Source organism: Culex pipiens, chromosome 1, assembly GCF_016801865.2.
Source record: "Culex pipiens pallens isolate TS chromosome 1, TS_CPP_V2, whole genome shotgun sequence".
NCBI lineage: Eukaryota > Metazoa > Arthropoda > Insecta > Diptera > Culicidae > Culex > Culex pipiens.
The window spans coordinates 94,084,419-94,153,811 of NC_068937.1; the positions used below are offsets into that span (position 1 = coordinate 94,084,419).

General features: G+C 44.5%; 7 protein-coding genes and 2 long non-coding RNA genes across 11 annotated transcripts; 4 read left to right on the forward strand and 5 right to left on the reverse strand.

Annotated features, from left to right (window-relative positions):
- Positions 1-4,169: 4,169 nt before the first annotated feature.
- On the reverse strand, positions 4,170-6,343 carry LOC128092970 (uncharacterized). Its single transcript, XR_008212132.1, has 2 exons — positions 6,211-6,343; positions 4,170-4,416 (listed from the first exon to the last, which is right to left on the reverse strand). It is a non-coding gene; the product is annotated as an uncharacterized LOC128092970 (long non-coding RNA).
- A 10,163-nt stretch (positions 6,344-16,506) lies between these two features.
- On the forward strand, positions 16,507-18,758 carry LOC120426742 (farnesol dehydrogenase). Its single transcript, XM_039591520.2, has 5 exons — positions 16,507-16,604; positions 16,799-17,222; positions 17,283-17,545; positions 17,609-17,746; positions 18,249-18,758. The coding sequence occupies exons 1-5, from the start codon at positions 16,596-16,598 to the stop codon at positions 18,291-18,293; spliced, it is 879 nt and encodes a 292-aa protein (XP_039447454.1). The 5' UTR covers positions 16,507-16,595; the 3' UTR covers positions 18,294-18,758.
- A 1,897-nt stretch (positions 18,759-20,655) lies between these two features.
- Positions 20,656-33,412, forward strand: LOC120426738 (GTP-binding protein SAR1). The gene is made up of 6 exons (XM_039591515.2): positions 20,656-20,832; positions 31,551-31,684; positions 31,757-31,876; positions 31,934-31,999; positions 32,068-32,303; positions 32,487-33,412. Exons 2-6 carry the CDS (start codon positions 31,642-31,644, stop codon positions 32,601-32,603), a joined length of 582 nt encoding a protein of 193 aa, XP_039447449.1. The 5' UTR covers positions 20,656-20,832; positions 31,551-31,641; the 3' UTR covers positions 32,604-33,412.
- Positions 33,413-40,039: 6,627 nt separating this feature from the next.
- On the reverse strand, positions 40,040-41,764 carry LOC120426736 (U4/U6 small nuclear ribonucleoprotein Prp4). Its single transcript, XM_039591513.2, has one exon. The coding sequence runs from the start codon at positions 41,626-41,628 to the stop codon at positions 40,108-40,110; it is 1,521 nt and encodes a 506-aa protein (XP_039447447.1). The 5' UTR covers positions 41,629-41,764; the 3' UTR covers positions 40,040-40,107.
- A 76-nt stretch (positions 41,765-41,840) lies between these two features.
- On the forward strand, positions 41,841-43,033 carry LOC120426737 (uncharacterized). The gene has a single exon (XM_039591514.2). It carries the CDS (start codon positions 41,953-41,955, stop codon positions 42,967-42,969), a length of 1,017 nt encoding a protein of 338 aa, XP_039447448.1. The 5' UTR covers positions 41,841-41,952; the 3' UTR covers positions 42,970-43,033.
- A 905-nt stretch (positions 43,034-43,938) lies between these two features.
- LOC120426732 (structural maintenance of chromosomes protein 1A) lies at positions 43,939-47,949 on the reverse strand. The gene is made up of 3 exons (XM_039591505.2): positions 47,713-47,949; positions 45,246-47,645; positions 43,939-45,185 (listed from the first exon to the last, which is right to left on the reverse strand). The coding sequence occupies exons 1-3, from the start codon at positions 47,828-47,830 to the stop codon at positions 44,020-44,022; spliced, it is 3,684 nt and encodes a 1,227-aa protein (XP_039447439.1). The 5' UTR covers positions 47,831-47,949; the 3' UTR covers positions 43,939-44,019.
- Positions 47,950-56,032: 8,083 nt separating this feature from the next.
- On the reverse strand, positions 56,033-57,427 carry LOC120426745 (uncharacterized). Its single transcript, XR_005606746.2, has 3 exons — positions 56,815-57,427; positions 56,661-56,758; positions 56,033-56,407 (listed from the first exon to the last, which is right to left on the reverse strand). It is a non-coding gene; the product is annotated as an uncharacterized LOC120426745 (long non-coding RNA).
- Positions 57,428-64,883: 7,456 nt separating this feature from the next.
- LOC120426735 (3-hydroxyisobutyryl-CoA hydrolase, mitochondrial) lies at positions 64,884-66,537 on the reverse strand. 2 transcript variants are annotated; one of them, XM_039591509.2, is made up of 3 exons: positions 66,388-66,537; positions 66,201-66,295; positions 64,884-66,141 (listed from the first exon to the last, which is right to left on the reverse strand). In XM_039591509.2, the coding sequence occupies exons 2-3, from the start codon at positions 66,201-66,203 to the stop codon at positions 65,020-65,022; spliced, it is 1,125 nt and encodes a 374-aa protein (XP_039447443.1). In that variant the 5' UTR covers positions 66,204-66,295; positions 66,388-66,537; the 3' UTR covers positions 64,884-65,019. The 2 variants fall into 2 exon arrangements, with proteins under 2 accessions (XP_039447443.1, XP_039447442.1); XM_039591508.2 differs by having other exon boundaries at positions 66,384-66,500.
- A 238-nt stretch (positions 66,538-66,775) lies between these two features.
- On the forward strand, positions 66,776-68,641 carry LOC120426734 (golgin-45). Of its 2 annotated transcripts, none has more exons than XM_039591506.2 (2): positions 66,776-66,981; positions 67,185-68,641. In XM_039591506.2, exons 1-2 carry the CDS (start codon positions 66,945-66,947, stop codon positions 68,435-68,437), a joined length of 1,290 nt encoding a protein of 429 aa, XP_039447440.1. In that variant the 5' UTR covers positions 66,776-66,944; the 3' UTR covers positions 68,438-68,641. The 2 variants fall into 2 exon arrangements, with proteins under 2 accessions (XP_039447440.1, XP_039447441.1); XM_039591507.2 differs by having other exon boundaries at positions 67,188-68,641.
- Positions 68,642-69,393: the final 752 nt, after the last annotated feature.

The following is a 69,393-nucleotide window of genomic DNA, read 5'->3' on the forward strand; positions in this document are numbered from 1 at the left end:
GAACTTAAGTCGTTCACATATAAAGAATGATAAGTTTAGTTTTTTGAAGTGATTAAATTAAAATTATTTCAACACTTATTATTTGTCTTGTTTTTAATTTTGGGTTTGTGTTTCGAATCATTTCAAAATATTTCAAATATTTTTTTTAATTGTACAAAAAACGTTAGTTGCATACTTCTTTTCCACGCCTATTTTTTTTTATTTAATTGGGTTCATTAAAATAATTATAATTTTAAATTTCTGAAAGACTATTACAATTTTTCTTAAAAATTTTGTAGCACAAAAAGTGCACAAAAAAAAAGAATTCGTTTTTAATGCAATCGATATTTAAAAATAAATTTTTGCTCACAGAAAAATCCAACAGAGATAAACTTAAAAACAGAGAAAAAATAAATCAAAGCGTTTCTAGTTGTCTGGAAGGGCACAAGACATTAGTTTTGATTTTTTTTTAAATATTTACATTAAATAGCAAAATCGCTATAGAAGTAAAATAATTCAATTTATATGTATAACTTAAAATCTTCATTTTATACACTTAAATACTTACACTAACACACCACACCACAACTGATTCGGAGCGTTTGGTACGGTATGTCCACGCATCCTTCCTCCCCTGATGATTCTGTGAAATGTGATCCGTTCACAGAATCTGTCTCTGCGGTTAATGCAACGCAGTAGGCCTGGCCGCTTTAATTTTTGCTATACATTTTCGGGGTAACTCGGATGTACTGTAATCATTAATATTGACAAGAAAGGACTTGAGGCGTAATCTTACCACAAGTTCTTCCAGGATGCTTTCTTCGGACTGGCTGCGCTTGTGTTCGATTAGATTAGATTAGATAGATTAAATACTAAGGCAAGCATTTTTTCACCATCAATTTTTTTAATTAATGGTTTATTAATGGTACACAAAAATATCAAATCTGGAGGAATTTCTTGTAATAAAGCTCAACTGTTAACAAAATAAATCCAAAATATGCTGGAAAAAAATTAAAATACTGGATAAAATAAAATACATAGAAAATAAATTGTCGGTATTGGAGGATGAATTAAACTCACAAAAAATGGAACTGTAGGACTATTGGCTAGAGGCATACATAAGATTTATTAAAACATAAATTGCAATTTGAGTGCTTTTCAATTCGGTTTTGATTGAAATAAAAAATAAAAAAATGAAACTTTTATTCAAAAACAACATATTGGCAATATTAATATGAAGTTAAATATCTTACATATTTTTATTTATTTGAATATATGCAACAATCGTCTCTCCATGCATTTACATTGATGGGACCGTGTATGGAAAGATTGAGCGAAAATATCATACAAAAGATAAATCGATTTTGCATGAAGATTACAGTATGGATTCATCAATGTTTATATCAAAACGACAGCATTTTTTTTGTTTTGTTCAAGGGTCAAGTTTATCGAGGAGCAAATCGACAATAAAGTGTTGACTTTTACATGTTAACAAAAAAATCATTTTATTTATGATAACACATACAGCCCAGTCTCGACTGATCCAAGTTTTACTTTTATGAAGTTCTACAGATTTACTTGTGATAAACAAACGAACAAACAAACACAATATTTAAAAAAAATCATTATCATATATATCATATTTTTTTAAAGATTTTTCAGAATTCATCTTTTTACTAACTTATTGTTCCACAATTTTCAGCATGAGTTAATTTACAAAATTTAGAGCTAGGTTTCAAGTTTTTTTTTTATGTTTCTGAACACAGAAAAAAAAATCATGGTAATATTACATCTGGGAAGGGGTACATCTTTTATGTCAGAAAAAAGGTGTAATTTTACCTCTGGAAATGTGTAATTTTACCACTTTTCTGGTGTAATGACACTTTTTAGGTCTAAATTGAGGTAAAATTACATCATAAAAGAGGTAATATTCAACCTTCCAAAATTACAGCTTCCAAATTTAAATTATTTTTTTCTGTGAACATAATGTTTGAAATGACTAAAGGGTACATATTTATTAGGGTGTTTCATCAAAACAAAAAAGTTCTCAGAATCAGGCAAACCGAGGTTCCCCTAGTAGAGGATACCCATAGGGACTCTCATGCCATATATCAGCCCATTTGGTTGAGAATTGGCCTGTCCCCAGCGGTTTAAAGTTTACATTTAAATTACTATGGGATTTTTGTGCTTTTCGTTCAATCGTTCCTACAGGTCTGGGGACAACATGGATTCACTCGGAATAAAGACAGGTGTGTAGGGGATGGTCCAATGAACAAATTCCAGAAGGAATTAGGGTTGTCCGTTCTGTCCCCAAGGTGCGCATTGGATCGACGTCCGGTGTCTCCAGAATCAACGATTCACCCTTCAAATGTACGCATTGTCCTTAGTATGCTATGACGGCTAGGTGAAAATTACGACGCCCCATGTCAGACGGTGAACACGTGGAGAAGCATCGATTGCATTATTATTACAAAATCATCATGTTATGTTATTTAGAATAGTTCAAATTGTTACAGGAACATCAATAATTGTAATTTTATTACTTTAAAGAATGTGTCTGAGCCAAAACTTGAGTGTTTGCTCTGCCACGTGTTCACCGTCTGACATGGGGCGTCGTAATTTTCACCTAGCCGTCATAGCATACTAAGGACAATGCGTACATTTGAAGGGTGAATCGTTGATTCTGGAGACACCGGACGTCGATCCAATGCGCACCTTGGGGACAAAACGGACAACCCTAATTCCTTCTGGAATTTGTTCATTGGACCATCCCCTACACACCTGTCTTTATTCCGAGTGAATCCATGTTGTCCCCAGACCTGTAGGAACGATTGAACGAAAAGCACAAAAATCCCATAGTAATTTAAATGTAAACTTTAAACCGCTGGGGACAGGCCAATTCTCAACCAAATGGGCTGATATTTGGCATGAGAGTCCCTATGGGTATCCTCTACTAGGGGAACCTCGGTTTGCCTGATTCTGAGAACTTTTTTGTTTTGATGAAACACCCTAATATTTATAAACATTCTTACACACGTTACATGTTTCCAGATCACTTCGTATGATTTTGGGGCATAAATGAGCCAGAAAGACATAAATTATTTTTAATGTGATTTGATTTTCCATAATAAAACATTGCAAAGGTTTAGGAGATTTTGGTGTGGACTGTATTTTATAGTTTATATATTTACATTACAGATTTGTTAACCATTTAAGTATCACTTGGGTTTTAAATACTCAATAATTCCCATATCTTGGCTCAAACTAAACCAATTTTAGTTCTTTTGGGTTCGTTCGCTCAGTAATTTGTTTGTGCAAAAAAAGTTAGTTTCCAAAATATCTAAGTATTGACGAAATTTAATTTTTCGCGGAAAAAAAGTTTTTTGCGGTGCTGTGCATTGGAATTTCATTTTGAAGTTTTTTGATATTTTTTTTTTGCCCTCTGATTTTTTGGACAAATTTTGAAGGGGGTGACATAAACTTTGAAAATTATTTGCAACGGCTTTACAAGAAAATTAAAAATGTAAAACATTGATTGATTTCGTTAAACCTCTAACGCCCAGAGCTGTTTGCTTATCGTAAAAAAGTAAATGGTTAAATTTTGGTACAATAATGCAGGAAATACTTTACTAAAGTTTTAAAATTCTTTGTGTAAATATGGGTATTCGAAGCCGTCGCTCCGTGCCATTCGTACACTTAGGAGCCCAGGGCGGCGAAGTCCTGTAATTCTGTAATTCTGTAATTTCGGAATACATTCGTCCGGCTTCAGCTGAAGATTCATGCTGTCCCATGTTGCATGTTCGAGTGTAGACCTACGGAAAACCTTGCCGCGAGGAGAGGTGAGTGAGAAGTACACGAACCACCTACGACATAATTCCTCGGGCGGCCCAGGTCAACTCGAAGTTACCCCAGGCACCCCCAGTGCAGGACACATTGGGGGTAGAAAGTGGATAGAATTTTCAGTGAATACAATAATTATGACAATATAGGTTCATATAATCCTTGTTCCTTAATCTTACCTTTTGACACTATCAAACCTAGCAATATTACTATTGCATCTTACCATTCCCTTTTGACAGTGTCAACTTCAAACCTTCATCCATTGTGCAATTAACACCTAATTTCCGCTATATTCTTCATGCGGAATCGTCGTCTACTTTCTTCGCCTTATTATCACTTAACCACGACGCGATATTGTTCTCACATTTTTTGAGCTTCTACGACCGATTGTTATTCACGCACTTATAAAAATACTTGTTCTGTTTCGCGGCTTTGTGAAAAATACACGTGTGTTGGCTGATACAATGACTTTTTCGGTCATCGTATGCTCGCAAGGTACATGAAAAAGAAAAAGAGAGAAAAAATGGGATAAGTACAATGTAAAATAAAATCGAACATTGAATAACAGACTAACACAGAAAGAAAGAATAAAGAAACCTTCAGAAGACCTCCGTGTACGCACGAGTGCAAGCAGCAGTCAAGTGCTCAGTGCTCCATCGTTTTTTCGAAATTTTTCGCCGTAATTTACCGGGATTAGCCGCGAGTTTGCTCCTGCAGCATGCCAAGGGCCGGCCGTGGCCGTGGCAGTTCGAGTGCGGCCTCGAAAAACCCGCGAAGTTCGTCTACCGGCCGTGTGCAAAAAGGTAAACAAACCAACGCCGCGTCGTCCGCCATCGCGCCGGGGAGTGTGTGCGCCAAAGGATTCGACCCCAAGTTATTACACCCTAATTACCGCGTCCAGGATCGCAGCCCTATTAGGCTCCGTTCAGCTACTTCCGGCAATCCGTCGACCGATGGCGCTTCAACATCCGCCAACATTCCCACCAGTAACAAGTTCGCGAGACTGAGTGACGAGGAAAGCAACAACAACAACACCGACGGTAGCACTACCGACGACGACGACGACGATGGTCGTACACGGAAAAAAGTGATTTCGCCAAAAAAAGTAATTACTCCAAAGGAACGACGACCACCACCAATTTTCGTTTTGGACACGTTGGCGGACGATGTTGACGAGCAGCTGGAAGGCCTCGTGTACTGCCTAAAAATAAGTAAATCGTCAGTGCAAGTGTTCACATTTGACCAAAAGAACTTCGACCTGGTTGTGGAGAAATTGAAGCGTAAAAACTTCAAATTCTACACATTCGACCCCGTGCAGAAGACCGCTGTTAAGATCGTCTTGCAGGGGTACCAAGACCGCCCGACCTCCGTCCTCAAGGAGCACCTCTCGGGTGTCGGAATAACGCCGCGAGACATAAAAGTCCTCTCGCGGAAGACAACAGTCACAGGTACACACACACTGTACCTGTTGTACTTCGATCGCGGCACCGTCAAACTTCAAGACCTGCGGCGGACTAAGGCGTTGGACGGTTTTTGGGTAAACTGGCGGTTCTACTCAAAGAACCCGTCGGACGCAGCACAATGCCACCGTTGCCAGAAATTCGGCCACGGCTCGCGGAACTGCAACCTCCCGCCCCGCTGTGTGAAGTGCGGTGAAACACACCTCTCTGAGGCGTGTGCACTGCCGTGCAAGGCGGACCTGGGGGACAAGGCAGAGCAAACCAAGGCGCGCATCAAGTGCGCGAACTGCGGCGGTAACCATACCGGTAATTACCGCGGATGCGTCGCGCGGAAGTCCTACCTCGAGGAGCAGGAAAAGAGGAAGAAGAAAGCAGCAGCGTCCCATCCTCCTCAGCGAAGTACGAGCGCAGCCGTTCCTGCAGCTGGCCAGCGTACGGTTCCAGCGGACAACCCAGCGTTCCCTCCTGGATGGGGGCGGTCGTTTGCGAGCGTGGTCGCTGCCGGTAGCGGCGATGCGACCCAGCAAGGAGTCACCGCGGAAGATCTCTTCACCCTGCCGGAGTTCTTTGCTCTCGCGGGGGAGATGATGACGCGGTTTCGGACCTGCCGTAACAAGGCGGAGCAATTTCTGGCCCTCGGGGAGCTGATGATCAAGCACATCTATAAAGGATAAAAAATTGTGATCTAGTTTTAAGCTTTCTCTATTTCTATCCCCTTTCCCTTGCAATTTTAGTAAGTTTTTTTTTTTTCTTATCTTTTTCTTACTTTCGGTAACCCCTTAACTACAAGCAACAATTGTTCCAAAATGGATTATGATGTAACACACAGCTGAAAGGAACTCCAAAACTCTGTTATGTATTTCAAAAGAACTTATTGTATATTGATAATTCAAAAAAAAAAACAAAAAAAAACAAAAAAAAAAAAAGAAACCTTCAGAACTACCAACTTGTAACGAGAAGCTTACTAGAAAACAACTGAAGTTGTGAAATATGGGACAAGACAAACAAACTTGAATAGCTAACATATATAATAAAACAGTTTGAACGTACCTTTAATCATATTAACAGTTATGCCCAAATTTCTTACCAAATTATTTTCAGCAGTTACATTTCTACAATAATGTATTGCGATTCCAAGTTAGAATAATTGAATAGTTAAAGTTTATGGGTTAAGAGACAAGTTATAGCAATAGCAAAATAAATAGATGTATAGATTTTACTAAATTTTATCTTAAAAGAATAGGAAAAATCTAGCTAGTTTTTGAAAATAGCCAATGCACCAAGAGCAAACATACAGCATGTCACGTTCACACAATATGGAGTAAATGTGATAAACTATATGTCCACATTCGGGGCACCACCTTTTTCAGAATATAGGAAATGATAGAAGGAAGACCCCATTCTGTATGGTGGAAGATTTCTGCAACACCTTGGACTCGGACCAGACATTTTGTCTGAAATAAGAGAGAAAGACAAATATTAAAATTGTGGTATTATCACTAAATCCTATCATCCTTTCACCCCCCAAGACATGGTCTATCCTTCGTGCCTTCGTGTCTTGGGTGATGGCGAATTCTACCTTCTTCAATGATCTTCGGACCACCTCCAACTAGAATTCACAACAGGACCTCCCTCGGCTCCAGTTTACAACATGACAGCGACGAGAACACAGCCGAATGGGAGTTGACAGTATCAAATGCATGCTTTACCCTTTGCTTTGCTGGATACTTACTAATAGCAAAGGGCGAGAGTCCTGCGACTCTCAGCAATCATGAATACTGCCCATTTGCCACAGCCCAGGGCGGCGAAGTCCTTGTAGATAAAAAGGAAGACACTAGTGGTTGGTACTAGCAATGGTGGCCGACAGCTATAAAGTCAACTTCGTTTTTTTACTTTACTTTAACCCATAAATATCGAATTGGTGCAAAAAAGTTGAATTTGAAGTGGTGCACCCAGAGCACAGATGCGCAACTTTTTTTAAGTCACAAAAACTGATTTTCTTCAAATCTATTGGATCAGTTGTTTGAAAATGCATCGAAATTTGTTGAAAACTACTAATTCTTTTCTGTAAGACCATATTTCTTAAGCATGAAATACAAATTCTAAAATCTCTGCACTTTCAGATTTCTTTGATTAAATCATTCAAAACTCACAAACAGGAACTTATAAAACCATCGGTCTAATAACAATGTTTTGTCTTATTTTGGAATAGTCATAACGTTTATAAACTTTTGTTTTGATTAAAATATTTTTTTTTGTAATTGGAAAAAGTGCTCCTGAATATCTGGTGCACCAAACGGAAAAGGTTGAAAAACACTCAAAATCGGTCCAAACTCACAATGTTATTCACAGGGGTTCTTGTTCAAGGTTCAAATGATAGCAAAACATTTTTTGTTTCAGAAAATGTTGTGTTTTGTAATTGTTACGGGCATTCGGAAACAGGTCTTATTTATTCCCCTAAGATTTTTGTTAACATTTCGCACTGTAACTTTGCTTGTGCTTAACCAAATTTGATTAAATTTGGAGAGATGTTAGCATACATTCTACATGAACAACTGCAACTTGAAGCACCATGAAAAGTTGTGTCAGTATATTTGAGAGTTCAAAGTTTTGGTGCTCTGAAGTAACCATGGGCGGGAGAGGTTTAACTTAGATCTAATTATTGAAATAAGTTTCAAAATTATAAACGACTTTTTTTTAAGTTTTTGTGATATTTTAGAACACAAAACATTTTTTCTATTGAATTGTTTAGTTTAGCATTTCCATTCCCATTTATTTTCTTTTACTTATTTTCTTTTCGTGAATAGCGAACAATAAATTGTCGTATGAATGAATTATAATTCAGAGACTTATAAATATTTGAAATAAATAAGAATTTTCGTATCAATTTAGAAAATTATCGCACATGTATTTTAACTGCGAGATGCAACAAAAACTCCTTTCCACTTATAATATATAACATAATTTTGAAGTTTATGTTAATAACTGACATGACCATACGAATAGTAAACATGTCATGTAAAGTGGTGCAAGAAGAATAAGCAATTAAAATAGTTATCAAAAAACTAAACTTATCTGAAAATATGCTACATGGACTTAAGAGATTCAAAAAAAAATTATAATTACATGAAATCTGCTCAAACTGTTGAAACAATAATTTCCTTAGATACAATACTGCACGAAATAAGACTATCGCTAATTATATTTTAACTTTTTGTTAAGTTATCCAAAAGTATCACAAAACTAAAACCGTGCCCTAATCATTTATTTAAAATTATTTCAAATGACAGTTAATTTTTTGTAAAATTTTTGTTTTCGAAACACATTGGAAAAAACCCCTAAAACGTATTTTTATATTAGCCTAACCTTGAAATAGAAAAACACATTGAGAAATAAAATACAAAAGGTATCTTGATAAAAATGTTTAACTTTAAAAATATTGTTTGTATTGTTTTTAAATTCTACTTATCCTGTCGTTTTATCGTTAAGGGAAACACAATGCAATTCGATCCAGACTTTTGATCATGTAGGTTAATAAGATTTAATTGAAACTATAGTACATTTCATTACGTTTTTTTCAAATTAACTGAATTTATTGCAAATAATTTTAGCTAAATAGTTTGTTTTCACACAGATTTAAGTGCATAAACATACATTAAACGTTGTTTAAGTTAAACATCATAATTTAGTTAAACAGAATTGTAGGATACGAATCCATAAACCTTGTTTTACGTGTATTTAAGTTTGCAGATTTTTGCAGATATTTGAAAAAAAATTTGCAGATAACTCAAAATTTCATCTGGCATCCCTGGTTGAAGCGGGAATGAGAGAGAAAGGGAGAACGTCAAACGCGAGTGTGTAAACACAAAAACGTGTTCGGCTATGTTCGGCGCTGATACTATCAATACGGAGAGGAGAGCAGTTGTATTTAGGGGCATGAATATTCAGGCGTGATAATTGTAGTTGCTGAGAGCTGATAGTTTGATATTTTAACAACCCTGCCTGACACAAAAAAAAACAATGATTTAATTGAAATTATTGCTACCCTGTTAGACTGAAGTCCTGCGGTCGTGCGATTCGAAGCGTTATTTACTCGATGTCGATTGAGTCCTGCCTTTTCGGGCGATTGTCGTGCGTTTTTCAGCGTTTGCAAAAAACTAGGCAGGCGATGACACAGTTATGACCATGACAGTTAATTTTTGGTTGGTTGCCATTGTGATGAGTTTTTTTTTTCCGGTGTGATAATGTTTCAATTTTGTTATAAAATGAGTGCATGTCAGCTTTGCGGAATAATGGAAGAGGTATACAAATTCAGCGTACAATTTTTGATTACATTTTCCTCAATCAACATTCTCTTTTAGACAAAGTCAAAACATGCAACTTTTGCCACCGAAGACAAATTCTGAGACGTCTGAGATCATGAAGGCTCGCATTTGCACTTATAACGCCTATTATAATGTTGTTTAATTTATGATGAGAAATAAAAAAACATGCAATTTAAATCTGTTTTATAAACATCTAATTATCGCAAAAAATCGAAAATCAAACGTCAGACAATGGCAGGACAATCTGAATAACAAAGTCGCCCGAAATCGGCCCGACAACGGCCCGTCAACGTCGATTTTCTCAAACGTCGATTTCGACGATCGTCGGACAAAGTGTTGCATATACGCACGAAAAGGGCCCGAATTCCGTCGGACAAACCGTCGGAATTCGGGCCGTTTTGTCGAGCCGTCCGGCGGTTTTCGGGCCGTCGTCGGCCCTGTCCGTCTGTAAGGGTATTGTTATAGGGTTAGTAAATTTTCACGCTCACGTCTACTCGTCCCTCTTTTTCTAATCAAAGCAAGCCAAAGACAGAAAGGCTTCAGCGTGAAAATTCGTGAAAATAAGATTTATTATGTACACAGTAAAAAAAATCATGGTAATATTACATCTGGGAAGGGGTACATCTTTTATGTCAGAAAAAAATGTGTAATTTTACCTTTGAAAATGTGTAATTTTACCATTTCTGTGATGTTAAGCCAAATTTCAGCCCTAATTGAGGTAAAATCACATCATTAAAGAGATACCTAATATTCAACCTTTCAAAATTACACCTTAAAAATTTACACATTTTTTTACTGTGTAGTTATACAACAGAGATGGTCATTAATCTACTGAAAGGGGTTATCATCTCTTTGCGTCCAGTCCAGTCCAAAAAAAAATAGTTTAAAAATAAAATGCAATAATTAATAAGCAAATATAGGGGAAATCTTCCCTTTCTAATCAAACACCTATCTTCGTCATATGGAGAGTTTGATGCCCGATTAAAGCTCCAAAAATACTATTCAGGCTATAAACTTACCAGCAACAACACCGCCTCGATTAAGCACGCAAATGTATGCCACTTACTGGCCAAAAAGATCAAATTTAATGCACTTTTGATCATAATTTCTATTTTGCGAGACCATTTCTCATCATTTTGTTGGCACACACATCCACACGCAAGATGAGAGCTTAACTGCTTAACGAAAGTCGCCATCAATATCTTTTCACTTGCGCTAACGTTTTCAAAGCGCTTAAGATATAAATTTGCTTCCAACTACCGGCAACATGTTCTTTTGAACATTAGTTAGTCACTCACTTGAAAAATTATTCCGAAACATGTAAATAATTAGCAAGCGCCATCAAAAAAACAAATGCGCCAAGTCTTTTGACGTTTGACTTTTGACGACCCATTCCAATCGAAGGCTGAAGAAAACCGAGCGAGAAGCGAAGGCGAATAAAGAACAAAGGGTGGCCACCAACACCACCTGCAGCGCCTGTTGGAGTGAGCCAGTGATGCCATGAAACTTTCTCTATAAATGCTACTTTTCGTGAGTGTTTGCTTAAAATTTAATCAATTTTGGCAGCACTAAGCAGACCCAAAAGAGCGCTGGAAGAAAAAAGAACTAAGCTGAAAATAGGAAAATGGGCGTGGCCATGAAGGCAGTAGTGACCTGTTTTCACCACAAGAACTTCTGAATATTTTCATCGAAATGACAACAACACTGCGTGGGTGCAAAATTCGCCAGGAACAAGTAAGCATCCTTGGAGCATTCATCTTAAAATATATAGTTCGTAGTTTACTCGTTCTAATGATTTTTAATATTTCAATGAATTTATTTTTTTTAGTTTTAAGTTAGGATTAGTTGATTAAGTGATTTTTTTTCTTTTTAACCCAAATGTATTCAATTCAATGCAAAAATGTAAAACAATTTGAAAAAAATAAATAAATGTGATCAGTTAATAATCAAACGCAAAATACAACAAAGATGAAGAGCATTAAGCCATACCACTTAGCATGTAAAAGAAATGTAATTATTATAAGAAAGTTCAATAGAGACATATTTAATTTCAATTTCAAATTTCGACCGGAGTCACAAAAGAGTATGCTCAGAGCGGAGAGAATCTAACCAAGTACAAGCGCGGCGCTCTTTTGGCCAGCACTACCACATTTTGCCGTCAATTAGAATCTGGCATGGTGGAAATCGCTGTCAAACTCAAATGTGCCTTTGACATTGCATTTTTTTTATAGCATTAATTTTAAGCAGTTTAATAAATGATCGAAACAAAGGCGTTCGCAGACTATTTCGCGTCAGCTTTGAGCGACATAGCGCAATCAGCCTCTCTGAGCCATTCACTCTACTACTCGATTGAAATGAGAGGGAGAGCAAAGAGAGAGTATTCAGTAGCGATCGGTGTGTAAGTGACAAATGGTAGGAAACGGTCAGAGCAGTTTTTCGTCGCGTTTTATTTGTGATTGCGAGTGAATGAGTCTTTTTGGAGCAATCAGGACCCAACTGCATATCATCACACATATTTTGTTTCTTAAGTTATTGCGCCTATCAAGAAGTAATAGATTTTGCCGATCATCTCGAAGGACAAGAGAAAATGAGCGCACGACAGCCGCAGTGTAAAACGTAAACAAATACTGATGTTTGTGTGTTTGTGTCCGTGAAAAAGTATCAACAACATTTGGTTACTACACTCAACCCCCGCTGGTTGGTCACTTTTTCGTTTGACACTTTTTTAGTTTGTACCCCGTTGGTTGGTCAAAGTCAAACTAAAAAGTGACGAACTGTCACTTTTTACACGGCGCTCACGCACACTATCAAAACAAACGTTTGGTAGTGTGTGTGAACTCCGTGTAAAAGGGGTGTCAAACTAAAAAGTGACCCCGTTCGTTTGACAACAGTTGGTGTCAAACCACCGGGGTTTGAGTGTATAGACAACGTAAAATTACACCGTGGTACAATTTTGACTAAAAACAATGCAATGCATCATTGTTTTTAGTCAAATTTGTCCCACGGTGTAATTTTCAAAATTTCAAGCAATGATGCCAGATAATCAGATTTGTCTGTAATTCACAGACATTTGAGTTTATGCAGGGATATTTTTTAAGGTGCACTGACTTTAAAAAAAACTTCATTAAATTTACATTTTGTAAAAATTTCGTTAGTCTTAAAATGCTTTAAAAGGCAATTTCTGATGGATTTCCATGACTATAAATTGATATATTTGAATTTTACACAAATGCACAGACATACATAGGCTTTTTTACAGACATTAAAAAAACATGTGGCATTCCTAATTACAAAACATATTTCGTTGGGAGATCAATTGCAACTTTCTCATCAATATACATTGAAAGACTGTAAATAGCATTTATGCCAATATTTGAACATGTAAGTTTTCTAATCCATATTTTCAGTTAAATAGTTTTTTTATTACTCTAAAAGTGTACAAAACAAAACAAAACTTTTCATTTCACAACTGATCATAAAGATACATTAAAGTAATCCCCGAACAGAAATTTTAGCACTTTAAAATGCTTAGTTTGAACAAAATTACCAAAACCCTACTGAAAGGCTCAAACGACTTTAGAAAAAAAATCATTTTGCCCAATAAAACTCATAACCCTCTACTGCCCAAATTTTTTTTTCGTGTTTTTATTTTTCCCGTGTTCAGGAGGTCATTTTGAGCAACTTTTGTTCTACGAAAAACTTTACTTCTCTTGTTTTATGTTTTTCTTGTTTCATTTTTAGTATTTGAATTTGCATTTATCTTGTTTAGTTTTTGTTTATTTTCGGTAGTATTTGGCCTATTCTACCACTTCCTATCATTACATTTTGCCTATCTAATTTATCCATGTTTTAACAGTAACTTTTTCAATTTTTTGCAATTTTTCTCATTTTCTGCTCTAAAATGGCACCATTATCATTTAAATTGTAAATAAATGCGTAGAGGCATTGTCTGGGGCACTAGAAAAATTGCTGCCTCCTTCTTTTTACTTAAAGTGTAGGAAATGTTTGCACACAAAAAAATATTACGGTAATGACAAAAGTAACTTACTTTTGAATTAAAAAGTTGTTAAAATTTGCTACATTAAAAGTTTTTTTCTTGTTTTGAAAATGAAAACTTTTACTGCTACAGTTTTTGAAAATCCCATTGCTCACTGATTTAAAAGTTTTTACTTTTAATTCGACTGTAAAATTTCTTTCATTTTGACGTTCTCGTGTAACCGTGTACGCCTAAGTCGCAAATGTAAACAAACACTTTGGTGGGTCCGGTGGTGCTGGTGAGTCTAGGACGCAAAGCAAAGCCGACTGCGGCAGCAACCAGGACTCGGACGCGGAAACCTTCGTGAGCCAAACAGCAGCAGCGGAACGCCTTCGAAGGAGGGTGGTGCAGGAGCGGGACGAGGTCGAGTGCTCGAAAAGGACAAGGTCAGCTTCCTGCAGGAACTGCAGCTGTTCCACGGCCGGAATGCGTAAGAAGGAAGCTTGGATGTTTTTTGGGGTTTGTGATTGATTTTGTTTGTTTTTGTAGGATGAGAGGTAGGAATGTGGATTCGCACCGGTTGTATTGGGTGGTGGTGGCCCGGGATTGGTGGTTGAAGGTCAATTCGCGTGAGGACTGGGCGAGATCATCGAGGAGATGGCGCTGCCGAAGCGTTGCGTGAACAACGAGATTGCGTTGAAGAAGATAAACATCCGGGTTTTGGACAAGTACGAGACAGGTGATTTTCACGGTAAGGAGAAGGAGCCGACGAAGAGGAGGACGACGAGAAGCGGGATAATCGGAGGTGGCCAGAGCGGATGTTGCACTCGGTGCCGGCGGTTTACAACACCGGTGAGTAATGAGAATGTGTGCAGTGGCTTGCCAACTTCACTAACTTCCATCTCTTTTAGTAACTAACCGCCCACAAATGCTCATCTCGCGACGGTGCAGCTCCAGCCGAATGAACCTGGACAGCGTGCCGAAAAAATCTGTGTCATTCTCGAAGGAGGATGAAGTTCTCGAAATCGAATTCCGTTCTGAGGGCCTCATCAACCCAATGTTCCGGATGCGCTTCCAGAATCTGGAACTCCCCGTTCAGGCACTTCACTTTCCAGCCGGGAAACGTCGATCACCCTTGCCGAATCTACAGTCAACTTCTCCAAACCTGTCCTGATGAAGGCCGGCAACGTGACCATCCTGTTCTCTACTTTGCTGTCGCGCGTAGAAACGTCCGTCTGGAACCGTCCAGCTTGGGGTCTTCGGAAGTGACCGGTGGCGTTCCCTAAGAATCGGTACAGCTTGGACTCGGATTTTGGCCAGAAGCGTTAAATACAATAACAAAATGTCTTTTTTTAACATACTGTTTAAAACTTTTAAAAATAAACATAAAATCAAGCCCATTTTTCTGAAACTATCACTGTAGTATTAAATGTTGTTTATTCTTGCTATAAAAGGTTTCTTTTCAAATTAAAAGTGAAACACTTTTACCGATACAACAATTTTGATCCATAAATGCATGGTAGTATCAAAAACTTTCCAACTTTTAAATTGAAAAGTTTGAACTTTCTACGAATATTCACCAACGCGAACTTTTAATCCAACGAACGATCTTTTTAAATTTAGAGTATTTTTTCTTTGTGTGTGTGAAAAACAGAGCAAAAGTTGCCCCCAAAAAAAATGACATTTCTTAAAAACATTGGCGAAGTCACATAAAACAAGTAAAACTTCCAACCCATAAATTTTCTAAAATTTTAAGAGTTCTTCTTTCCAAAAAAAAAAGCAAATTAATCCACTTTAACGACCCCCGGGTCTTTTGTGGGCTCTGTTGCAAGTTTCTGCTCATTTCTAGGCGTCCGAACGTTATGTGTGGTGAGTCACCCAAGACCTCTTTTACGCAAATGGACCGACGTTTTACTTCTCCATCCGATAGAAGGCGTGGTCAGGCAAATCTCGTCTCGAAAAATGCCACCGGGTATGTCTGGGATTGAACCCAGGCCATACTGGGATTTAGAGGTTACCACGCTAACCACTAAACCACCGGACCCGGCTTTGTAAAGATCAAAAATTGATTGAAAATGGATTTTTGGCGATTTTTTAAATCGAAGCCCGTCTAAAGGCGGGGTTGGGTTGTAGAGGGTTAAATTTATTGGCTTTATCGATCAAAATAAAATGTAGAAATTAGTTTGCAGAATATTTTTTCAAAATAAAATATCAGCATTTGTATACACTCAACCCCCGGTGGTTGGTCACTTTTTCGTTTGACACTTTTTTAGTTTGTACCCCGTTGGTTGGTCAAAGCCAAACTAAAAAGTGACGAACTGTCACTATTTACACGGCGCTTACGCACACTTTCAAAACAAACGTTTGGTAGTGTGTGTGAACTCCGTGTAAAAGGGGTGTCAAACTAAAAAGTGCTCCCGTTCGTTTGACAAAAGTTGGTGTCAAACCATCGGGGTTTGAGTGTAATTTGAACAGGAATCATTGCAATTGAGCAAAATTAATAAAAAAAAATCTAGAAATTCATACGTTTGAGTGCACTCCTCATTTAATTATTCGAACGTTTAAATCAGAAATCTTGACAAAGAGACCGCCAAGACCTGTGGTTATCAAGCAATTTATTTTGTTTCTTAAAAAAAAATCAACAAGAGCAAAAAAAAGAGTAAGTCTAGAAAAATATTACTTGCATTTCACGAGAAAAAAAAATCATATCAGAGTAAATAAAATCGCATTTTTTTCCTGAAAATCGATTTCTTTGATTTCGCTAACCCCCTGCAGTGCATTGGTGTTATGGCCTATCTACAATCACTTAGCTTAGAAAATTTCACTTAGCTTAGGAATTTGAATCAATGGAAATGAAGCCGAGCTTCTACAATGGAAAAGTAATCAAATTAGAAACTGACGTATGGCTTGAAAAATTTCAAAATCTACGGTAAGTTGACGTTTCAATATCAAAGGTAAACAAACAACTGCATAGCAACGTATATCAGCCCAGCAAAATTTCTAAGTTGATTGTGGATGACGGCCGTAAGTTGCGTACTTTCCTAAGTAACTACTTTACTTAGATGTTCTAAGCTAAGTGATTGTAGATAGGCCATTAGGATTATTCCTTTTTTCATACGTTATCCAACTTTTGGCTTCGCCAACTACCAAGTACAAGTCACCTATCCACGTCGCTACCTTAGCAAACACTGGTAACTTAATATCTTCTCCTCCGCAAGCCAACCGAACCCGCGTCTTCAATCCAGACCAATTTAAATCGACCCTTCGACGATCGTCACCATCCAGATTTGCAAGTCAGTATCAGACGGTCATTCCAGCAGACTACAGCTACGCAGCTCACCATGGACAAGTGGTTTGGCAAAGTGGCCCTGGTTACGGGTGCCAGTTCGGGAATTGGCCACGAGACTGCGCTGGCCCTGGCCAATGCCGGCATGCTGGTCGTCGGAGCCGCTCGCCGTGTCGAGTTGGTTGAGGCGATGGCCAAGCAGGTTAGTTCCGGGGTTGGTCGAATATACGCCCGGAAGTGCGATGTGGCGAGCGAGGAGGATCTGCTGGCCACGTTCGATTGGATCCGGAACGAGTTGGGAGGGGTTGATGTGCTGATCTGCAATGCTGGGGTGTTTCGGTGTAACTTTGTGACACGTGAGTTGGGGTTGAAGATTGTGGAGTAGTTTTATGGGAAGGAAATTCTCTTCGTTACAGAGAGTGATACGTCGGATTTTCGGGACACGTTCAACGTGAACGTCGTTGGTACTTGCATCTGCATCCGAGAGGCCGTGAAGCATATGAAGGAACGTGGTAGTCCTGGGCACATCTTCATCGTCAACAGCATTCTTGGAAAAAAGATTCCGGATGTGTCAGTACCGATGTACGGGACGTATCCGGCCTCGAAATACGCTCTGACCGGACTTGCCGAAGTTGTTCGTAAAGAGTTGATGTTCTTCAAGCTACCTGTTCGGTTGACCGTAAGTCCTAGATTCTACCTTCTTAAATCAAATCTCGCATCCTGAAGTCAAACCCCTTTTCAGAGCATTCACCCCGGAATGGTGCAGACGGACATGATCAAGGTGTTTGATTCGGCCCTTGCCCAGAGACTCCCAAAACTGGACGTCGGGGACATTACGAATAGCATTCTACATTGCTTGCAGGCTCCACTGGATGTTCACGTAAGCGCAAGACCTTCGCAACGTAATTAATACGACGCTAATCCCGCTTATCGGCAAGTCGGCGGTTTGGTGGTTGGGGATTCGATTTCAATCCGCCGCCATCGTCGTGGATCGAAATCTGTCGAACGGAAAGGAAACGGCGCATACACTTCAAGTTGAGGTTTCTGTCTGATTGAATTACATGTGCGGTAGAGGTTTTTCGAAGAAACAAGTTTCACTTCGTGTGAACGTGATATTTGCTAATGAATCGTTTGTGGCTTGCCAATAGAAATTTTAACAATTTGATTGAAATTAACGAAATATTCAATAAATTCAATTTGTTTAAAGTTCGTACTTCTGTTTCTCCATGAGCTTAGAATTTGTAGTAACTTTTTCCAATTGTGTTGGCTTGTGTTATCTTGACTGAAAAACTCCACTGTTCAAATCTAAACAATATTGAAAAGTATTACTTTTCAAAACAAACTGAATTTATTTTTCCAACATTATTTCTCTCTTTGCCCAGATCGACGAGCTAACGGTGATGCCAGGAATGGTCCCAATCCCGTAATAAAACTATAAATTCATCTCCAACATGCACCACACCGGACTCCACAACTGACCCAAAATACCCTCCAGGGCAGCAAAACTACCATGTACCTCCACCGCCCTGAACCACCATACATCAGAGAGTGCAATAAAATCGCTCAACTGTTACAGCAGTTCGCCGAGGTGGGCGGCGGGAAAACCACAAAAATGAAACTCCATTTCATTAGTTACAGCCAATAAAACCAAACCGACCTTCTTTACACTAACTAACTAACAAGCTGCGAGGGACTACCGATTCCGGATGATGGTTGCAGTTTAGTACGTATACTTAACCACCCTGCAAAAGTGGAGAAATGGAAAAGGAGATGTATTATGTGCACTTTATAACTGTATTTATATAAAACTGACCATTGACTGTTGTGTGTACTCTGGCACTAATAAAAAACTGGACTTGATTCGATTATTACGTGACCTCAGTCAATAAAAATGAAGCATTTCAATTGACCGAAAACCCGTTTGGCCATCGTTCTTATGGCTCAATATATGGCACGATTTGTGGCGGCCAGCTCGGACGCGGCAAAGGATTGGATTGAATTAGCTAATTTATGTTGGACATTTGCCGACGGTTCTTGGTGGTGGTCCCAAAAGAAAGTAACAATACTACGTTGGGATATGAATGGGCGCCGGCTGCCCTCCATTTGTGCTGATTGACTTGCTAATTTTTAATTGAGAGCAATCAGTTTGGTTCGGAGCCAACGGGTTTGGATTGTGGATGACAAATGAGTGCGGTTAAGTTGGTGGGAAGAAGAATTAGTTTTAGTAGTTTAGCTGTTGATGTTTGATAAAACGAGCCGGACTGTCTGTGTGGATCAATCGGACCGCGAACTGGATTCACAATTCAGAGGTCGCAGGATCGAGGCGGATTCTTGTCGCAAAAAGAACGATACACGCCTGTGGATCCGTTGACGAAACCGCAAGGTTTAAGAGGGCCACATTATAAGATGTTAACGTCAATTCCATTCCGGCATATTTGAAACACAAACAATCGTCAATAAAGAGCTTTTCAATAACAGACTAAACTAAAGTTGGGCAAAAAAGAGTGATCCGCGCAAAGAGCCGGTTCACTAAAAGGAGCGAACGAACCATGGCTCACAAAAAAAGTACCGCGGTTATTTTTTATGCTCCGTTCATTAGATTTCCAACAAATTGAATTATTAAATTTGTTTTTGAAAAATGATAATGTAATTTCAAATATTTCAATGATTATAAAATAATGCCAAATTGGTCAAAATTGTCCCACAGTGTACTTTTTCAAAATTTCAAGCAATGATGCCAGATAATCAGATTTGTCTGTGATTCACAGACATTTCAAGCAAAACATTGTAATAGGGCCGAAAACGGAGTGTAAACAAAGAGTCTACCCTGTCAGTTGATGTTTACCTCTTTTATCAAACCCTACGCAATGTACCACCCCCGGAACGAGTTCAAATGCGTAACCGGAAAAGAAGGTGTGAATGCCTGGCACGAACACTCAAAGCGTGTTCTAGCGTGTTGCTCGTACTGACTCAGAGCAAGGGTGAGATGTATAAGTCATCTTCAACTATGCTAAAAGAAGCCATGTACGAAAAACTAAACCAGTCAATTTAACTCAAGACTGGTTTCATTACATTGACTGTAAAAATGCAGGGCTTCTCGGTCTCCTTATTTCATTAATTCCATCTTATATGGTACGATATTTTAGTTTTTTTGTTTTCTAAAAAAACTGTTCAACTTGCCTATCAGATTTATGCCTGAACTAACGCAACCCACACAACTCAAGCTTCTTAACTGACATAAGCTTTCCCTAACCGAAGCCTCTCACGACATTGCCTACTTTCAGGAGCATTCCCACGTTTCAATTTTCTTTGGAAGCACCCCTCGCACGCTTTGTTTACCTCCTCGACCGCCGGGATGGCGCCACTTTCTACGCGAGTTCCACGTCAAACTGTCAGTCGCTCTCCGCTCATCCGACCAGCGTTGCCAGATTGTTTAATTTTGCTGAGTGTTTGGCAATTTGATAATTTCGTTGGTTTTGTATGAAATTCGACAGATTGGTCAATATTTGGTTTTCAAATAATTTAAAATCTCGATTAAATTTTCAAAAGGTCCTATCTGCATAGGAAACCCATGAGGGATAGGTTGTTTTGAAAATTTAATCTAGAAATGTTGAATTTGTTTCAAATATTGCGGTTTTGATGATTGGCAGTGCGATCAGACTGAACTAGCAATTTCATAAAAAGTGACATTTCCCACAACCCAAAATGTCTAGCAACTCTTCCCATGACGACGACAGTCAACCAAAGAGGAAGGGTAAACGAGAGAGAGAGAAGCAGCAGCAGCAACGAAGAAGAAGAGCGCGCTCTCCATCATCATCAGCAGCCAGCGCCAGCCAGCCAGCGAGAATTTCGTTCGGGGTGAAGACGTTTTTTGCCAGCGAAATTCGTAGTTTAATTAGTGGTTCCAGCGCGGAAAACGCTCCCTCACCACCGGAACCAGCTGCCGCGGCCATCAGGCGACGCCAGGTGAGTCCCGGACGGGGCCCGATCGCGACGGATTTGGTGTAAAATTTGCCTCAAAAGTGTAGTGGTCGTCGTCAGAGTATTTCGCCACCCCACCACCCCCTCTACCTGTGGGGAGGTTGCGTTGACACCTCACACCTGTCGGGGCCAGCAGCGCGGCCAGGTATTTCGTAAAGCAGACCGATTGCCCAAAATCTGCAGAAGCTTCGCATAGCAGCAACTCCACACCAAGCAGGCCATGGGGATGAGCCAACTTCTTTGTTGGACCAGTCAGACTTGATTCTTCAAGGATCTTATTTGCGCTTCATGGCCTGCCCCGTGTGTCTTCTTTGTGTGTGCCTCGATGAGAGCTTATCAAACAACAAAAAATAGCAGTAACCTCAGAGTAATTGCACTGCGTAATGCTTACGCGATCGGGTTCTGGTCAAGCCGTGACGGGGCAGGTTTTGGGCACAGCCTACTAGAAAAGGCGCCATCGCCCCAAGGAGCACCTTGTCGTCAAACATGCTAATGAGAACATTATGAAATTATGATCTAGTCGGCGACGACGCGTCAAACCTATAGTAGCAGTCTAGCTGACTGCGTCAAAGTAGGACACTGCCTCTGGAAAATGGGGTAAAGGTCGCGACGTAGCGTACGGAGCCATCGTGAGTTGTAAATATTTGATAGTGGAAGACACGGGAAAGAAACTTCCTGCTTGTCGTGTGCGGCAAAGTATTGGTTGGGAAAGTAATTAAGTACAATGCCGACTAAGTGGACAGTTTTTGGATGTTTCCTTGTGTGACAAAGGCTAAGTTGACGATTAACCTATGAAGCGTGTTTTTACTGGACATCTTTTAGAAATCGAAGTTTCTCGAACAAACTTAATTTAATCTGGAGAACCTCTTAAAGCCACTGCTTGGTTCATGTCTCCACAATGCTTTCCAAATCTGCTGGTTTGCGTCCCTGCTAAAGTGTCTTTGCGATCAAATCTTTTCAAATTTCAGAAAGTTTGCAAGCAAAATGAGCACTTCCCTATCACCGACGAAAAGGTCAAGTATCTAGAATGCATAAATCTGTCCAACGAAAAAGCACTTCCCTAACATGGATGTGAACTTCAAGTACCTAGAATGCATAACACTTTGAAGGAAATCTTGCAAACTTAAAAATTTCAAAGTAAAAAGTGTGTTGTCTCGAGTACATCAAAGAAAGTCAAATAATAAGATCAGCATTAGTTAGGAAATTTCGCCCAACTAGGTAGTTCGAATGAAGCATGGAAAGATAGAGATTGGTTTATAAACCGCTGAAAGATTGCTCTGGTGTTGATAGCGTCACAAAACGGGTCAAGAAGGATTCATTTGACGCTGTTGAAGATTGTCAACAGGTCCCTGAAAAGCGGAGAATTTACACAACCTTGGAAGCGGACTTTGGTGATACCGATACCTAAAGTACCGAAATCGAAGCATCCGGAAGATCACAAGCCAATCAACATTTTGCCACTTTATGAGAAGGTTCTGGTTTCCGAAAACACCACTCTTGTGACTCAGCCAACTCAGCACTCAACTTGTTAATACTGTTGAAATGGAAACATTGAACAAGACAAATTTGTTCTGTCGGCGTTCGTAGACCTGAAGAGATCTTCCGAAACCATTGACCAAAAGTGTACGCGGTTCAGCTCTCAAATGGTTCAGCAGCTACTTGAACAGCAAGACGCAGGTGACTCCCCAAGTAACCATCCAGCACTAATAGAAATCATAAATGTGCTGTTTGTCAGCATTCTACACCTAATCAGCCATAAAACAGCTAGGATGAAAACAAATCAGCTCTAAAACAACTGCTGTAGCAACAACTTCAACCAGTTCGGCCAAAACAAACCAGCGGAGAAAACGGCTGTCAGTCGATGGCTAAGATTCATCGTAGGTAGTTTATGCTTCTGGTGTTTTTATTCTTTGAGAAGAATATTAATGACTGGTTGAACAACTTACTTGGTTATTGAAGAGTGTGATAGAAACACGTCTGTAGGGTTTGGAGTTTATTCAGGTAATGACATTAATTAACTGTGGACTTGCAGTCCTTCTTCTTCGTTAGCACCGGCCTACTCGGTTATCTCCAACACTCCTCCTCGAGTTGCTGGTGCTAATCCGCACGCTCCTGCCAGCCTGGACATCCTGACTCCCGGTAGTGGCTTCGTCAAGATGTCTGCTACCATCTCCTCTGTTGGGCAGTACACGTACTTCACCTCGTCCTTCTCCTTCACGTCCCGGATGAAGTGGTACTTCGTCGCGATGTGCTTGGTGCGGTTGCTGAACTTCTCCTTCTCCAACATCTTGAGGCAGCTCTGGTTGTCCTCGTTGACCGTCACAGCGCCGTCCTCGTCCAGATCCTCCAGCAATCGCTTCAGCCACAAAGCTTCTTGTGTCGCTTCAGCCAACGCGATGAATTCTGCTTCCGCCGTTGACAGCGCGACGCACGTCTGCTTGCGACAGCTCCAGCTGATCGTCCCACCGTTGAACAGGAATATCTGTCCGCTGTTCGACTTCCTGTCCGCGGTGCTCTCCGCCCAGTCTGCATCCGAGTATCCGATCAGTCCAGCTCGTTCATCGGTCTTGCTCACCTGCAGACGATAGTGGCTGGTCCCCTTCAGGTACCGGATGATCCGCTTGAGCTCGGTCCAGTCCGTTTGAGTCGGTGCAGCTGTCTTCCTGCTCAGTATCGAAATCGCTGCGGAAATGTCGGGTCTCGTGTTCACCGACAGGTACAGCAGCTGTCCGACCACCTTCTGGTACTCGACGTTGTCCGGCAATGGCTCTCCTTCCGCTTCTTGCTTCAGATACCCAGGGTCCAGGGGCATCTTGGAGACCTTCGCATCGGCCAGACCGTTGCTCACGACGACCTGGTTGATGTACTTCGCTTGGTTGATGAAGAAGTCACCTCGGTCATCGCGCTCGACCTCAATTCCGAGATAGTAGTGGATGTCGCCCAGTTGACTGATCTCGAAATTCTTCTCCAGTGCAGCTACCAGCTTTTGATGGAGTCCACTCGCATCGCTGGCCACGATCAAATCGTCGACGTAAACCAGTACGTAGCAGCACTTGTTCGCCTTCACCTTCTTGTACAGGCAGGGGTCCGCCTTGCATCTGGTGAATCCTTGTTTGGTGAGTACGGTGTGCAGCTTGTTGTTCCACGACCTGGCTGCTTGCTTGAGGCCGTAAAGACTTTTCTTGAGTCTGCACACTTTCCGCTCGTTGCCGTCCGCAACAAACGCTGGTGGTTGGCGCATGTAGATCTCCTCCTGAAGATCGCCGTTGAGAAACGCGGTCTTGACGTCATACTGCTTCACCACCATGTTCCGCTTCGCAGCTACGGCCAGGAGAGTCCGGAAAGTCGTCTGTCGCACCACGGGCGCAAATACTTCGTCGTAGTCGTACCCGTACTTCTGCGTGAAGCCCTGTGCGACCAATCGGGCCTTGTGACGAACCACTGCGCCTTCCGAGTCACGCTTCGTTTTGAAGATCCATTTGCAGCCGACGATCTTCCGGTTCGGGGGTGAGTCCACCAGGTCCCACGTGCCGTTCTTTATCAGTGAGTCGTACTCCTCCTGCATCGCAGCCGTCCACTGCGCAGATTGCCCACCACCGAGCGCCTCGCCCACGGTACATGGATCGTCAGTACAGCTGCTCGTTTTGTTCAGCCGCTTCCTTGGACGTCCAGCTGCTATCAGGCCTTGTCGATCGTCTGCCGGCGCAGGACCAGAGCCGGGGTTGTCTGAAACATTGGATCGGGGTACACCTTTGTTGCCCAAATCAAAATCTTTCAACTTGCCTGGTAACGCGCGCTCCCGACCACTTCGCCTCAACACCTGTGACACGGGTGGATTTGAAGATGTGCGTGGAGGGAGCGCCGGAGAAAGCGTCACGTCTGCTGGATCTTCTTCGACTGTCTCGTAGCTCGATTCTCCAGACGTTTCGTCATCCGAGGTGTCCTCGAACTGATCCTCTTGATCCGACGGAATGTCCGGCTCACGACTTGGCCCGGGTTGGCACAGCTCCGGCTGCTGCCCGGTTAAAGTCGTCCTAGTACCGTCCGTACCAGGTTGTGCCGGCGATTCCAGCAAATCCAGCTTCACGTACACGGCACCTTGCTCGGTGGCCGCAACTTCCTCGTGACTCGTTTCTCCTTCGCTGATGAACCTCACGTCCCGGCTGACCGTGACCGACCGGGTCGTCTTGTTGAAGATTCGGTAACCTTTGGTGTCCTCCTCGTAACCGACTAGAACGCATTCCTCCGCCTTGGCATCCAACTTACGTCGCTTCTGTTTCGGTACATGAGCCATGACCGATGTTCCAAAGATGCGCAGGTGAGACAAATCCGGCTTCTTGCCAGACCAGACCTCCTCCGGAGTCTTCGTGTGTCCCTTCGTCGGTGATCGGTTCAGCAGGTACACCGCTGTGGATGCTGCCTCTGCCCAGAACTGCTTCGGTAGGTTCGCTTCAAAGAGCATGCACCTGGAGCGCTCGACGATGGATCTGTTGACTCGCTCGGCCATCCCGTTTTGCTCGGGCGTATAGTCAACCGTCGTTTGGTGCCGAATCCCATTCGTCTTCAGATAATCCTGGAACATGCGGTTAATGTACTCCTTACCGTTGTCCGTTCGGATTGTCTTCAGTTTGCGTCCAGTTTGCCTCTCGACCAGACAGTGGTATTCCCGGAACACGGCCAGGACTTCTTCTGCTGACTTGGTCTTCAGGAGGTAGAAGTGGATGCGCCGCGACTTGTCATCAATGAAGGTGATTTAATATCGCTTGCCTCCCATCGACGTCTCCTCCATGGGTCCGCAGATGTCGGAATGGACCAATTCCAACAGCTCTTCAGCTCGAGACCCTGCCTTCCCGAACGGTAGTCTCGTCTGCTTCCCGAGGGCACATACCTTGCAATCGCCGATGCCGTCGTCGCTGAACTTGATGCCGGTTACCAAACCATTCTTGAGCTGCTTCAGTCCGTGCACGTTCAGATGACCCATCCGTTTGTGCCACAGCTCCGCTTGTCCAGATTCTCGACACGCCATCGCTCGGGATTGCTTCTCAGCGTCGAATCGGAAGAGATTGTTCACCCTGGTTCCGGTTGCGAACACATCTCCATCCGGGTTCACTACTTGGCAGCCACGCTTGTAGAAGATCACCTTGTTTCCTTTCTCCACAATTTGACTTACGGAAAGCAGGTTCGTGGTTAACTCCGGAATCAGCTGCACGTTGCGGACATCGAGGGCTGGGCTACCAGGGCAACAGCTTGCTTTCAGCTTCGCGTCCCCTGTGGCTACCACCTTCATGGCACCGTTGTTGGCTGCCGTCACTGTTCCGCTACCGTCTTGCAGATTCTCCAGCAGACCTCTGTCCTTCGTCAGATGCGAGGTCGCACCAGAGTCGAAATACCAATCGTCTTCTTCAGCTGCGCCAATCGTAGACAGAACGGTGCTGAGGGCGCTCTGTCCTTTTCCTCCTAGTCGGTTCTTGCTCTGGCAGTCCTTGGCGATGTGCCCGAACTTGTGGCAAGACCGACACTTCGGTCCTTTCGACTGACCTGTTGCTTGTTTGGTGGGATACCGCTTGTCCTTCGTTGCTAGGGCTACCGTGACTGGCGGTTCCTCGACCTCTTGCAGCAGTCGAGTCTTGATCACGTCCCCGTTGATTGGCAATCCGGAATTGGAGATCGCCATCACCATCGGCTTGTACTCCGGCGGCAAACCGGCGAGAAGTAGAGCTCCAACCCACTCCTCGTCGACGTTGAATCCGATCCCTCGCAGCTGCATCGACGTCGTCACGATCCGGTTGACGTAGTCGGCCATCGAGCTGCAGTTCACAAGCTTCGTGTTGATGAGCTTGCACAGCAGGCCAATCTTCCGCTCCGGTCCGAGATCTCCGAACGTCTCTTCCAGCTTCATCCACGCCTCGCGCGCCGTTTTCGCCTCCTGGATGTGGACGAAATATTCCGGATCCACCAACATCGCGATCTTCGCTCGCGTTTTCCGGTCCAGCTTGGCGTTCACCTCTGGCAACGTTCCATCGGCGTTCGGGGTTGGCTGCACGACTTCCCACAGTTCTTCGTGTTCCAGGTACATCTGGACCGCGAACTTCCAGGTCGACCAGTTTTCGCGTCCAATCAGCCGTTGAATCGGTGGTAACCCGGCTAGACTTGAACTGGAGCCTGGGGGATTCGTCTGCACGCCGTCGCCGCTTCCGGAAACGTTCGGTAGAACCATCTTGACCAGCAAAACTTCTTGAAACTTCTTGAGAAATTTTTTAACTTCTAGAATATTCCAAACTTCCTACTCTGGGCCCATAACCACTTGGTTATTGAAGAGTGTGATAGAAACACGTCTGTAGGGTTTGGAGTTTATTCAGGTAATGACATTAATTAACTGTGGACTTGCAGTCCTTCTTCTTCGTTAGCACCGGCCTACTCGGTTATCTCCAACAAACTTCTTCGTTCAAAACATGTTTACCTGTACTAGGGGAAATATACCCTTTCTAATCAAACACCTATCTTCGTCATATGAAGAGTTTGATGCTCGATTAAAGCTCCAAAACTACTATTTAGGCTATAAACTTACCAGCATCTGCACCGCCTCAAGAAGGCACGCGAATTTATGCCATTTACTGGCCAAAAAGATCAATTTAAATGCACTTTTGATCATAATTTCTATTTTGCGAGACCATTTCTCATCAATATCTTTTCACTTGCGCCAACGATTTCAAAGCGTTAAGATATAAAATTGCTTCCAACTACCGGCAACATGTTCTTTTGCACATTAGTTAGTCACTCACTTGAAAAAAAAATCCCGAAACATGTAAACAATTAGCAAGCGCCATAAAAAAAAAAACAAACGCGCCAAGTCTTTTGACGTTTGACTTTTGACGACCCATTCCAATCGAAGGCTGAAGAAAACCGAGCGAGAAGCGAAGGCAAATAAAGAACAAAGGGTGGCCACCAACACCACCAGCAGCGCCTGTTGGAGTGAGCCAGGAAATATTCTCTATAAATGCTACTTTTCGTGAGTGTTCGCTTAAAATTTAATCGATTTTGGCAGCACTAAGCAGACCTAAAAGAACGCTGGAAGTAATAAAGAACTAAGCTGAAAATAGGAAAATGGGCGTGGCCCAATGCATTCGACTGATTAGAATGCATTTGGGAAATTTTTTTTAAATGCTTTTAAAAGGAACAGCATAACTTTTGATAAAAGTGAAAATAAACAAAAATGTTCACAAAAAGTTGCTCTACTCGTTGGTGTACTTGGTTTTAGTAAATTTCAAGGAACACTCCAGATTATCCAGCATCATTCAAACACGGCCGCTTATTAGGCTTAAAATGGGTATATTTCCCCTAAATGATCTTTTTTAAAGGCTAGATTTTTGCAGGTTGGCATTTCTCGGCCAAATGGCTTTGAAGTGTTTTTTTTCCTCTTACGATTCCCGGCGGTATTGGAGGAATCTGCCGTCTTCGATGCCCACCTCAGTAAATTCCCAATTTGAGTCCCGTAAACAAGCCCGCAAAGAACTAGCAATTGGGTACTAAAGCCCTATGTCAATTTTTATGTACAACGGTAAAAAAAACGGTTAAAAACCATTTCTGATCCTTGTTTTTTCATTTTAATGCAAAAAAAATATTGACATGACAACATTTTTTCCATGGATCAACTATGGTCTCCTTGGAACGAGCTGTCAAGTAGGACCTTTTCTGTCAAGAAGGACCATGAAGTATTTTTTTTTTTATTTCAAATAAAAATCCATTTTAAATCCTTTGCGGTCTTCAAAGGGTCATTGTACACAGAAAAAAAAAAGCTTTATCGTTATGAGCAATAATATCACACATTTAAACTTAATTTTAGGACCCAATTGTAGGTGTCAAACGAGCTATGCTAAACCATCTCCAAATTGGCCGTGCGGGATCAGGCTCGAAAACATCCACTCATCAGCGGCAACATCTAGCTCCTGGCATCAAATCTTCAAATCAAATCACAATTTCGAACAAAAAATCGGCTCCTCCCCAGCGGTTCAGCTTTATCGGTAATGCAGTTGTATACAAAACGAAAATAGATCGGATGAGGGGGAGATGAAAGAGAAGGAGAGAGCAACATTTTTGCTTCTCCCAATTTTTGTCGTTTTGTGCAGGGTTGGATCAACAACAGTAGATGCCAGCTGGAAATCAGAAATATAAAGTCCAAACCCGGTTGCTTATCAGCTGTAAAAGCGCATTTAGTGCAGATGTCAAAATAACTTAGCTGTAACCATAGAATAGAGATAGGTAGAATTGCCACTTGCCGATTCCCCCTTGTAAACGTCAAGCGACACTGCCGACAGCGCCACCACTGCTCGAAACGGGGTACTTCAGTCGGAATGCGCACTGTGCACTTTGATGGAACTGCCCTGTGCATTCTGGAGGGTGCGTTTTGTTTGACAGTGACAGATGGAAAAAAGGCTTGTTGACGTTCGTAGGTTTTCGGCAATCACGCAAGAGGAGGAGCCCGTCGACGTCAAGCTCAACTCGGGAACCATCGCCACCCACGCAGGAAGCCCCAGCGTAGAAGATTCGCGATAAATATCGAACTTAGGAATTAATCGCGTTTTCTTCAATCGGACGTTTACATTCTTCTCTCTTGCAGTACCCAGTACGAAGCGGTCGCAACCGTCCGACATAATCTCATCCTCAAAGAGCTCAAATGCCTCCGCACCACCTTCACCGTACCGACGGCATCGTCATCCCCGGGACAGCACGTTCAAATTATTTCCAAGTTTGATTTGTTGCGACAGTATCAAACGCTACGAGTTTTTCAAAGTGAAAAAAATATCCAAAATTAGGGAGCAACAAATGTGAAGTTTCCCTTGGAAGAAACTTTTTTCTATGAATCAATTCTTAAGTTACATATGAAACACAAAAGTTTGTAGGACCACTTCAAAAAATAAACTCTGAAATTGTTCAAACTTCGTGTAACGTTTAATTTGTTTGAAATAAGAAATTCTTGAACTATTCAAAAGATTTTTTTTGTGACCGCATATTTGAACAACATTCGTGGCGTGGCCAGGTTTCTTCCTCGGAATCTTCAAGCTGGAACACCACGACCACTTTTCTTCACTCCGAACGGCAAAATAGTCTTTTCCTCTTCCGATTTTTCACTTGGTTTGAAGGCGACAGCGAAATGTCAACATGACAAAACAGATGTCTTGGAGAAGTGAAAACCGGTGTCAACTTATTTGGCATAATCTTAAAATTTAGAAAAAAAAGATGCTGATGCGAAATAAAAATCATTTAATCTTATTTTAAAAAAATATCCTAGTCAAGGGATGCACTTATCTTGAATTTTCATAATTGTTTTGATTTGTTTTCCATGTTTTTTTAAATCATTTTACATTTTTAATGAATAATATATATGTGCCAACCAGTTCTCCACATTCTTGACAGTATTATGCGCAGGGTGTTGTAGTTCCCCGTTTCGCCGCTGGCATCAGTTAGGCAGCACAGTTTTGTCCCCCAGTCGGTAAATGAGTGGCAATTCTATCTTTCTCTATTCTATGCTGTAACCCACAGCTGGTAAAGTGCTTCTAGTGCTGCAATCTGACTTGTTTTAGTGCTGTTTGGTTACTTGGGTCGTTACAACGTTTCTTCGTCATCAGCCCCAGCAGTAGATCGTGGAGTTCCTTGGACCGCTTCTCTTTATTTTATATATCAACGACCTGAAGAAAGCACTGAGACGAGATCAAGTGAACCTTTTCGCTGATGATATAGTACAGTTTCCAAAGCGGAAATAGCTGAGATGGAAGAAACTTCAGCTGAATGTCAGCGAAACAAAATGCATGACAGTGACCACATGACAAAGCGACGGCGTAAGCAGCGCGGTTCGGATTGATGATTGATGCAACTCGCAAATTTGGAGTACTCTGCAGAATAAACCGTTACCTGACTAATCCCTAATTGTTCCTCACTTCGACTGCTGTGTCTCAATCCTGTTTTTTGCAACTCGTCAACAACTGAAAAGAATGCAGATCCTGCAGAGTAAAGTGATGCGTTTAACACCAAGGCGAAACATATAGGACGTTATCCATAAGCACGACACCAAAGAAGTTGACAATCTCAGATTGCAGATGTGCAAAGGATGCAGCATGTACAACCAGCTACTTGAAGTAGCAAAGAACACCAAGAACATCAACGAGTTCAAAAGCTTGTATAAGAATTTCGTGCGACAACGACCGATGGAGTAAAAGTGAACCACGACGGTACTGTAAGGAAGAGCATGTTATGACGGCGGGCTATCTTCATTATCGGTACACGTCGCATGGGATCACTTTGGGCCTCATATGGAGTAACGTGAATCAGGATGCATACTTTCAACCGTATGTAAACCTGAATTTTACGTCTGTGATAAGGAAGCGCATTTCAGCGTTTTAGGTACTTAACATTTACGTCGATGTTAGGGAAGCTAACGTTTTCAGAGAAATTATTATGTTAGGTACCGCCACTTTATTCATTATAACAATGAATTTTTAACCATACCTTTTGAATTATCGCGTCCTTGCCAATTAATCTTTCAACTTAATTGCTAACCTCTGTGTAAACATCACGTACTCTTGAAGCTCAGTAATGTCAACCATCGTTGAGCTATTTTTAACTCAAAACAAATGATGTAAAAATTATTCGAAACGCTGCTTTCCCTTATGCTCATCTTTTTTTCATACCTCTTTTCCTTCCCTCAGCTACACATCACTTCGCGCTCACTCGTCTTCGACTTGCCGTCTGTTAATTGTGCGCGGCGCGAATTACTCTAAATAATAAATCAGCTCGAAAATGTTCATCTGGGACTGGTTCACCGGCGTGCTCGGCTATCTGGGTAGGTTTAACACAACTCTACAACAGAAACTAAGTTTTTTGATTAACTCGACTCGTAATCCTAAAAACGCAGGTCTCTGGAAAAAGTCCGGCAAGCTGCTCTTCCTCGGTCTGGACAATGCCGGCAAGACGACGCTGCTGCACATGCTCAAGGACGACCGGCTGGCACAGCACGTCCCCACGTTACATCCCAGTAAGAACGCTGTCTCTTTTGAGCATTTCCGTGACTAAATGTTCTATTGTTTTCCAGCGTCCGAGGAGCTGTCGATCGGTAACATGAGATTCACCACATTCGATCTAGGTGGTCACACACAGGGTAAGTTGCGACATCTTCAAAACCCCCGCAAATTTCCATAATTAACTAACAATTCCGCCCATTTGCAGCCCGTCGTGTCTGGAAGGACTACTTCCCGGCGGTGGACGCGATCGTGTTCCTGATCGACGCGTGGGACCGCAGCCGGTTCACCGAGAGCAAGAACGAGCTGGACTCGCTGCTGACGGACGAGGCCCTCTCGAACTGCCCGGTGCTCATCCTGGGCAACAAGATCGACAAGCCGGGCGCGGCCAGCGAGGACGAGCTGCGGAACCACTTTGCGCTGTACCAGCTGACGACCGGCAAGGTGAGTTCGAGGTGAATTTACGCTACAAATGTGTTGGTTAGAGGGGTGCAATGCATGGTGATGTGCAGTATGTTTGCTTTGATACTAGATTTCAGCGTGAACTGCTCGAATCTTTGCACGGCAATTCATACTGAACTGCAGTATTGCTTGTGTTTCAAGTGAAATTTCTTCAACATTTTCCAGGGAAAGGTTGCCCGCAACGAGCTGCCCGGACGTCCGCTCGAGCTGTTCATGTGTTCCGTGCTAAAGCGACAGGGTTACGGCGAGGGTTTCCGCTGGCTCGCACAGTACATCGACTAATAATGGGGTCGCGTCACCAGCGAAGTAAGCTAAAGGAAGAAAAAAAACTAAAACAAACAATAGAATCAAGCAAAAAACCGGAAACAACGCGAGAGTAGGGCGACAACGATGATGATGAAGGGAAAAAGGGAAGCGACGCGCGCATGTAGCCACAGAATTTAAGGGCAAATGTGTTGCCAGAGTGGGGGCGTTTTAGGGCGTTAAACCAAGTGGGGTGGGGTTAAGAAGTATTTAGGGACGAGTGATATTTAATAAAAACTGAGAAAATAGTGAATCCAATTTGAGCAGCAGCTTTGTTCAGCTCTACAAATACACCGGACAGAATTCTGTAGTGACGTCACATCTTTGAATACTTAACAGGAACCAAATTGCGAGCTTCGGCAGAATTCGAGATCAACACTTGTACTATGCTATATTTGTAATATTATTTTTTTCGTTAGTTTCTGTTCGTCTCACCACTTGCTATGTACGTTTTCATGTTCTTTTCGTTTGGCTTAGAACAGTTTCGCGAAACCACTTCCAGAAAATAAAACAAAAAGTAATAGACAAATTTTAAAAAACCATTTCACACCGAACAGTAAGCTAAAAGACATGCGTTGTGCATTTTGGGGCAGAAGAAGCAAACAATACATGCAACCATCACCGATCAGATTTAACATGAGGATGAGGCAAGCGACCGGACGACCATGCGCGTCGGAAGGAAAAAAGTAAACAACCCGGAAATAGTGTATCTACCAATCAAACAGCAGAAGAAGGAAAAAAACAACAAACTCCAGAATTTTTAGATATAAAAAGAACTATAATCCGTACCGTTTGGAGTTTGAGGTGTTTGCATGTTTAATCCGAAACAGTCCCTAGAAACCGTGGTGCAAACTTCCAATGTCCATGCAGTATATGAGGTTCCCGAACACAGACGTAGACTTCAAGTACCTCAAGGTTGACTCTTAACTTATCTTCTAGCAGTTACAGCGATTTTAAATGTTTAAAGTTTCAGTGGTATAATGAATTGCATGAATTTACTACCGGATCCTTTACAGAAGATGTTCTTTTCATGGTTCAAGATACAAAAGTGTAGTTCCTGTTATGGTGTGATCATTAAAAGATTTTTTCCAGGTTCGATTCTAAATAAAAATGCAGAGTGCATCAAGCTGACAACATTTTTCTGGGTGAGCGGAATGCAATGCAAAATAAAAAAAGGCCCACAAAACAAAGACAGAAATAACAGCTGATGCCGATTCCAAAGTTCGATTTCTTACCTTCCAGACCGACTGTAATCGTTTTCAAGGCCACCTGTATGAAGCCCATTGCAGGAAAGCAAGCGCTTTATTCACCAATTCTCAAACAAATCTTACATGACTGGGGACCCGCGGCCGAGATAGATAACCTGGCTTTGCCAAAATTCAATTCAATTCAATTGGTGTTTATTAGAATTTAACAGTTCTGCTCCAGGATGTTACATTTGCAATTCAGAGATTTGGAGAACCTTTCAACTGAGATCAATTCATAAGCCTTTACAGGGAGGGTACATGTTTCTAAGTTTAGATGTTGCTAGCTGCATGCTCTTTTAGGGAAAATAAATTTTGAGAAAAAACCCTAGATCTATGTTTGGCTTAAGACTAATATCACAGTTGTTGACGGAGGAGTGCTTCGATGAGCGGATTCGTTGACATCCCACAGGAAGTCCTGAAGGTTCTCGTTGCTTTTTCGATGCTTGCGTCGATGGTGTCGACGCCGGCCAGCTCGTGTAGATCGTCGGTCGGGTACCACGGGTCCAAGTTGTGCACCATCTTGAGCAGCTTGTTCTGCTTCACCTGGAGTCGCTTACGGTGCGATTTGGCGCAGTTGCCCCAGACCGCAGCAGCGTAGGTCAGCATTGGACGGATGATGCACTTGACCACGAGCGACTTGTTCTTGATGCTCAGCTTCGACCGCCGATTCAGCAGGGAGTAGAGCGCCTTGGTGGAACGATCCACCTTCTCGATGATGTTGTTCACGTGCTTGTCGTACTTCAGTTTCTTGTCGTGCACCACACCCAGGTACCTGACCTCGTCGTCCCACGTCGCAGGCTGGCCGTTGACGCTGATCGATCTGCGGGGAAGGTGCCGAGCAGCACGCCTCCTGGTGAAGAAGATGGACTGGGTTTTCCCAGCGTTCAGCTTGATGCGCCTCTTCCGCTGAAACTCCTCGAGGTTGTTCTGTGCCGCTTGTAGGTGGGTGACGACGATCTTCGGGTCCTTATCCGATGCCAAGTATGCAGTGTCATCTGCAAAGAATGCGTACGACACTCCATCGATCATCGGCACGTCGGAGGTGAGGATGTTGTAGAGAGTCGGGCTCAGCACTGATCCTTGGGGCACGCCGAAGGGGATGTTGTGGACGGAGGAACGCTCGCCATTCACCGTCACCGTAAACGACCGATTCGTCAGGAACGACTCGACGATCTTGACCAGGAACGGCTGGAGGTTCGAGCGGAAGAGCTTGTAGACCACGGCGTCCTGCCACACGGAGTCGTAGGCCTTTTCGACGTCGAGAAGGATCATGCCGGTCGATTTCCCCGCCAGGAAGCCGCGCTTCACCATCTCCGAGATACGGGCGAGTTGGTGCACCGTTGAGTGCCCCGTCTTGAAGCCGAACTGCTCGTGTGGGATGAGTTGCTCCGTCTCCAGGTGACGGTTTATCCGGGCGAGGATCACCCGTTCCAGGAGTTTGCTCAGGCTGCTCAAAAGGCTGATCGGGCGGTAGTTACCTGGATTGGTTATGTCCTTGTTCGCCTTTGGGATGGCGATCACGTTTGCGTGCTTCCAACGAGCCGGAAAGTAGCCCAAGGCCAGGCAAGCGTTGAAGATTTTGGTCAGGACGACCAACCCTTTTCTTGGCAGCTGCTTGAGGCACGTATTCCGGATTCCGTCTTGCCCAGGAGACTTCCGGTTTTTGAGCGTGCGGATGATCGCCTTGACCTCTTTCGGCTTGACAAGGGCGGCCGGAGGCACGGGAGGAGTTGTCGCTCGGATGTGGCCAAGCGCGTTCTCCACAGCGGCCGATGTTTCGGGATCACCTGGTTGCTCATTGTTGTGGGCAGCGGCGAACGCACTTGCGAGCGCTTCGGCTTTCGCTGAAGGGCTCGCTACGAGGTCTCCGTTGACGTTCAGCGGGGGGCTGTACTTGACCGTGTTCCGGAGGTTGCGGGTAAGCTTCCAGAACTTGTTGCTGCCGTTGTCCAGCGTCCTTAGCAAGGAGCCGAAATTTTTGTAGCGGTGCTCGGCGCTTTTGGTGCTGATGACGTTGTTCAAGTGGTTCACCACCGCTCCGATGAGCGGGTCCCGTCTTCGGATGAACTGTCTACGCCGCACGTTCCTCAGCCGGATTAGCAGCTTCAGCTCGTCGGGGATGTCCTTCTTCTGAGGTAGGATCCTACGCGAAGGGATAGCGGCTTCCTCAGCTGCTTTGAGGATGGCGGTGAACTTGTCGATGGCGTCGTCGATTTTCTCCGAGCGATCTAGAGTGTTGATCCAGCTAGCGTTGAGGTCGACCTCCCGCTCGATCGAGCGAGCAAAAGTGCTCCAGTTCGCTCTGTCGAAGCATCGGACGAGTCTTCCAGCCGGGGCGACTGGAACATCAACGTCGATCGTAAAGGTGACCGGCAGATGGTCCGACGACAGTTCAACGTGCGTTATCGGCTTCGACATCGGCACCTGGTTGTTTGAGATGACCAGGTCCAACGTGGAAGGCCTCCCTCGTCCAGCGGGGCAGCGGGTGGGAGTATCCGGAGCGTGGATGTAGATGTCCTTGGACTCGTACTCTTGGTGCAGGATTTGCCCTGCTTTGTTGGCCCTGGCACAGTTCCACATCCTATGTCGCGCGTTCAGGTCACCCACCAGGAAGAATGGCCCATCGATATTGCTGAGCTGGCGGATATCGCGTCGGAGCTGGCTGAGCGTTGCCCTGCGAGGAGAACCGGGGTAGTAGACGGCAAAGATGTTAACTGGTGCCGGGTCCGTCTTAACTGTGATCCCAACAGACTCGATTGCACGGGTCGAGGTTTCCAGCTTGGAGAAGTTGATGCCGTTTCGCACCAGAAGTGCCACTCCTCCCCCTCGAGCAGCATCCGGCGAGTTACGGTCCGCGCGAACAATGGTGTAGTTTTCGTGGTACACCGAGTTGTTGAGCTGCAGCCAGGTCTCCGTGATTGCAGCGATGTCAATTTCGTGAGCTTCGAGGAAGTGGAAAAATTCCACAACCTTGTTGCGGATGGAACGGCAGTTCCAATTCATCACCTTCAGCGAGCTAAGGTTGGCCATTATAAACAAATTTGATGATGAGCTCGCTGAGGGCGAGGAATTGCATGGCCTTCGATTGGCACTTCGAAAGCCTAGTGAAGAGTTCACTGGCTAGGCACATGAACTCCTCGACGGTGAACAAGGTTGACGACTCGGGCTGGCCCTGCACGGCTTGCGAGTACGAGAGCCCAGGATTCGCGATGCTGCCGAGCAGCTGGCTCAAGTCACCACCCGGTGGCCTGGGAACAGGCGCAGGAACTGCAGACACCTTCGGAAGGTTGCTTCTGCCGGCGGGACTCGTCTTCTTCTTGGCCTTCAAGTCCTGCAGGTACTTGAGGCGGGTGGGGCAACCCTTGTAGTTCGCTGTGTGGTTTTGGTTGCAGTTAGCACAACGGATTTGCGAACGGTCGTCGTTGACCACAACGTCGGCACGCGCGGGGAGTGCGCATGCGGTCGTCTGGTGGCGCTCACCACACTTGACGCACTTGGCCTCCAGATGGCAGTTTCTCATCCCGTGGCCGTATTGCTGGCACCGGAAACACTGGACGACGTCCGACTTCTTCTTGGAGTAGTGCCTCCAGCGGACGATCACGTTGAACAGCGCCTTGATTTGTTGCAGCTCCTGAAGTTTCACGGTTCCCTTCTCAAACTGCAGCAGGTACAGCGCGTAATCGCCGTACTTCGATTTCCCCAACTGGCGTACACTTGTGGGACGAAGAAAAACATCTTCGAGTTCCCGCCTGACGTCTTCTACCGGAAACACTGGTAATCCGGAAAGGACGATTTTCACCGGGGTATCGGCTTCGACATCGGCACCTGGTTGTTTGAGATGACCAGGTCCAACGTGGAAGGCCTCCCTCGTCCAGCGGGGCAGCGGGTGGGAGTATCCGGAGCGTGGATGTAGATGTCCTTGGACTCGTACTCTTGGTGCAGGATTTGCCCTGCTTTGTTGGCCCTGGCACAGTTCCACATCCTATGTCGCGCGTTCAGGTCACCCACCAGGAAGAATGGCCCATCGATATTGCTGAGCTGGCGGATATCGCGTCGGAGCTGGCTGAGCGTTGCCCTGCGAGGAGAACCGGGGTAGTAGACGGCAAAGATGTTAACTGGTGCCGGGTCCGTCTTAACTGTGATCCCAACAGACTCGATTGCACGGGTCGAGGTTTCCAGCTTGGAGAAGTTGATGCCGTTTCGCACCAGAAGTGCCACTCCTCCCCCTCGAGCAGCATCCGGCGAGTTACGGTCCGCGCGAACAATGGTGTAGTTTTCGTGGTACACCGAGTTGTTGAGCTGCAGCCAGGTCTCCGTGATTGCAGCGATGTCAATTTCGTGAGCTTCGAGGAAGTGGAAAAATTCCACAACCTTGTTGCGGATGGAACGGCAGTTCCAATTCATCACCTTCAGCGAGCTAAGGTTGGCCATTATAAACAAATTTGATGATGAGCTCGCTGAGGGCGAGGAATTGCATGGCCTTCGATTGGCACTTCGAAAGCCTAGTGAAGAGTTCACTGGCTAGGCACATGAACTCCTCGACGGTGAACAAGGTTGACGACTCGGGCTGGCCCTGCACGGCTTGCGAGTACGAGAGCCCAGGATTCGCGATGCTGCCGAGCAGCTGGCTCAAGTCACCACCCGGTGGCCTGGGAACAGGCGCAGGAACTGCAGACACCTTCGGAAGGTTGCTTCTGCCGGCGGGACTCGTCTTCTTCTTGGCCTTCAAGTCCTGCAGGTACTTGAGGCGGGTGGGGCAACCCTTGTAGTTCGCTGTGTGGTTTTGGTTGCAGTTAGCACAACGGATTTGCGAACGGTCGTCGTTGACCACAACGTCGGCACGCGCGGGGAGTGCGCATGCGGTCGTCTGGTGGCGCTCACCACACTTGACGCACTTGGCCTCCAGATGGCAGTTTCTCATCCCGTGACCGTATTGCTGGCACCGGAAACACTGGACGACGTCCGACTTCTTCTTGGAGTAGTGCCTCCAGCGGACGATCACGTTGAACAGCGCCTTGATTTGTTGCAGCTCCTGAAGTTTCACGGTTCCCTTCTCAAATTGCAGCAGGTACAGCGCGTAATCGCCGTACTTCGATTTCCCCAACTGGCGTACACTTGTGGGACGAAGAAACACATCTTCGAGTTCCCGCCTGACGTCTTCTACCGGAAACACTGGTAATCCGGAAAGGACGATTTTCACCGGGGTTTCGTCACTGGTCCCGTGGGTGTAGAACTGGACATTTGCCTGCTTCAAAATACTCACCACAGAAGTAAAGTGGGATTTAGTCGACACCCTGATCTGGATGTACCCTTTGTTTACCCGCAGGTGGTAATCGTCGGCGCCCAGCTGGGTTGTTGACATCAGTCGGTTAAGCGCTGGGACACTGGAACCGTGGACGAAGATTGGCGGACATCTCACCTTGGCGGGCGCGGGAGGCACATTTTTCACAACTTTACCGGTGGCATTACCACTAGCAGCACCATCACCAGCGGGCAAAATATCACCACCGCCGCCATTGTTGACATCCTCCTGCTCGTCGCCGGAGATGTCGAAGTCCAGCATCTCGAACTGATTCGCCGTCGGGAATCCCCCGGAGGACCCCCGGGTTGGGTCAGTGGCCGATGTTCGTTCAGCTGGTCCGAAATCGATGAGATACCGCCGGTCGAATTTCTTCGGTGGCGTCTCGAAGATGGCGGCGTCATCACTTTTTCCTTCTGCTGTTTGCGGGCCTTCTTGTAGTCCACCCGCTGCAGGATCTGCGATGCACTGTCCCGGCCGGAATCGCCTTCGCCGGGCAGCGGCGGCGGCTTGGGCTGCTTTCGTTTCCCCAGGGTGCTGGTGAACACACCGGGAGCACCAATAAATTAACTTTTCGCGAGAGCTAGGATTTGACGACGATGTTTACACGTCGACGGTGACAGCTCGAATGCTTTGCCAAAATATAACCAATGATTCGGTAAAAAAGAAAACACATTCCAAAAGCTTGCCCAGGAGGATGAGCGAACTTGCGGGCGCTTCACGGATTAGTTAAATTCAAATACAATCATTTTTCTCTTGAGGTAGGTACTTGAAATTTACGTCCGTTTTAGAGAAGTTCGGAACCGGAAAAGGCCAATCAATGTTTGTGCCGTGGAGGCTGTGATAAATATCCGTAATTCAAACAGCACTTCCTCGCAACAAGCCATACAAACGCTTTATTCAAAACCAAACCAACCAACGCCTGTACAGCACGTCATCATTCGGGACTCCACAGCTTGAAGGTCCGGTCGTACGAGGTGGTCGCGATGTGCTGCGAGTCGGGCGAAATGTCCACGCTCATCACCTTGCTGTCGTGGCCGGACAGCGTCTTAAGCGGCTGCCACGTCTTGTTGGACCAGATCTTTGCCGTGTTGTCGTAACTTGAAGTTACCAGGAAGTGGCCGCCGTTCTTCTGGTACTTGACGTCGGAAATGAGGTTCGTGTGCGCCGGAATCGTGTAGACCGGGTTGCGCCGGCGAAGATCCCAAATTTTGCACGTGTTGTCCTGGGATCCGGTCACGATGTGGTAGCCGTTGGGGGAGAAGTCTACGCCGTAGATGCCACTCAGGTGACCCTCGAGGAACATGATGCAGCGACCGGTGCGGAGGTCCCAAACACGGCCAAAGGCGTCGAGGCCGCCGGTGACGCAGACGCTGCCGTCAATCTGGAATGCGATGCAGTGAACGGCTTTGGCGTGACCCTCTTGGTGAAGGACTTCCTGCTTCTGCTCGAGATCCCACAGACGCCAGGACGAGTCGTAACAGGCCGTTCCGAGGAAGCGTCCGGAAGGGTGAAAGGCAAGCCGTGCCACTCGATGCGGCACGTGTCCGGTGATGTCCGCGACGGCTTCTTCGCTGTCGAACGACCACAGCTTGACGGTGCCGTCGTAGCAGCCCGAGGCCATGGCGACTTCGCCCTTGGAATCGGTGGCGACTCCGTTCCGGAACGCGATCGCACTCACGTAGAACTGATGACCGCGAAGCGTCTGCACCAGGTTGCAGTCCGGAACGGACCAAACCTTGCACAGCGAGCTCAACGAGGACGTCATCAGCAGTGTAGAGTCGTGGTTGAAGCTACAATTGGTGATTGGCCGCACGTCCCCAACCTGGCTGCACATCGGAGCCAGCGATTGGATCCGCTTCTGCAGTTCGACCATCCGGCCGGCCTTGGTGGCACTGGGCAGATTCAGCTGTTCGGAAGCCGCGTCCAGTCGCTCCTTCGCCCTCGGCAGCGAGTAATTCGCCAACCAAATACGCGCAATCCGTAGCGCTTCCGGTCCCTCGTGGTACCACGTCGATTCCTGTTCCAACTTTTGAGACTGCGACTGCTTCTTGTCGTCATCCTTGGAACTCTTCGTCGGAATGGCACTCTCCCCGAGCGCGGCCAACAGCTCCTTCAACCGAATGCGCCGCTCCGCCGGCCCCTCCCCAAAGTAGCAAATCGGCTCGTTCAACGCCCGCAGGTTCCGCTTCACCTCCGAATCATCCGTACTGACGTGAATCTGGCGGGCCTTCTTCTTCCGCTCAAACTCCTCCAGCAGCGCGGCCTTATCCTTCGAAACCTCGTTCTCCAGGTCGAAGTAATCGCTGGAAGTGTAAATCTGGCCAATGTCCCCACCGGAACTCCCCGATGGGCCACCCGAATCGGCCATCTGACGCGCCCGTTCCGAATCCTCCAGCGAACCATAGTGGATGGTGCGTGGCCGCTTCGCAAACACTAGCTCCTCGTCGTCGGACATTTCGTTGGTGTTCCGGATTAACACTGTTTCCCTCTGAAGAATCCGCGCGCGCGTCTGTTTTGTACGTTTATGATACGATTTTTATGCTGCTGCGCTGGGTGGAGATTCCGAACGAGGTGGTAAACAAAACAGCATAAACGTCAGACGAAAGGTGTCACTACTCGCCACCAGAGGGGCGCTGCCTTCTTTGGTCAATCCGTAGAACCTCGCAACCTTGAGCGATCTTGGCGAAACGTAAACAAATTCGTATACTTTGTTTCGCAACACGCTGGGCGTTCCAGAGCGCGCGCGTCCGGACGTTCGCGATTCTTCAAAATTTAGAAAATGTTAAAATTAGTCCATAAAATTCAGTATTTCTCAAGCGTTCGCCGTTTTCACTGCGGTTGCGTGCTCGGCAAAGGCCTCAAAAAGCAGGGCACCATCCTGAACAAACTGCTCCACGGCAGTGACAAGGGCAAGCGGAAATGGTACGCGGACAACAACGCCGCACTGGCCACTCCGCTGGCCATCGCTAGCAGCAAGGGCCAGGGCAAGGAATCAACCCGGCGAATAAACGTGCTGAACAAGCTGTTTATGGAGCAGATCACCGACCTGATGGCCACCGGCGAGCACTCGGAGGAGCTGGTCGGGTACGGGATTCAGATTTCGCGCGTTAAGGTCAGCTCGGACTATCACGGAATCAACGTGTTTTGGTTCGCGCGGGACAACCAGCACGACATGGACATCGGGCGGTTGCTGAAGCGAATTTCCGGCGGGTTGCGGCACGAGCTGTCCCAGCTGAGGCTGATTGGCCAGGTGCCGAAGCTGAACTTTGTCAAGGACAAGACGTACGGGTTGACGGCGGATTTGGACGGGGTGCTGCGGAGGGCGGATTACGGCGAGGACTTTGTCCCGACAGATCGGACGATGATGCTGAAGAGCGAGTTCAAGCTGCAGGTCGAACTGCCGCGAACTGTACGGAGTGAAATCGACAAGCTGGAGGACGAGATTGACTATCCGGTGGAGGATCAGCGAACGCTGCCGGCGATGCGGAATGACATCCTCGGGTTGGACCAGGAAGCGATAATGAGCAAGATCAAGCGTTCGCTGAATAGGAATAAGCAAGCATGGCAGCAGCATAAACAGCAGAGCACGACTGATTTAGAGCAAAAAGCGAAGGAACCGGCGCAGTTTAAAAAGTATTTTGTTAGACAAAATACGGAAGCGAATCTGGATCCGACGCGGTCGTACCGGGGAGATTTGGTTGCGCCGGACGATTCTGTTGCGAGCAGCGAGCTGGACAGGAATGATAGCGATTTTATCATTGAGGAGCCGGATGTGGATGGCGGGCCGAAAAAGTGACCGATCGAGGACTCAAAGAAACTAGAGCAATAAATTTAGCATAGCAAATTTAAAATTTCTTCTGAATGATTTTGAGAAATTCTCCCAAATTGTTGCAAAAGGGTCCAAAAGCTTTTAAAACTTCATTCATTCATTCATTCGAAGACCGTTCTCTGCGGTTGTTTGTATCGCGCCACGTTCTCATCAGTTGCGGGCGTTGCGGCTATCAGCTTCACCGCATAAGCTGCTTTCTACTCATCCCTGCAGCCGCTCGGTGTTGAACGGCGGTGCGTCGTCGGTGGTACGTCGTTGACAGTTTTGAATGCATGCTTGCACCAAACAGGTAGTGGACCGAGTGGATGTCCGCACCGCGGTACGTGCGGATGGTCCGTATGTCCGAGAAGAATAGGCCGTCGTTGAGGACGTGGTTGATTTGTGTTTTTGTTCGTTGATTAGGTGATGTCTTTCCGGGGGAAGAGCGCGCTCCGTACCACCATACCGATCCGATGACGATCTTGACGTCCCTCTGCGGCAGCTGTCGAACTTCTGCTCCAGCTTCGCGTAGAACGCTTCCTTTTCGGCATCGAATGATTCCTCGTGTGGGCAATGTACGTTGACGATGTGATAGTTGAAGAAACGACCTTGAATCCTAAACCTACACATCCGGTCGTTGATCGGCTCCCAATCTATCACACGACTCCGCAAAAAGGAAATTCATTTGGAATCACCAAGCATTACTCGATTTTTTTTTAAATTGCATTTTCTACAAGAAATAAGCATAAAGGTCGGTCATTTGGGTACAAAATATCGTATTTTTTCACGTCGCGTCGTGGTTCATCCTTCTCCTCAATACATTGTTCTTACGTACGCAGCCAAAGATCGTACTCAACGCTGTTCGAAAACCTCGAGCATCGTAGAGAACGAGCGGTCAATCGATTTTTGGGCTTCTTTAATGAGAATTCTTCAACTTGTCAGAAACAATCCGACCTCTTATTATTGGAATAAACATTTAATGTTGAATCAGAATCTAATAAAATGTACTTGTCCTCACACACACACACATACACCTCCCTAGTTCTCCTGGAACTGCTCCAGATCGTAGATCAGCGTCTGCGACACCAAACACTCGGCCGGCTCGGGACAGATCCCGATCAGAATGTCCGCGTGCGAGTAAAACTCCTCCTTCAGCGAGATCACGATCGTCTGCAGGTTGGTGCACTTTTCCCGGATGTACGACGCCACCTTGCCGATGTTGGTGTTGTCCAGCGCGGCGTCGATCTCGTCCAGCACGAAGAACGGCGCCGGCTGGAAGCTGTGAATGGCGAACAGGAGCGCGAGCGCGGCGATCGTTTTCTCCCCTCCGCTGAGGTTGCTCATCGGCTGGAAGCGCTTGCCGGGGGCGACGCAGTTGTAGTTGATGCCGTCCAGGTAGGGCTCCTCGGGGTTGTCCGGACCGAGGTACGCCTGGGCGGCTTCGTTGCGCGCCAGCTGTTTGTAGATGCCGTCGATGGCGTCCGAGATGTGGTTGCAGCAGTTGGTGAAGAGCGTGCAGCGTTCGTTTTTGATCTTCTCGAAGGCGGCCTTTGCCTTTTTGGCCTTTTTGCGGGCGGCTTCGAACTCCTCGTTGGTGGTTTGGATCTTTTCCGTCACTTGGTTGAGCTTTTGCATGGCTTTGAGGTTGGGGGTTTGGATCTTTTCCAGGGTGTCGAGTTTGGACTGGAGTTCGCGGGCTAGACCGTCGCCGACCTTTTTGACCTGGTCCGGTTCGGACGGGTTGGTCAGATTTTTGGGGAGCGCACTGTAGTCGATTTCGATGCGGGCCTCCCGCTCGTAGATCGTGCTGAGGGGTGTCGTCTCCGACTGGTTGTCGGCGCCCTGCTGAACGATGTCCTCCATGTTGCCGCGCCGCATCGGAATCTCGATCGCGTCCATCTTGCTCTGCATCAGCAGGTTGTGCCGCTTGTTTTTCATCGTTTCGATCTTGGACTCGATGCCGGAGATTTGCTGGTTAATCGCGGCGACCTCCTTCGCGTGCTGCTGCACGTCACGGCGCGCCTTGGCCGTTTCGTCGTCCATTCCGTCGACGGCGCCCTTTTTGACGTTCTTCTCCGCCTTCATCTTCTCGATGCGCTCCTTGTCCTTTTCGATTTCCTGCCGCTGGCGGGCCTCCGCCTGCTTGAACGTCTCCAGCGAGTCTTCGTCGTCCTGGACGGCGCGCTCCCAGCGGGTCACGTTCTCTGAAAATTTGTAAGAAATTAATTATACAAAGAAACTGCTGGAAAAGATCCCAAACTTACTCGACGTGTCCTTTGACCGCTCAAACTCCAGATTGTTGTTGATCCGATCGATCTGCTGCTCGTACTCAGCCCGCTTCTTGGCACGATCCTGCTGTAGCACCAACTCGCGCTCCTCAAACTGACGGATGTTCGCCACTCCAAGGCGCGAGCAAAACTCCGCGTACACATCGTCCTCCACGTTGTTCATGCTCTCCTTGATCTCCTGGATCTTCAAGTCTCGCTGCTGCATGCGCCGCTCGATCTCGCTGACCTTCGGCCCGATCAAATCCAACTCGCGCTGCAACTTCTCCAGCTTGGTGTCGTAGTCCTTGATGATCTTCTTTGACGCCTCCAAATCGTTCTGGCTGTACTTGAGTCGATTTTCCAACCCTCGGATCTGACTCTCCACCGTCGTCAGTTCGCCCTGCCGACGCGTCTTCTTCATGACCTCCTTCAGCTCTTCGGTGATCTTCTCCTTCTGCGCCTTCAACTGCGCCATGTGCTTCTCGTCCCAGCGTTTGGCTTTGCGCGCCAAATCGTGACTTCCGCCGGAGATGATGCCGGACTTTTGGTAGAACGTTCCGTCCAGCGCCAGCGCATCGTACCGGCTGCGGTCGATCTCGTACGCCACCTTCATGGCGTCGTCCGGGGTTTCACAGACGAGGGCGTTGTTCGTGGCGAACAGGACGGCCGGCTCGATCTGCGGCGGGTTGAACTTGAGCACGTCGTAGATCAGCTTGACGTTGCGCGGATCTTCAATGTTTCGAAGGCGCTCCTTGAGGGGCTTCTTCTGGAGATAGTCCAAGGGGAGGAAGGTCTCCACGTCCAGCATCTTCTCCTTCAGGATCTGGATGCAGCGGCGAGCGGTCTTTTCCGAGTCCACGATGATGGCCTCCATGTATTTGCCGAGCACTTTCGTAACGGCCACGTTGTATCTCTTGTGCGTCGGTTGACACATGTTGATCATCCGGTCATAAACGCCTGGGACTTCCTGCTTGAACAGTTCGACCACTTCCTGGCGCTTCTTGCGGCGTGCGTCCTCGTGCTTGTCAATCTTGGCATCACCCAGCTGCTCGCGCACGTCGTCCAGCTCGATCTGAAGCTCCTGGATGCGCTCCTTCGAAGAACCGACGTCCTGGCTGAGTTCCTGCTTCATCCGGTTCTGCTCCTCCAGCGAAGCCTTGCTCGCCTTGATGTGATCGATCAGCTTTTCCTGGCGTTTGATCGCCTCGTTCATTTCCGACTCGTACTTTTTGTAGTTTTCCTCGACCTGCGCCTTCCGGTTCGTCTCGCTGTCGAGCAGATCCTGATCGGATTTCTGTTCGCGGTTCACCGAATCCAGCTTGATAAGATACTTTCCCGAGGTGGCGTCGGCCTTCTGCTTCAAGCGGTCGTACTCTTGGACCAAATTCTGCTCCAAATGGACGTTACTTCCACGCTTCTTGGACTCCCCCGCAACTTCATCCTCAAACGCATTCAGCTTAGCCTCAATGGCACCCAGCTCGTCCTCCAACTTCTTGATATCCGCCTGGTGCGCCTCGTCCGCTTTACGCGCCTGTTCCAGCGTCTTCATCGCACTGTCCAGCTTCTTCTGGGTGTGTGCGACCTTTTCCTTCGCCTTGATAAACATCGGATGCTTCTTGCTCATTTCGCTCTCGACCTCGCGGATCTCCTGCTCCGTCTTTGCCAACTCTCGCGCAATCTTGCCCATTTCCTTCTTCTTCTCCTTCAGCACCTCGTCCGCTTCCTCCTTCTTCTTCTCCACGATGCCCAGCTCCTGCTGCTTGCTCACCAAATCTTCCCCCAGCCGCTTGTTCTCCTTCTCGTTGTGGTACAAACGGTAAAGTTGGTACTGAACCTGCTTCTCGGCATACTCCTCCTTCAACCGCGCGTACCGATCCGCCTCCTGCTTCTCCAACTTGGCCTCCTTCCGCTCCGCCGCAATGCCCTTCTTCTTCTGGTATGTAAACTGCGTTTCCTCCTCGGCCATTTGCATCTCGTGCTTCAGCTTGTTGTACTCCTCCTTCAGCAATCCCGACCCGCTAATCTCCTCAAACAGCGCCGTTCGCTCCTTGGCGTTCTTCATGGCAATGCTCTCCACCGCACCCTGAAACACCAAAAAGTTCTTCGCCTTCACATTAATCCCGACCTGCTCCAACTCCTGCAGATAGGTATTCGTGGCCACGACGCTTCCGTTGATCCGATACTCCGACGACGACCCAATCACCGACCGCTGAAAACTTTTCTGCGTCTGCTGCCCCTCCCCATCCGTAATGATAAACTTGGCCATCACCGAGGCCCGGTTCGAAATTGGCCGCCCAATCGACGCCCCGTGAATCAACTCGTTCAACTTGCGAACTCGCAGGCTGGTCGTCTTCTCCCCCATCACAAAGCTGATTGCGTCCATAAAGTTGGACTTTCCTAAAAGCAGACACCAAAATTAGGCCACGGAACAAACCCAACCTCCCTCCTACTTCCACCCACTCACCCGATCCATTCGGCCCGATGACGGCGGAGAACTTCTTGAGCGGGCCGATCGTGACCCGGCCGCGGTACGACTTGAAGTTCTCCACCTCGATGAACTGGAGAAAGGCGGACGGCGTCATTTTGGCACGGTTTTCGTGCCGTTTGCGACGGTTTTCACTGGAAAAATTGCGATTTTCACTTGCGTTATTTTCACTGGACAAACAAAACCTGGGCAGAAATGGCGTCACTTTTCAGGTTCGTTTGCGCCTCCTCCCCCCCCAAAGCGCACTCAAAACATGTCAAACTGGAGCGGACACCTGGCGGCGGGTAGTAAAGTTTTCTGAAGGGTTTCGGACAACACTGAGATAAATGATTGCTTTATTTTGATTTAATTGGGAGCATAAATAATAATTATTTTACTTCTTTTATTTTATTTTGTCTTGAGATATTAATATCCATGGCTTGATCCATGGTATCTTGTATCTGAAGGTATCTGCAGATTTTTAAGTGAAGATGGCGTTACGAATGGTGCATGCCCGAAATGTCAAAATGGACGGTTTCTATACAAGCAGGTGGCCAAAAATCCAAAACATTGTTTTTAGTGATTAATTCAACATCTAGGAGCAGTTTTTTTAATTGTACAAAACGTTTAAGACTCCACCGTACTCACACCCCCCCCCCCCCTATGCCTGCAATACTTCATCAAATTCTTGAATATTCCCGGGATTAATTTAGGTGTAGGTGTTTTTAATTTGAAGATTTTTTTTAAGATCTTATAAACTTTTGAAACCAAGCTTCCCTGCACCGTGCGGTACACACGGTACACTTGCACCTCGGGTTTGCTTTGCGCCTGCTTTCTTCGGTTTACACCCGTACCCGACTCACACGAACCGAGGGTATTTTGGTTCATCGTACCAGCGCACCACGACACTCACGGTTCGCCGCGTCGGTTTTGTGTCTGGCACTCACCCATGGCATGAACCCGGTATATGAGCCAAGGTGCTTCACTCGTTACGAGCCGAGGTACGTGCCGTGGTATGCGCTGGCGGTACAAAACGGGTTCAATACCACGACACGTACCACGGCACGCTGGGTTCATGCCATGGGTGAGTGCCAGACACAGAACCGATGGGGCGAGCCGAGAGTGTCGTGGTGCGCTGGTACGATGTACCAAGATACCAATACAAAAATGGGTTCAGGCACGTACCGAAGCTAGAAAACCAAACCCGCGGTGTGCGTTGGCACTGGCGCATGGGAAGCTTGTTTGAAACACAATAGCTTATGGGATTTTTCAAAAAAAAAAAAACTCTAGAATTAAATCTTCATCTACTAAAGCGTTTATCTAAAACATACACTCAAAGTAAAAAGTATCCTTTTTTCAAGTTCACCCGTCGTCACCCTTTAAAAGGGTATCGAAAATGTACTGAATTTGACATACCCTTTTAAAAGGGTGACGCCGGGTGAACTTTAAAAAAGGATAGAAAGTATCCTTTTTGAGGATTGAAAGTACCCTTTTGAGGGATACTTCTGACTTTGAGTGTAAAAGTCATTATTTTCTTTCCTTTCTGAATTGGGTCCTAAAATGAAGCTTAGATTGCTGATATTATTGTTTACAGCGATAAAGCTTATTTTTCTGAGTACAATGACCCTTTTTACGACCACAAAGAGTTTAAAATGGATTTTTAAATCAATTTTGAAAAATTAACCTCGCGGTCCTTCTTGACAGAAAAGTTCCTACTTGACAGCTCGTTCCAAGGGGACCATAGTTAATCCATCAAAAAAATGTTGTCTTGTCATTTTTTTTTTTTTTGCTTTTGAAATGAAAAAAAGTGATCAGAAATGGTTTTTGATCGTGTTTTTCACCGTTGTAAATTTACATAGGGCTTTAGTATCCAATTGATACTGACATCCCACATTAACTCAGTGCGGACGTTACGCATCGGCGGCCGTTACTGATCGTGTGGTCCGCCCTAGAACCGCCCTGGCCTGGGCGGTTGAAATTTGACATTTGAAATTTTTCAATTTCGTCCGCCCTCCATCCGCCTTGGCGTGCCATGGGCGCATCGCCTGGGCGGTTCAAACTTATCGCTGAAATGTTTCAATATCGTTCGCCCCTCAATCGCCGCGGCGAGCCAAAGGCTGATTGCCGTGGCGGTTTGCATCTGAAGGAATTTATTTCGAATTTGACATTTCAGTCAGATTTCAACGAGCTTCGGTGGGTGTTGTTATTTAATCGGCGGCTGCTGATTTTCGTTGTTAAGTTTGTGTTGGGAGAAGTGTTGTGTTGTTTAGATTGTTAACTTATGTAAACAAACAGTTGAAAGTGCGTTTGAAATAGTGATTGAAGGTTGTTTTGCAAGAATAATCGTTATTGTTGGTGTAATTTATGTGACACCCCTTATAAATATTGTTGGCAGATGTGCAATCATTTGGAATACTTAGAATTTGATATGTTTCATTGTTGTTATGATTTGATTTATTCTTTTTTGTATGTTTGTATGGAAATTTGGTGTACATTTTGGTAAAAAGTATATCTTTCCCAAGGAAACCTCTTGAAGAGTATCGAGGTGGCATTTACAAAGCGGATTTTGTGCCAATGTTTACTCAATTAATGTTAATGTTTCTTTGTGTGAATGTTAACACTCCAAAGGTTGCGGGTTCAGTGCCAGCAGTGGAGGCAATTAGTGGTGCAGAAGCGATTTTTGTCTTTCTTTTGTTTGACGTTTTTTAGGTGTGCATGATGCAGGACGTGGGTAGGAAGTAATTTCAATTATTTTCAATTATCAGTTCAGCGGCAACAATATCATTTAAAATTGTGTTTAATTTTTTTTACAGCTTCCTGGATCATTTATAAATGAACTGCTTATATGTATTTATCTATTCTTCATTTGATTTATTTTAATGTTTATATCATTCCTATTCCTTGTCCTTTTTACTACCATTCCTCCATGCCATATATGATTAAATTTCATGAACTAACGACAGTTACTGAAATAGCAATGGAACCGTCTGAAGAATTTTTCTTTAAAATATATTTATCTTTCTTCCAGCTTCCGGGAATCTTCTTCAATTTTAATGCCTACATTTATCTATTCACTAGATGATTTATTTAAATGTTTATATCCTTCCTTATCCTATTCCTTTTCTTTCAGCAATGGAACCATCTGGAGCATTTGTCTTTTTAATTATAGTTGTTTGTTTTGCAGCTTCCCGGAATCATCTTTAAAATTACTGCTTATTTGTATTTATCTTTTCACTGTAAGATTTATTTTTATATTCATATCTACCATTCCCCCATACAATATATGATCAAATTGAATGACAAGAAAGAACATGGGGTGTAATCTACTAGGATACTTTCTTCGGATTAGCTGCGCTTGTGTTTGATTATATTAGAGTATGAATTGTTAACATTCAATACGTTGCATGTTTATATGTAAGTACCAATAATACATGAACATTTTAAATAATTAAGTTTTTAAGAATTATTTAAAGAATTATTTTTATTTGCAGGAAATGGAAAATCTTCGCAACAAGTTTGCTTATCAATATATTATTTTGTTTCTTTATTTTTTTTTCATCATTTCACCTCAGTGAACTAACAACGCACGTAAGATGTATTGAGAACAAAATTATTTTGAAAATTATGTTTTTTTCATATTTTTGTTTTATTTCTAAATTTCAGCACACAAGAATCTACAAAGATCTGCATTTCTTGTATATAAGGCACTTTGTGTTTTTTTTTTCAGTGTTAGATGAACTTGAAAAAACACTATCAGAATCCTGAAGGAACCTGAACGGGTATTCTGCTTGGGCGGATGAAATATGTGGGTAATTCTCCGCCAATTCACACAGCAGTTACCCCGACCCCTCTTCGATTTGCGTGAAACTTTGTCCTAAGGGGTAACTTTTGTCCCTGATCACGAATCCGAGGTCCGTTTTTTGATATCTCGTGACGGAGGGGCGGTACGACCCCTTCCATTTTTGAACATGCGAAAAAAGAGGTGTTTTTCAATAATTTGCAGCCTGAAACGGTGATGAGATAGAAATTTGGTGTCAAAGGGACTTTTATGTAAAATTAGACGCCCGATTTGATGGCGTACTCAGAATTCCGAAAAAACGTATTTTTCATCGAAAAAAACACTAAAAAAGTTTTAAAAATTCTCCCATTTTCCGTTACTCGACTGTAAAAATTTTTGGAACTTTTCATTTTATGGGAAATTTAATGTACTTTTCGAATCTACATTGACCCAGAAGGGTCATTTTTTCATTTAGAACAAAATTTTTCATTTTAAAATTTCGTGTTTTTTCTAACTTTGCAGGGTTATTTTTTAGAGTGTAACAATGTTCTACAAAGTTGTAGAGCAGACAATTACAAAAATTTTGATATATAGACATAAGGGGTTTCCTTATAAACATCACGAGTTATCGCGATTTTACGAAAAAAAGTTTTGAAAAAGTTGGTCGTCATCGATCATGGCCGTTCCGAGGGCCGTTCATGGTCACCCGCGACAGACACGGACGACGAAACAAAGAGAAACGCAAAAAGTAACTTTTTCAAAACTTTTTTTCGTAAAATCGCGATAACTCGTGATGTTTATAAGGAAACCCCTTATGTCTATATATTAGGGTGGGTCATTTTTTTTGAAAGTTCTTGGATCCGGCTGAAATAAAGACCATCTTGTAGAGGGTACCCATAGGGCCAAGCGGGATCGCCGGCATCATCGGGTTGGACTGGTAGATTCGGTTGGACTTCGTGGCAGAAACAAGAGTTGATCGAGCACAGGACCAGCGGGATCGCCGGCGGGGGGTTCGCCTCGCAACGCAAGCGGCATCGACGGCGAGGGGGATCATCGGGTTGGACTGGTAGATTCGGTTGGACTTCGTGGCGGAAACAAGAGTTGATCGAGCACAGGGCCAGCGGGATCGCCGGCATCATCGGGTTGGACTGGTAGATTCGGTTGGACTTCGTGGCGGAAACAAGAGTTGATCGAGCACAGGGCCAGCGGGATCGCCGGCATCATCGGGTTGGACTGGTAGATTCGGTTGGACTTCGTGGCGGAAACAAGAGTTGATCGAGCACAGGGCCAGCGGGATCGCCGGCATCATCGGGTTGGACTGGTAGATTCGGTTGGACTTCGTGGCAGAAACAAGAGTTGATCGAGCACAGGGCCAGCGGGATCGCCGGCGGGGGGTTCGCCTCGCAACGCAAGCGGCATCGACGGCGAGGGGGATCATCGGGTTGGACTGGTAGATTCGGTTGGACTTCGTGGCGGAAACAAGAGTTGATCGAGCACAGGGCCAGCGGGATCGCCGGCGGGGGGTTCGCCTCGCAACGCAAGCGGCAAGCGATCATCATCGGCTTACCTGGATAATAATCCTATTTGGAAGAAACATACTTAAAAATTATAGCTTATAGAATACCATTTTTTTGGAAATCTCTTCCGATGGCTTTCGATCACCTGCAGCATAAATCCTTGCTGCGTTGCATCACGAGTCCCTTTATCGTTAAAGTCTGCGATCAGCTTCACCCCCCTCTCAGCAACGTCATTTAGGACTTGTAGCGAAGCCGACCGTTTCTTCCCGGTTTGGTAGCTTTCTTCTGCTGGCCACTCACTTTCGTTTTTCGACATGAAATCAGTTGAAATGTTCATAATTTCAAAAAATTCCTTGGTGTCTGTGGTTATGAAAGATGCTAACGTATCGGATGTGCGGATGCTGGAAGCACGAGTAAGCACTTCTTTCTTTTTTCTTTGATCCTTAGCCACAGATGCTAGGTAAACATCTTTCATTTTTCTTTTTTCTTCCGGAGCTACCGCATCATCAAAAAAAGAAAGCGCAACCAGGCGTGGTGACAAATACCACAGATGTTTTTGGAAAGCACGTGAGGCTGTCTCTCCGTAATCGGCGTAATCAAATGTAGAAATTGATTTCCAAAATTCGATGTCCAGCCTTGGTGCAGTGATCTATAAATGTATAGTAATAACGATTATTGTAAAGATTCATCCAGTTGCTCTTTTTGAAGTAAAAAGTTTAAAGTAAAGATAAAACAAAAGACTATAGACAAGAAAAATAGAAAATGGAAGAAAATATCTGCAACGTGTAAGGAGGATCATACTTAGTAGTATGGGTCATTTCGCGCCAAGTGATACATCACTCGAAATTGACCTTCTTTTTTGGCACCGCCCTCCATTAAAAAAAATTTTTTTCAAAAAATCTTTGAAACAAATTAGACGAAAAAATAAAGGGTGGTCCGTTTTGGTACAAAATCGCGAATCTTAAATGTTTTGAAAGTATCAATTGTTAGACAAGCGAATGACCAAGAAGGTTAAAGCTGCTAGATATAAATGTATTTAAAACAACAATTTCAATTGCTCCTCCAAATTAGAGCTAAATCATTGAAAGTCAATTCGAATTTGTACTTATTTGTGTACAGTTGGGGTGAAATGAATCGCAAAAGTATAAGAAAAATTTAAATGACCCACACACTTACCGCATTACTAAGTCTGAACCAGTACTTCGTGTAACATTTTGAAATAAATAATGCCAGCTTTTCAAAATGATCCATAAGGTCAAGATCAATGGTTTCGATTTGCTTGTTGACCATCCAAATCTTTAAAATATAAATCGCTCGTGCCATCCACCGGGCCCTGCTCAAACTTCCTGCTCGTCGAAACTTAATCCCCTTTTCCGTATCTCCACCAAGAAACAGAACCACTAACTCGAGTAACTCCATGTAATCACCCCGGGGGTGTTTCTGCTTCATGCACGACAAACAAAAATCAATCACGTTTTGGCGCCAAGCTGAAGTAATTTTTTCAAGAGCAGGAACGTGCAGTACGCTCCTGTACTCTATAACTTCGTGCGATTCCAGTTTGGCGTTGTACTCCTCTTTGAACTTCTTGAAGTTGTCAAGCTTGTCTGACTGCGACTTATCCCCCTTCATCTCGTAACAATGCTTTAATACAAGCTCGGCCACATGATGGCGACATGCCAGCGAAAGTAATGGTTTTTTCAACATCTTTGGCACCCTAGTGATCATTCCGTTTTTGCATCCCGAGTTTGTGTTTGTGGTATCAAAGCTCATGGCCACTATCTTATCCTTCAGGTTCCAGTCCTCAATCGCGTTGACGATTGCCCCGGATCCCTCTGCTGCCTTACCGTTGGGCAAAGCTGGAACGGTCAAAAGTTTTGACGTTCCTTCGCCTGTAACCAATATCGGAAGCCGTTCCTCCTTCTTTCCGGTGACGTTGTTCCTGATAATCTTTCCGTCCCAATGAATCGTAAGTGGAACTTCCGGATTGAACTCTCGCTTCACCTTGATAAAAACAATTTTATTAAATTACATTCAAACATACAACAAATGGCAATATCATCGGGGTTCAAACATAAAAGTGTTGTGTTGTTACGCTAAAAATTATTAAAATAATACATTATTTTAAGTGTAAGAACAACGTAATTGTAGGATCATGGACCATATATTGCCTAAGTTAAAGAAGGTCCAATTTCAAAGAGTTGACCCCGATTATGTTGCCTTGTGTAACAATACCTCTGCCGCAAACTTGCTCCTGTAGCGAATCCTTGCCCTTCTGATAGAGTTGTAGTCCAGCACGTAATCTGACACGTCGTGACTCTTCGTGTGCTCATCCATAATTAATGCTTGGAAAAGCATAGTTGCGTTGCGATTCGATATTCCACAGCGATCTAAAACTTCTAACACACGCGGAGAAGTGAGGCGTATTTTTCTTGATGTTGATAGGGCCAGATTCTAAGTAATCTTCATCGTCATCGTCATCGTCATCGTCATCGTCATCGTAATCGTCATCGTCATCGTCATCGTCATCGTCATCGTCATCGTCATCGTCATCGTCATCGTCATCGTCATCGTCATCGTCATCGTCATCGTCATCGTCATCGTCATCGTCATCGTCATCGTCATCGTCATCGTCATCTTCATCTTCATCTTCATCGTCATCGTCATTGTCATCGTCATCTTCAAAGGCTGGATGATCTTGATCGTGATCGCCATCCGTAGAGCTCGATTCTTCTCTTCGTTTTAAGGTATACCAACTTGCATCTGTTCGGACACTTCGACACTATAAAAATCATTAACTTAAAATGTTATTTATGAAACGAAATTAACACATACAATCCAAGAAGAATCACACGATTGCTCCAGTTTAGCAAGGAAATGTTTCCTGTCCTTATTTACTTTATCTGAACTTCGGGTTTTGCTCTTCGAAAGTTCTAAAATATTATCATATGAATAAAATACATTTGTAAAATTCAAAATGTAATAAATTACTTTGCCATAAAACGTGCAATCCTTTTGCATGAAACTTAATTTTCCATGCTGGTAGATTCAGAGCTTTGCCCACTGAACACGAGACATCCAAGATAGCTTTACCAAATGGCTGTTTTTGAATACGATGTCGGTGCAAAATTGCACTCAGCAACTGCCGATTGTTTGGAGCGCAATCCAAACCCACAAAGTCTTCCAATACCCCTACCAGGAAAACTTTATTATCATCGTCCTCATCTTCGTGAACATGGCATTGATCAACATCGATATCATCATCCTGGTGCTGAACATCGTTGGAACAAATCACGTCTTCAATTTGTCCACCTGTTATGGTTGAAGAACAATCCAAACTAACGGAAGACTCATCCTGATTGGCTGTCTCCGTATCAGTTGCTGCATCTTCTGAACAGTGGATCTGTAAAATAATTTTCTTTGTATGTTTCTTGTCTTTTATTCTCTGTCTATGATATAAAAAAAGTACTTATTTTTGCTGCCGAAATTTCTTTAAAATTGATAATTGAGTGGTTAATTCTACAGATTTACATATCACAAAAATAAACATTGGTTGTAATTAAATTATTGAGAGAAATTAATATTCCAATCATTTGATTGTTAAGGTTGAATAACTACCATGATATAAACACAATAGTTTAAATTTATATTCATACTTTCCACGTAGAATCACACTTCTGCGCCAATTTAAGCAGGAATTGCTTCCTGTCCTGTTCTGCTTTAGTTGAGTTTCGGTTTTTGTTTTTGTATAACCCTAGAATAGTTAAATGTGCTAATTTATCATTCGAAAGTCCAATTTACTTCAATTACCTCTCCAAGAATCATACAACCCTTGAACGTGCTGCTTAAGTTTCCATAATGGAAGCTTCAAAGCATCGCTCACCTTCCTTGAAATGTCCACGACCGCCTTTTTAACTTGGTTTTTACCTTGACGATTCTCCCACAACACTGCACACAATAATTCCCGGTCGGTGGGTGTGCGGTGGAGCTTCAGATTTCCATTAATCTTTCCAAGTAGGAACACTTGGTTGGAGGAGCGCAAACTATCACTTCCTGCTTCCATTTTAGTGATTTGACGTTTGGCGTCGTTTTTCCCGTTCATTCACATGAGGCTTGTCATAGTTTCGCAGTATGCGATGACCGTTAAAACTGCGATTTCGAAGGATTCTGGCGTCGCCGGATGTTTCGGGTTTGCGCAAGCTCAGGGTTGAACGGATGACCATGAACCCTTAGAGAAAAATGTTCCTTGGACCACCCCCGACACGGCTACCTAGTGTAAGTGTGGGTTAAAGTTTGTCGCTTAGCTTGTAGGAGCGTTTGAAGCAAAATCGCGCATTTCCCATAGTAATTTCCATGTAAACTTTAACCCCCGAGCGACAAGCCAGTTTTCAGCCAAATGGGCTCAAACTTGGTGTGAGAGTCCCTATGGGTACCCTCTACAAGATGGTCTTTATTTCAGCCGGATCCAAGAACTTTCAAAAAAAATGACCCACCCTACTACACTCAAAAAACTTTTCACCACAAGGCCGCATGAAAATATATGTGATTATTTTCCATACAGTTAATCATGCAACATTGACGTGAATTTCCGGTGGAAGCAAAATCTGGAGCGAGCAGTCATTCACTATCGTATCAAGTGGATTTAGCATGAATTTCACGTGAGATGTGCATGACCTTTCATGCACTATTGACATGATCATCGCGTGAAGGCTGCATGAATTTTATTGCGGCTTTTGTTCCTTTCTTACTTCCTGTTTTCTTATTCTTATACTTCTTATTAAATAATACGCACTGCAAAGTTTTTAAAATTTTTATTTTCAATACATTCAAAATGTCTAATACAACGTTTCACTTACAAATCACTTCCGTTACACTTACACCTAGCAACTAAAATAACACTTGCGGAAGCAGGAAACCGCAGCAGCTTCTCGGGAAGGCGACGTGTCGCTCTCATCACCGCAGTCAATAAGTCCAGCTACCGGGAGAAGATCGATACATGAAACTTAGAGGTGCTGAACTTCTGGCTCTTTTTGGTGGGTTTGTCCGTTGCTGCTCCAGCAGGCAACGGGGGAGACTTTAGTCGTGCTTTTCCTGATCGCTTGGTTCCACCTTTTGATGCTCGTTCCGATGTCCAACGTAGACCGACATGTTTTAAAATTGTGATGTCTTGTCGCCTGAAAAAACATAAACGCACAAGTTAGCGTTGAATTATTTTTTTAGAAATAGAAAATACATACCCTCCGTTGCAAAATATTTAATTGTGTGCATTCTCGAACTAATTTACGCTCTTTAAAAAAAAATCTAAGCTGACAGAATGCGCTTCATGCCAGGTCAAGCGCCGAGAAGAAACTGCAGTGATGATCCATCGGAATCCTCCAGCAAGCGAGCCGAAATTTTCAGACATGAAAATCATGCAACCTTCCCTCACTCACTCACACTAACATTTTTTCACCACAATGTTGCATGAAAAGGCACATGGATTTTTTCCATGCCAGTTCCCATGCGGATGTGGCATGATTACCATGCAAACTCCCCATCAGCTGACTGCAAGCCACGCCTCCAAATTTTCAGGCATGAATTTCACGTGACATTTATTTGTGTGAGTGTAAGCAACGTGAAAATCAATCAGAATTGACATGAATGCATGGCGGAAGTTGCATGACTCATGTAAAACGTTGTTCCGGACCAAAAACTGGCTGCCACCGGAATTTTCATGCAACTTTGTGGTGAAAGGTTTTTTGAGTGTATATATTAACATTTTTGTAATTGTCTGCTCTACAACTTTGTAGAACATTGTTACACTCTAAAAAATAACCCTGCAAAGTTAGAAAAAACACGAAATTTTAAAATGAAAATTTTTGTTCTAAATGAAAAAATGACCCTTCTGGGTCAATGTAGATTCGAAAAGTACATTAAATTTCCCATAAAATGACATGTTCCAAAAATTTTTACAGTCGTCAACTTCTTTTAGTGTTTTTTTCGATGAAAAATACGTTTTTTTGGAATTCTGAGTACGCCATCAAATCGGGCGTCTAATTTTACATAAAAGTCCCTTTGACACCAAATTTCTATCTCATCACCGTTTCAGGCTGCAAATTATTGAAAAACACCTCTTTTTTCGCATGTTCAAAAATGGAATGGAATTTTGGGCGGATGAACTTTATATAGGGGGCGGATCGGGAGCGACCCGCTGGCGAACCAACCTATAGGGGCGGCCGAACCGTATATGAGAGGCGCATCAAGGGCGAGCCAAGGCGGATGGGGCTTTTTGGGCGGATGAATTTTATATGGGGGGCGTATCAAGGGCGACCCGCTGGCGGACCAACCTACAGGGGCGGCTGAACCGTATATGAGAGGCTTATCAAGGGCGAGCCAAGGCGGTTGGGGCTTTTTGGGCGGATGAATTTTATATGGGGGGCGTATCAAGGGCGACCCGCTGGCGGACCAACCTACAGGGGCGGCTGAACCGTATATGAGAGGCGTATCAAGGGCGAGCCAAGGCGGTTGGGGCTTTTTGGGCGGATGAATTTTATATGGGGGGCGTATCAAGGGCGACCCGCTGGCGAACCAACCTACAGGGGCGGCTGTACCGTATATGAAAGGCGCATCAAGGGCGAGCCAAGGCGGTTGGGGCTTTTTGGGCGGATGAACTTTATATAGGGGGCGGATCGGGGGCGACCCGCTGGCGGATCATCTTACAGGGGCGGACGAACCGTATATGAAAGGCGGGTCGAGGGCGAGCCACGGCGGTTGGGGCTTTTTAGGCGGATGAACTTTCTATGGGAGGCGTATCGAGGGCGACCCGCTGGCGGACCATCCTATAGGGGCGGTTGAACCATACAAAACGGCGTATGTGGGGCGGATGAACGGCGGGTGAAACATTTCAAGGCAAACCTGGGCGACCCCGGGGCGAGTCGCTGGCGGACCAACGTCACGATAAAAAAAACTGATCGTGCGCCAAATTGTTGCAAATTTTATCCGCCAGCGGGTCGCCCGTGGTCCGCCAAATCAATCGCTGGCGGATCGCCAGAGCGGTTTGGCGGTCCGCCAGCGGACCGCCGGCGGGCTGCCCAGTCAATGTGGGATCGTTGAAAATAAGAAAATCTTTCATTTTATCAACGTACTCTAATGAAGTCATTACATGACCCAACCAAAACAGTTCTACAGCTAGTTTGATTTTAATCACTAATTATTTTTATATTATTGTCGCATTTCTTTGCAAAACCACGTAGAACCACACGATGTTTTCCAACGACTCAAACAAAACCAAGCAATCAAAACAAAAAAGCTAACACACTGATTTGAAACAGCCCAAACATGCTTGACAGACATTTCGCGACAGAAAATCGTCGCTAGAGTTAAACTCGCTCAATTCGGTTTAGTGCCACGGCGCCAATGCTGCATTAAATACGTTAATAACCTGTTTGTTTTGCAAATATTTTTAGTTTTATTAAAACAAATAAAATAGAAAAATTAAAAAGTTGTGAACATTATGTCAGTTTGTAAAGCTCTTCTTATTACCTTTCCAAAACTCTAATAATATTATTGCGGGCGTTAATAATTAGAGTTCACGCGCGGTGATACGACCGCAAGATAATGGTCGCATGACAGCCGCATGACAACCGCAGAACAAATTTTTGGCTGTTGTCAAAGTTTGCCTTGAGTTTTCAGCTGACTTTTTGGAAAATATTCAAAACAAACCAAGTTGACAGCCAAACCAATGCAGAATTTCAGTTCAACTTGCTGATTTTTACACTGCGGTAGTTAGGCGGCAATAATCTCCTGTCACTCACAGCTTTGGAGATACGTGATTTTATCTCGCAATAAGCAATATTTAAAATTCATAGTAAAATCAATTTATTATGACCATTTGAAAATTACAGCTATTTTCTGAAAAAAAATAACCATATCACACACGCAGAAAAATTCTGCATTATCAAATCAACACGCAGAAAAATGAATTATCAATTCGATAAGTTTCTGCCATCATTTCGATAAATAAAATTATCGGTTGGCAACCAATAATTTATTTTATCAAATTCAATTAGTTTTCTTATCAATCTGATAAAAGATATTTATCAATTTGATAAACTATTTTATAATTTTGATAAACGTCACTGTCGAAACGTCAAAATCAAAATGTTTCAAATCGATAAAAGGCTTATCATTTTGATAAATTAATTTTATCAGAACCATAATTTTTTTTATTGAAATGAAAATTGAATTTATCGCCGATCTCCAGGTAGTTTTGCCGTATTTTTTTCATTTCAAATTATTTAAAATTCAAAATCACTTTAACACCTGCATTTATTCTCGTAATACTTAGTTTTTTTTAAATGACAATTAACAAATCCTCCCTGTTTGTCTGCAAGAAACTGATCAAGTTTGTAAAAAAATATGTAAATTTTATTGGGAACGTTCCCATTTTTGTGGGCAGCAACAAAACAATAACAAAGAACAAGATCAAAGCTGTCATTTTATTCAATAATTTGTTTTATCGAAATGATAATCTTTCTTATTATTTCAAAAAATTACTTTATCAAAATGATAAAGTTTACTTATCACTTCGATAAATCGTGCTTATTGATTCTGATAAATGATATTATTACTATTTTTTGACTTTGATATCGTGTATCTCGGAAACAGTAGCACCTAAAGCTTTGAAATTTTGAATTTTCCTTAATTGAAATGTTTACTATCAACTAACATCAACGAAAAAAATATTTTAAAATGTAGCATTTTCTATTTTTGGTCACCTGCTAGTCCATAGTGAGTTGGCGCCTTCCTCATTTTTGCTTATACTAAACAAGCCTTACCCGACAAACTTCGTTCTGCCTTTTTTCGTTTGTTGACGTTTTTAACATTTTTTGCTTATTCAGCCTCCTGTGATCAAAATTTGATTTTACGTAACTGTTAATTATTTAGCGTATAAACCTTCCTTGGACTTTTACGAACCCAACGCAACAAAGAGCACCTGGATCCGATGTTCCGTGTTGAATTGATTCGCGTTCGAACAAAACCTTCGAATTTTTTTATATACCGTATATATAAAACGGGGTGACTTTGATAGCCGGGGTGACTTTGATAGCCGGGGTGACTTTGATAGGTTTGAGATTTTTCCGCAAAATGAAGAGTACAAATAAATTACATACGGAATGGTTTGTAATCATACTGTCCGGGGTAGAGAAATGTTCAAAGTACCTAAAGAAGAACTTTTCATAAAATTTTGAAAAGTTTAAATAGTTAGTTAACTATAACTAAGAAAATGTTGATGAAAGGCTTTATTTAAAACTTCTCAAAGTGTCATGATTTTATCAATGAACATGAGTTTGAATCGGAAAACGGAATGCATTTTCGGATTCTTTGGACAATTTTCCACTTGGAGATGGTAAAAAAAGTTTGTAAATAATAAATTATATGTGTTTTTAAAACACATTTCAATAAAATCTCCAAATTTAAAGGCAATTTCAGTTGAACAAATTTCATGTAAAATGTGAAAACTTGTGATTCGTGCTTTGAATTTAGTATAAAATGCAATATAAATCGATAATTTTGTAAACAAAACTAATTTTCACGAATTTAAGGAAAAACCAACATTTTAACAATTTTACCTGAAATTTATATGTATTTTGTTAAAAAGAACATAAACTTAGTTTACTAAACATAAACATTGATTTTCTTTCTTTAAAACTGTATCAGCAACCTTAGTGATTGTACATTTGACGTAAAAATGAAGTTTGAACACCTCAAATCTGATTTAAACAAGAAAAACTACGACTATCAAAGTCACCCCGGAATTTAAACTAAGAATTTTTAACGTAACTATTTCTCCAATTACTATTGAAAAAACTTTTTTTCAAAAATAGTGCTTAGACTTTGTGTGGCATACCCCAGAACATGTTTTAAAAATAATCATCCTTAACAGTTGAAAGTATTCCAAAAACAAATTGAAATCCTACCAAAGTCACCCCGGTTTACGGTATATAGATTAATCTTAAGTCTATCAATGTTCTGTCTAATTTACTTCAATACGCATAACTTTCGATAAGGTTGCCAGATCTTCAATTTCTCAGGCCCATCGGAATAGTTTTTGGTTGGTCATCCAACGATGGGTCACATGAAAGCTCCGAACAACGTTTTCATCTAAATATTCAATTCAATTCATTTTATTTACCGAATAACAATTGTACAACTTGTGTGAATGGCTGGTTCATAGAGATTTGGTGTTCCTTGCAACTATTTCCTTTTCATTAACCGCTTGGTAACAGAAGGTTCTTCAAATGCAATTAAACAAAAACTAGGGAAAATTTGGCCAAAAAACCTAGTGAGATCGAAACTTGGGGTTTCTAAAAACTAATATCACAGACGAGTGGGGGGTTGAGTTCCGCTTCATTAAAGGGGAAGGATGGCTCCTATCAGTGGGTTGTCCGACATCTGGCAGCTGGTCCGGAACTTCTGGAACAAGCGATCGATAAACTGGTCGATTGTCTCCAGTTCGGCAAGCTGGTGGAGATCATCGGTGGGGTGCCACGGATCGAGGTTGTAGATCATCTTCAGCAATTTGTTCTGCATCCTTTGAAGCTTTTTGCGGTGGGTAGCTGCGCAGGTTTTCCACGTTGGAGATCCGTACGTCAGGACTGCACGGAAAACGCACTTGTACAGCAACAGCTTGTTGTGGAGTTGTAATCGGGAGCGTCGGTTCACCAGCGAGTAGAGAGCCTTCGTCAGGTTTTTGCACTTTTTGAGCGTCTGGTCGATGTGCTTGTCGTAGCGAAGCCCGGTGTCTAGGGCAAGGCCTAGATACTTGGCCTCTTTGGACCAGTCCACCTCCAAGCCGCAGACTTTGACCTTGGAACTCGGGAGGTACTTGGGCGCTCTTCGGCGCGTAAAGAAGATGGCTTGAGTCTTGGAAGGGTTGATTTTGATCCTCCACTTTTGTTGAAACTCCTCCAGACGGTTCTGAGCAGCTTGAAGTTTGATTGTGACAATTTTCGGATCGTTGTCTGTTGCAAAGAAGCCAGTATCGTCAGCAAAGAACGCATACGACACTCCGTCAATCATCAGTACATCAGCAGTGAAGATGTTGTATAGCGTTGGGCTTAGAACCGAACCTTGGGGCACGCCACACGGTATCTCGTGGATGGCCGACAGTGCACCGTTGACGTTCACTTGAAAACTTCTACCCTTCAGGAAGGAGTGCAACATTTTGACAAGGTACAGTGGGAAGTTGGCTACTACCAGCTTGTGGACAATAGCTTCCTGCCACACCGTGTCATAGGCTTTCTCTACGTCCAGCATCAGCATGCCCGTCGATTTCTTCGCGTCAAATCCTTTCTTGACTGCTTGCGCAATCCTCACGAGCTGGTGGTTCGCCGAATGCGCTCGCCTGAATCCGAATTGCTCGTCGGGGACGATGCGGTTGTTGTCCAAGTGTCGGTTCATTCGAGCGAGTACTATCCGTTCCAGGACCTTACTGAGCGTACTCAGCAGGCTTCATCTAAATATCTGAGATCCAGCCTCAACCAAGTGTATAAACAACACTTGTGTACTTATAACTTTTGATAGGGTTGTCAGATCTTCAATCTTTTAGGCTCGTTGGCTCGTTGATAACCATTCCAAATGTAAAGCATGACGGGTTTTCTTACAAAAACCACCCTTTTCACAATCTTCCGGGCTTTACTTAAAATTATTTTTTTAGCATAACTTGTAAAGTACTTAACTAAACATCACCATTTATAGATAGTGACTTATGGGACCCCAAGACGGATCGAATGAGCCCAAAACAGTGAAATCGGTTCAGTGCTGGATTCACGCACACTGGTCGGTAGTTGCGCAAATCCGGGCAAAACATTCGGACAAAACAAAGAAAAGACATAAAATTACAATTTAACAACATTCGTGAATTTTATTCCAACGCTACGCGTTTGCACAAGAAAAATACACCATTTCCATCTTATCACTCTAGTAAATGCACTTGCGGGAGGTAGAATCATTTGCCGGTTTCACCTCGATCCTTTACATATTGGCCTTCACCTCATCCTCAAACAGCAGCTCGTCGCCGTCGGGCAACGCTCCAAAGAACCGATCAACCTGCTGCTCCGTCACCTCCCCCAGCGTGGTCGGCTTCCACTTGGGACTCTGATCACGGTCAATCAACAGCGCTCGCACCCCCTCCTTGAAGTCACTATCGATGAGACAGTGAACCGCCATTCGGAACTCCATCCTCAGACAGCTTCGCAGGTCCATGCTGCGACCCAGGTCGAGCTGCTTCTTGGTGACCTTCATGGAGAGTGGGGACATTTTCGCGAGGGTTTTCAGCGTCGACTGAGCCCACTCGCTGCCGTCCGATTCGAGCGCCGTCAGAATCGATTCCACCGTGGGACCGCTGAAGCACGCGTTGATTTGTTTAAGATTTTTCGCGAGCACAAACTCGGAACTATCTTGGACGTTGAATTTGTCCAGGGTGGCGGCGACGTCCGCGCTGTTTTTGCTCGCGAGCAGTTCCTTCTCGAGCGCATCCAGATTCTTACTTTCGACGTAGTGCGTCGCGATGCCAGCCTTGGCCACATCCTTGCCTTTAAGACGGAATCCCGTTAGGCCTAGGTAGAGGCCGAGTTTGCCGTCGAGACGTGGCAAAAAGTAGCCGCCGCCGACGTCCGGAAAGAGGCCGATCGCGGTCTCGGGCATCGCGAACATGGTTCGTTCCGTGGCCACGCGGTACTTGCCGTGCACGGACAGCCCAACCCCGCCCCCCATCGTGATCCCGTCGATCACGGCCACGTAATCCGGCTTGTAGGACCCGATCAGCGCGTTCAAATTGTACTCCTCGCGGAAAAAGTTTCGCGACTCCGGAACGGGACCGGCTTCCACGAGCGAGCGGACGTCCCCACCGGCGCAGAATGACTTCTCCCCGGCGCCCTTCACGATGACTAGGTTCTTCTGGCCCTGCCAGGACCGCATCGCGCCGTAGATTTGCCGCACCATGTCCAGGTTGATGGCGTTCAGCGCCTTGAGGCGGTTCAGCGTGATGACACCCTTGTCCGGGCCAAACTCCTCGCAGAGGACGGTGCGTTCCGAGGAAGAAGACATTGCTCGGAACAGGGCCGACGGAACGGTTCGTGACAAGTTTCGGGTTAGCTGGAATGTTTGAAGTTCTGATTAGGAGGGTAACTTAAGAAGGAACTTGATTTAATTACCATGACTCTTGATTGGGGAATGGCTTACACCGGTGGTTATGCAACTAAGTTGGGACTTAAGCCTGACAACAAGACGTAAGTCTTTCAGTAGAAATCTAAAAAAGGTAAATGATTGGAATCAACAATAACACAGAGCAATTTATAAAATTAAAACTTGTTCTATAAATTAAAACTCATTTATACTCACTTAAACGGCGTGCGAAACCACTTATCTCCCTAATCAGCTCGGATTATGTTGTGAACGGGTGATGCTGCTGTGTTGTCAACATAACTTAACACGGTAACGCGAATTTAACCACTTTTAGAAGTTTAACCCAATTTTGCGAACATTTCGCTACTCGCCGCCAGAGGCGCGCGCGATCTTACCCAGTCAACTCAATCGGAATTCTGAAACGGAATTCAATTCGAATCGTTTACGTATTCCGTTTCAAACGCTACAACCGGTACGTACACGGAATCGGAATTATTCCGTTTCAGAATTCCGATTGAGTTAACTGGGTACCTACGTAACTTGGGGACCTACCCACGAAATCTGACATTTCTCGCTGTCATCAGCTGATTATGTGTTTTGTTTTCCTTTTCCAACGTCGTCCACCCGCAGCCAGACAGCGAAAATCCAGAAGGTGCAAAGAACATTATTCGCTTATCACTGCAATTAGTGATAAGAACTCGGCCCCGTTCAGTCGTCATTGTTGAGCTGCTGATTGCTGCTATTTGTGCGATTAGGTATCTTAAGTGTGTGGGATGTTCCTTCCGAGCATTACCAGCAGCATGGACACAGGTGAGGCAGTCGTGTTTATTTTTAGTTTGCTCAGCCTTAATTTCAGCAAATTTGCAATTTAAGCATTATTTTAAAGCTTCTGAACGTTTTAAAACCGAGCAAAAGTTGCATAAACCAACTGCGCACTAGTTAAATCACTTCGCAAGCAAAACTGTAATTTTTGCCAACTTTCACTTTTTCCTCCTCTTCTCTCTCCCCATCAGCAGCAGCTCGGACGCAAGGCGATGGTATGGAACACGACGCACTGACCTCGACGACGACGACCCAACCACAGCAGCAGCAACGTCCCCTAAACCTTCCGCTCAACTTTGACCTGGAACGCCTGCTACCTCACTCCGGATCGAATCCGGTGTACCGTCCAACAGAGCTGATCACCACGACGAGCGGTGCCTCGCTGCGGCCAACCGTGCCCAAGGGGAAGATCTTTGCACTGGTTCCGAAGCTGGTGCAGACACACCGCACGAGTGGTCTCAAAAATCGCGAGCCACGCTTCGTCCCATTCGAGCCGTACAAGGGTGCCGTCAATCCGATTATTCCGTTTAAAAACAACGAAAATCGGGTCAAGGTCGGGCCGGATCGGAACAATCTGGACCTGAACGTGCTCGTGTCACAAATGTCCACCATGACGAGCAAGGAGCTGCTGAAGGGCGAGGTCGTGGCCAAGCAGGAGTTTGACAACGAGAAGCAAAAGTACGAAAAGCAAATCGAAGAATTGCGTAAGGAGCGCGATTACTTCCAGAGTCAGCTCAAGTTCCAAGCGCAGGTCAATTCGGAACTGAAGAACCTGCTCGTCGCCGCCGTCGGTGAAGATCTGCAAACCAAAGTGAACGTCCTAACCGAGGACAAGCTGCACCTGGCGCGAAAGCTGCTCAACTCCGCAGAGAACCTCTCCTCAGACCGCGAACAGATCGAATTTCTCGCCGGTCAAAGCGAAGTCTGGCGCAGCAAGTTCCTCGCCAGCAGTCTCATGGTCGAAGAGCTCGCCCGGTGGAAAACCAGCCTCCTCCAAAAGAACGCCCTTCTCCTCTCCTCCAACAAGGAAATGCTCGAGCTGACGGCCAAAACGCGCGAACTCCAGATCGACATCCTCAAGAACCTCAAGTTCCTCTCGAACCAGAAAGACCTCACCCTTCCCTCCGCCAACCTGCTCGATCTTACCGCCGAAAGTGTCAACATCTCGCAGCGGCTCGTGCTCGCCCACTCGGCGCTCGGCATGCCGGAACCACTGGAACTCACCGGCCTCGATCCAACCTGCGAGGGCGAAAAGATGGCCGTTCGGGCGCTGCAGCACTCGAACGAACCGCTCATGAGCACCGACGAGGCGTTCCGAGCCATCGTCGGACAGGCGTTTCCGTCGATCGCGCAGATGAGGCAGCACGCGGCCGAGCAGGGGGATTTTGAGCTGGTCGAGAAGCCGGTGGCGGCTGAGGAACCGACGGCGACTGGTGGTGAGTGATTGTTTTGTTTTTATCGACGGGTGACCGGAAGCAACGTTTTTTGGCAATATACACACTAACATAAAGGAAAATCAAAAATTTAAAATTATGCATTTTTGCGTGAAACGGAATTAAAATGCTTTTAACACACTGTGCAGATTGCAGTTCAATCATTTATCAATGCTAGGCGTTAGGACATAATAAATCATAAGTTTTATTCAATAGTTAACTGTTTAGGATTATTTTGAAAGAAAACCTTTACTCTTCTCTAAAATTAAACCCGGAAGTTATTTACTGTAATCAAAATATCGAAAAAAAAGTCGTTGTGAGGGGAGATTCCAATTTGCTCTCCATCCGCACTGACTCTGTCTTATTCTTGGTTTTCTGTTCTTCTTTTGCTATCCTTACCATATATGGGACCATCCATAAACCACGTGGACACTTTTTTGGGAATCTGTTACCCCCCCCCCCCCTCGTGGACAATTGTCCATACAAAAAAAAAATTGGTATGGATCGTGGACCCCCCCCCCATAAAGTGTCCACGTGTTTTATGGATGGTCCCTATAGGGAATCATCGATTCATCCGCATTGACATATGCCTCAAGTATGCTTTGCTCGTGGACTCGCTCTTAATAAGGCTTCCTATATAGGCCCAGTTAAAAAAAAAAAAATGTTACCCAAAAATTACGATCTCCTCGTCACAGTGTCCTGATGCAAAAAATGATCGAGCTGTACTGCCGTTCTACGCATAATTGTCCCATGTTCAAAAAAGTGCAACTGAGAAAAACGCGATTGAAATTTTTCGACCGATTTCTGCGTTTCTACGCATAATTGTCCCGTGGGTTCCTATTCGCCCTATGTGTCCCTAATCGCCCCAGTTAGCTGTTTATTATCCTTATTTGTGATTATTTTGCTATACAACAGGTAACGAAGACATAATGCTTCGTAAAACTAATGATTCCGTGTAAGAAAATAC

Excerpts from the sequence above, each read along its gene's own strand:
- LOC120426742 (XM_039591520.2), top strand. Across the intron at positions 17,223-17,282 it reads TCGGTGTAACTTTGTGACAC|AGAGTGATACGTCGGATTTT; the intron begins GTGAGTTGGGGT and ends TCTTCGTTACAG. Across the intron at positions 17,747-18,248 it reads AGGCTCCACTGGATGTTCAC|ATCGACGAGCTAACGGTGAT; the intron begins GTAAGCGCAAGA and ends CTCTTTGCCCAG.
- LOC120426738 (XM_039591515.2), top strand. The coding sequence starts at position 31,642 with ATGTTCATCTGGGACTGGTTCACCGGCGTGCTCGGCTATCTGG. Across the intron at positions 31,685-31,756 it reads CGGCGTGCTCGGCTATCTGG|GTCTCTGGAAAAAGTCCGGC; the intron begins GTAGGTTTAACA and ends CTAAAAACGCAG. Across the intron at positions 32,000-32,067 it reads TCTAGGTGGTCACACACAGG|CCCGTCGTGTCTGGAAGGAC; the intron begins GTAAGTTGCGAC and ends GCCCATTTGCAG.
- LOC120426736 (XM_039591513.2), bottom strand. The coding sequence starts at position 41,628 with ATGTCCGACGACGAGGAGCTAGTGTTTGCGAAGCGGCCACGCACCATC.
- LOC120426737 (XM_039591514.2), top strand. The coding sequence starts at position 41,953 with ATGTTAAAATTAGTCCATAAAATTCAGTATTTCTCAAGCGTTCGCCGT.
- LOC120426732 (XM_039591505.2), bottom strand. The coding sequence starts at position 47,830 with ATGACGCCGTCCGCCTTTCTCCAGTTCATCGAGGTGGAGAACTTCAAG. Across the intron at positions 47,646-47,712 it reads CATCGGGCCGAATGGATCGG|GAAAGTCCAACTTTATGGAC; the intron begins GTGAGTGGGTGG and ends GTCTGCTTTTAG. Across the intron at positions 45,186-45,245 it reads GCGGTCAAAGGACACGTCGA|AGAACGTGACCCGCTGGGAG; the intron begins GTAAGTTTGGGA and ends ACAAATTTTCAG.
- LOC120426734 (XM_039591506.2), top strand. The coding sequence starts at position 66,945 with ATGTTCCTTCCGAGCATTACCAGCAGCATGGACACAG. Across the intron at positions 66,982-67,184 it reads TACCAGCAGCATGGACACAG|CAGCAGCTCGGACGCAAGGC; the intron begins GTGAGGCAGTCG and ends TCTCCCCATCAG.